This window comes from Lissotriton vulgaris, unplaced genomic scaffold, assembly GCF_964263255.1.
Source record: "Lissotriton vulgaris unplaced genomic scaffold, aLisVul1.2 SCAFFOLD_1732, whole genome shotgun sequence".
Classification (NCBI taxonomy): Eukaryota; Metazoa; Chordata; class Amphibia; order Caudata; family Salamandridae; genus Lissotriton; species Lissotriton vulgaris.
This window is the reverse complement of record NW_028247872.1, coordinates 460,003-532,091: the sequence shown is the minus strand read 5'-3', so window position 1 is coordinate 532,091 and position 72,089 is coordinate 460,003. Positions and strand designations below refer to the sequence as shown.

At 42.8% G+C, this 72,089-nt stretch overlaps 1 protein-coding gene and 1 pseudogene across 2 annotated transcripts; one reads left to right on the top strand and one right to left on the bottom strand.

Moving 5' to 3' along the window:
- The first annotated feature begins 20,761 nt into the window (after positions 1-20,761).
- LOC147664995 (transcription cofactor vestigial-like protein 4) lies at positions 20,762-54,730 on the top strand. 2 transcript variants are annotated; one of them, XM_086949830.1, is made up of 4 exons: positions 20,762-20,816; positions 41,996-42,218; positions 46,231-46,354; positions 51,367-54,730. In XM_086949830.1, the coding sequence occupies exons 2-4, from the start codon at positions 42,078-42,080 to the stop codon at positions 51,642-51,644; spliced, it is 543 nt and encodes a 180-aa protein (XP_086805956.1). In that variant the 5' UTR covers positions 20,762-20,816; positions 41,996-42,077; the 3' UTR covers positions 51,645-54,730. The 2 variants fall into 2 exon arrangements, with proteins under 2 accessions (XP_086805956.1, XP_086805957.1); XM_086949831.1 differs by lacking the exon at positions 20,762-20,816 and adding an exon at positions 26,246-26,696.
- On the bottom strand, positions 22,558-23,377 carry LOC147664996 (targeting protein for Xklp2-A pseudogene; annotated as a pseudogene).
- Positions 54,731-72,089: the final 17,359 nt, after the last annotated feature.

Sequence of the window (72,089 nt, the reverse complement as noted above, 5' to 3'; positions counted from 1 at the left end):
CAATGCTGTGAAGTGCCAAGCGACTCAATCTCATTCACTATTAGAATTCATTTCAGCAGGCTTTAACCTTTGCCCTAAAGGGCAGTAGGAAGGATAGTGGGCATTGGATACAGGCATTTGGTTTCCTGACTGGGATAGGCACTGTACACGAGGCCAGTATTTTCTGGTGTAAGTGAAGCCTTGGCATGAAAGATCAAAGTGTAAGAGTTTAGAACACATGACCGAGCCATTCTTTGATGTGCATGAAGACCAAAGCAGTGCTTGAAATTGGGTCATGGAGAGGAACCGGCCGGAAAGTACTGCGAATGTCAGGGTCATGGTGGAGACCAATTCACTTGGTCTAATTGAGACCCGGAAATGGACAGATACGATTGAGACTTTAAAGCTGCAAGCCTCACACTTGGGGCATGCCACCGATATGGATCAGCCCATTTATTTTTTGGTTTACCCGGCTCGCATGATGCCGGTGCGAACACCTGGATTCGTCTTGTCAGGCAGACAGAACTGGTACGCTTCCTGTTTGAAGCTCAGCAAAGCTTACTAGATATTGGAAAAATGGTTCTTTCACTTAAGTGTTTGACTTCCTAAACCTTCCCAGAAGTTAGCAACTTGTCCTTAATAGGGGACAGGCTAAAATCGAAAAAATGCTTACAAAATCGAATTGCAAGATTGGATTTCTGAAGGGAAAATAGCAGCACTTTTGATGAAACAAATAGTTGGGACAGCCGGCCATAAAAAGCCTTCAGACAATGCTGCTAAGTGTACAGCCTGTCGCCATGTCTTTCTTTTTTTTTGTTTCAAAACTGCAACCACGAAGAATTGATCATAGCATGCAAGAGTTACTCTTGTGATAATACATCATGTGATCTAAAGATTATTTGCCATACAACAGAATACCACTAACAACTTGGGCATACTGGGAGCCAGGCGGGCAACTAGAGCCAAATTTCGGCGGGGGCTAATTCTTCCAGCCATAGGCAGAGTGGCTCTAAGAAGGGTTGAAAATAGAACAAAAGCCTCATTAACAAGTAAATGGTCTTTTAACCCCTTCCCTGCGGTGATAATTTCACTGCGGTGCGGGGATTGAATAAGGGGGCATAACCCCTTGTGTGCTCAGGATGGCCCCCCGGCCCCTACGTCACGCTGGGCGTATGCGCAGGACTGCGCTGGGGAATCGGCGGCGTTTGGACTGCCCACGGTCGTCCAGAGCACTCGCCCAGCGTGACGTAGGACGTCCGAGGGCCATTCTGAGCATGCAACGGGTTCAAGACCTGTGAAGTACTCGGGTGCAGCTGCAATTAGACGGTCCCCGGCCCGCGAAGCTGTTTCAGCCCAGACTGACACACATACAACAGGGGCGAGAGGCTGAAGCCCGGGAGCCCAATGGGTGTTGGGCGCCTGCTGAGAGCAGTTCTCCAAGAGCAACTGCCGGCCAGTGCCAAACTCCCCACCACTACTCACATTGGTGCAGAGACTAGAGGAGATAGCCAGAAATTCAACTTTCCCCCCAGACCAACCTCCTCTCCCAGCCTTTGGCAACATCCTATACCTTGAATCCCCATTGTAGAACATGGACAGAGCACACAGTGAAACACATTCGGTCCAAAATAAACCCCTGCAAATAAATTGGCCCTTCACACATCATACAGAGTCGAGTGGGAGGGAAAACACCTAGGTCAGGGTGGAAGGGGAGGAAAAAATGAGGATATAAGTTAAGAGTGTTTTAATAGCCACCTCTCCTTATCATTGCACCACTGTCAAGGGTAGCCTTAGCTCCCAAATTGGTCCTGTGTCAGCCCCCAAATATTACAGACGCGACAAGAAAGAGCTGGAAGCATATGTCGAGAAAGTAAAAGCTGTGCATGGTTAATCCCTTTTACCCACCCACCACCTGAGTCCACAGTAATCATTGTGGCATTTGGTTATTCAATGTAAGGGTAAAGCATTTATGAGTACTTTTTACGTACTCTTTAATGCCTCTGGGAATCAGCGCAAAGTGCCCAAAACCCCATTAGAAGAAGTGCAAAGAGGGCACCGCCATTTCTGTTTTAGGAACTGCATATGACTATTCCCAACTTATTCCTATTTTAGTTGTTTTTGTTCCAGTTTTACACAGACTTGCCAGAATATGTAAAAAAAAAAAAAAAGTAAAATACCACAGGAGTACTGCTTCAGTTACTCCAAAATGCCTTTGAGAATGGCTGCCAATGTTTTGAATGGCTCTTGCACTTAAACTTTTGCTTTACAAACCTTCAACGGAGGCCCGAGTCACGTCTGGTTCATGTGACTCTAAAGCTATGAATACAATGCCAAGCTATTCTTGTTTCTATTTTTATGCATTGTGAAATTACTTATTTTGCATTATAACTTGATGTCACAGTAATGCACGGCCAGGTAGAGCTCATTAAATATAATGTATAGGAAACATGCACTGTACTGACTGGTAGTGGTTATGACCATTCAGTTTCTGAGACCTGTTGGACGCTGGATATATATGGCTAACATATGGCTGATGCTGTCGTGGAATTTATTTTTCACTGGAATGCTATGCTTTTCTGTAGTAAGACTTTGTAGGAGGGCTTGCGTAGTCTTGTGAATGTGATTAAGTGGTTGAGTAGGATATCATCTGGAAATCTTCTGTTGTCCACTCTGTCAAAAGAGTCTAATGACACCATTGTGAGGGCTTTCTCTACTCCGTAGTGTGATCGAAGCTGGCATGGGGTAGTACTCTCAACGACATGTTGTCACAGAATGCCTTGAAGATATTTGTACTTATTACTCATAATATTATACATTAGACGTGCCAAACAGCAATGATATTTAAGGGTAGATGTTTACATTTCTAAAGCAGGTTACAGTCTTGTGGGGGGCCGCTGTAGCACGCCAGCAGAAACCTTTCTAGCAAGTGGGATTAAACGATACCGAGGCCTCATTGAACCTTCCATTCAAAAGCTGGCATTGTTGAATGCAGATGTAGTGTTTTTAATCAAGGACAGGTGACTGATCTATTACAAGAGAAACCTGGAAGCTTGACTGGTAAGTTAACTTACATGTCGTCACTTTCCTTTTTATTTTGATTTGAGAAGTGAGGGATATATATATATATATATATATATATATATATATATATATATATATATATATTCACCAAAGGACTCCATTTTGCCGGGGGCCACCAATCCTGCAGGGCGGTCTCAAACCAGGAATGGAGATCCTGGAAACATGCGTTTACAGCCACAGAAAAAATGAGACCAACACCGTCTTCTGGAGAAGCTGACTTTATTCGTCTGCATTGTGGGTCAGCAAGAACACTCGTACATCCTTACGCGTTTCGGCGTGGAATACGCCTTGATCACAGGTGAGTGTATTTATCCTTTCCAAGTGGTCACATGCAGTTGGTTTAGACACTGCAAATCCCAGAATGCACTAAGGTTATTTCTGTAACGTGCGTAGATCAATCGTTCGTTTTTCACAGCATCAATGGCTTTGAGTGTTATCTACTGGCACGTAATTTGTTTTTCCGAAGGTGCATTCCAAATTTGTACAGCTCAATAGTGCTGAAGACATCCAGACAGCGTAGTGCATAGTAGTGTCCCGCAATGCTGGTTTCGGTGCTTTTCACGCGGTGCTGCATGAGAGAGGAATAACCTCTCTCATCTCCCTTTCTGCAACTAATGCCGCCGCATTGCTACGGTAGTCCCTTTGAGCCGGCAAGCATTAGAGAGCGGATCATGCCCCCTCGTTCAATATTCACCAAAGGACTCCATTTTGCCGGGGGCCACCAATCCTGCAGGGCGGTCTCAAACCAGGAGTGGAGATCCTGGAAACATGCGTTTACAGCCACAGGAAAAATGAGACCAACACCGTCTTCTGGAGAAGCTGACTTTATTCGTCTGCATTGTGGGTCAGCAAGAACACTCGTACATCCTTACGCGTTTCGGCGTGGAATACGCCTTGATCACAGGTGAGTGTATTTATCCTTTCCAAGTGGTCACATGCAGTTGGTTTAGACACTGCAAATCCCAGAATGCACTAAGGTTATTTCTGTAACGTGCGTAGATCAATCGTTCGTTTTTCACAGCATCAATGGCTTTGAGTGTTATCTACTGGCACGTAATTTGTTTTTCCGAAGGTGCATTCCAAATTTGTACAGCTCAATAGTGCTGAAGACATCCAGACAGCGTAGTGCATAGTAGTGTCCCGCAATGCTGGTTTCGGTGCTTTTCACGCGGTGCTGCATGAGAGAGGAATAACCTCTCTCATCTCCCTTTCTGCAACTAATGCCGCCGCATTGCTACGGTAGTCCCTTTGAGCCGGCAAGCATTAGAGAGCGGATCATGCCCCCTCGTTCAATATTCACCAAAGGACTCCATTTTGCCGGGGGCCACCAATCCTGCAGGGCGGTCTCAAACCAGGAATGGAGATCCTGGAAACATGCGTTTACAGCCACAGGAAAAATGGGACCAACACCGTCTTCTGGAGAAGCTGACTTTATTCGTCTGCATTGTGGGTCAGCAAGAACACTCGTACATCCTTACGCGTTTCGGCGTGGAATACGCCTTGATCACAGGTGAGTGTATTTATCCTTTCCAAGTGGTCACATGCAGTTGGTTTAGACACTGCAAATCCCAGAATGCACTAAGGTTATTTCTGTAACGTGCGTAGATCAATCGTTCGTTTTTCACAGCATCAATGGCTTTGAGTGTTATCTACTGGCACGTAATTTGTTTTTCCGAAGGTGCATTCCAAATTTGTACAGCTCAATAGTGCTGAAGACATCCAGACAGCGTAGTGCATAGTAGTGTCCCGCAATGCTGGTTTCGGTGCTTTTCACGCGGTGCTGCATGAGAGAGGAATAACCTCTCTCATCTCCCTTTCTGCAACTAATGCCGCCGCATTGCTACGGTAGTCCCTTTGAGCCGGCAAGCATTAGAGAGCGGATCATGCCCCCTCGTTCAATATTCACCAAAGGACTCCATTTTGCCGGGGGCCACCAATCCTGCAGGGCGGTCTCAAACCAGGAATGGAGATCCTGGAAACATGCGTTTACAGCCACAGGAAAAATGAGACCAACACCGTCTTCTGGAGAAGCTGACTTTATTCGTCTGCATTGTGGGTCAGCAAGAACACTCGTACATCCTTACGCGTTTCGGCGTGGAATACGCCTTGATCACAGGTGAGTGTATTTATCCTTTCCAAGTGGTCACATGCAGTTGGTTTAGACACTGCAAATCCCAGAATGCACTAAGGTTATTTCTGTAACGTGCGTAGATCAATCGTTCGTTTTTCACAGCATCAATGGCTTTGAGTGTTATCTACTGGCACGTAATTTGTTTTTCCGAAGGTGCATTCCAAATTTGTACAGCTCAATAGTGCTGAAGACATCCAGACAGCGTAGTGCATAGTAGTGTCCCGCAATGCTGGTTTCGGTGCTTTTCACGCGGTGCTGCATGAGAGAGGAATAACCTCTCTCATCTCCCTTTCTGCAACTAATGCCGCCGCATTGCTACGGTAGTCCCTTTGAGCCGGCAAGCATTAGAGAGCGGATCATGCCCCCTCGTTCAATATTCACCAAAGGACTCCATTTTGCCGGGGGCCACCAATCCTGCAGGGCGGTCTCAAACCAGGAATGGAGATCCTGGAAACATGCGTTTACAGCCACAGGAAAAATGAGACCAACACCGTCTTCTGGAGAAGCTGACTTTATTCGTCTGCATTGTGGGTCAGCAAGAACACTCGTACATCCTTACGCGTTTCTGTGATCAAGGCGTATTCCACGCCGAAACGCGTAAGGATGTACGAGTGTTCTTGCTGACCCACAATGCAGACGAATAAAGTCAGCTTCTCCAGAAGACGGTGTTGGTCTCATTTTTCCTGTGGCTGTAAACGCATGTTTCCAGGATCTCCATTCCTGGTTTGAGACCGCCCTGCAGGATTGGTGGCCCCCGGCAAAATGGAGTCCTTTGGTGAATATTGAACGAGGGGGCATGATCCGCTCTCTAATGCTTGCCGGCTCTAAGGGACTACCGTAGCAATGCGGCGGCATTAGTTGCAGAAAGGGAGATGAGAGAGGTTATTCCTCTCTCATGCAGCACCGCGTGAAAAGCACTGAAACCAGCATTGCGGGACACTACTATGCACTACGCTGTCTGGATGTCTTCAGCACTATTGAGCTGTACAAATTTGGAATGCACCTTCGGAAAAACAAATTACGTGCCAGTAGATAACACTCAAAGCCATTGATGCTGTGAAAAACGAACGATTGATCTACGCACGTTACAGAAATAACCTTAGTGCATTCTGGGATTTGCAGTGTCTAAACCAACTGCATGTGACCACTTGGAAAGGATAAATACACTCACCTGTGATCAAGGCGTATTCCACGCCGAAACGCGTAAGGATGTACGAGTGTTCTTGCTGACCCACAATGCAGACGAATAAAGTCAGCTTCTCCAGAAGACGGTGTTGGTCTCATTTTTCCTGTGGCTGTAAACGCATGTTTCCAGGATCTCCATTCCTGGTTTGAGACCGCCCTGCAGGATTGGTGGCCCCCGGCAAAATGGAGTCCTTTGGTGAATATTGAACGAGGGGGCATGATCCGCTCTCTAATGCTTGCCGGCTCAAAGGGACTACCGTAGCAATGCGGCGGCATTAGTTGCAGAAAGGGAGATGAGAGAGGTTATTCCTCTCTCATGCAGCACCGCGTGAAAAGAACCGAAACCAGCATTGCGGGACACTACTATGCACTACGCTGTCTGGATGTCTTCAGCACTATTGAGCTGTACAAATTTGGAATGCACCTTCGGAAAAACAAATTACGTGCCAGTAGATAACACTCAAAGCCATTGATGCTGTGAAAAACGAACGATTGATCTACGCACGTTACAGAAATAACCTTAGTGCATTCTGGGATTTGCAGTGTCTAAACCAACTGCATGTGACCACTTGGAAAGGATAAATACACTCACCTGTGATCAAGGCGTATTCCACGCCGAAACGCGTAAGGATGTACGAGTGTTCTTGCTGACCCACAATGCAGACGAATAAAGTCAGCTTCTCCAGAAGACGGTGTTGGTCTCATTTTTCCTGTGGCTGTAAACGCATGTTTCCAGGATCTCCACTCCTGGTTTGAGACCGCCCTGCAGGATTGGTGGCCCCCGGCAAAATGGAGTCCTTTGGTGAATATTGAACGAGGGGGCATGATCCGCTCTCTAATGCTTGCCGGCTCAAAGGGACTACCGTAGCAATGCGGCGGCATTAGTTGCAGAAAGGGAGATGAGAGAGGTTATTCCTCTCTCATGCAGCACCGCGTGAAAAGCACCGAAACCAGCATTGCGGGACACTACTATGCACTACGCTGTCTGGATGTCTTCAGCACTATTGAGCTGTACAAATTTGGAATGCACCTTCGGAAAAACAAATTACGTGCCAGTAGATAACACTCAAAGCCATTGATGCTGTGAAAAACGAACGATTGATCTACGCACGTTACAGAAATAACCTTAGTGCATTCTGGGATTTGCAGTGTCTAAACCAATTGCATGTGACCACTTGGAAAGGATAAATACACTCACCTGTGATCAAGGCGTATTCCACGCCGAAACGCGTAAGGATGTACGAGTGTTCTTGCTGACCCACAATGCAGACGAATAAAGTCAGCTTCTCCAGAAGACGGTGTTGGTCTTATATATATATATATATATCCAGCAACCACAGCCACGTTGCCAAACACCCAGTGCACTCGCGGGCGTCATTTAAACATAATGCTTTAATCACAGGCCATAAGCACTGACAGACGCAATGTCCTTGAAAAAGGTGTTGTGCCAAAACACGTAAACATTATGTTTAAATTCCGCCAGCGAGTGCACTCTGTGTTTGGCAAGGTGACTGTGGTTGCCGGAGTTGATAGTTTTGAAGCGGCTCACCACGGCGGGAGTGGCACCCGAGACGTGAGGTGCAGCGGAAGCTGAAATCCATTTATATATATATATATATATATATATATATATATATATATATATATATATATATATATATATATATATATATATATATATATATATATATATATATATATATATATATATATATATATATATATATATATATATATATATATATATATATATATATATATCCATCCTGCTGTGTCTGGTAGATGAGACCAAAAAATGATCAAATTTGCTCCAAGTTGTCACTCCATCCTTTATTTTCCTGGAAAAAAGGCCTCCTCACATTAGCCATGTGCTGCAAAGAACACAGTGTTGCCTCTAAAGGACTGAAGATGACTAATAAAAGTTGTGGGGTCAAGAGGTTAGATATGATAGAGCTGCTTGAAGTGATGGCACATGTGAGGGTGAGAGGTAACTATCTTAATTTAGTGTGTAAGATATTGAAGAAAGAAAAACATTGCAGCTATGGCAAGGGATCATGAGAATGTGCTTGAATTCTTGGTAAGGAAAATGTGAGAAGGGCCCCTAATAAATACTACGGCCAAACAATTAAGTGCCCTGGAGTTTCAAAACTAGAACTTTATTGCTGCTGAGAGATCATTCCCAATGAAGTTGATACACTTGGAAGTATGTACCTACAAGTAAATGAAAATGACCACCAGCATGGATGTTTCCTAATGTGGCTCCTGCTGCTCAAGATCAAATTTGATATAAATTCCTCTCTCTACCCATCTCCCACCCCAAATTCACGCAGGGCTGACTTTCCCCAGCAAGGAAGCCTACGGGGGACCAGCAGCAATTAGAGTGTGACCCCGTTTCCGGATACTACCATCCCAACAACCTTGGTTGTCCCTCAGCTGGCTGACTGGGTATGTGACTGAGAAGGGGACTGAGGCAGAGCTTTGATCTCTGGACCTGGAGACGCAGGTTCTGTGGGCCTACTCCTATGGTTTGCAGCTGCCTCCTCTGTGGCCTTCAAATGTGTGCTTACCTTATTTCAGTGGCTGAGTCTTCAGCTGTCCCTCAGCTGGACTCAAGCTGCATCCAGAGACCATGCCGACTGTAGTACTTTAGTCTGTAAAATCCTCCTTCTCTCTTGATGCCCAGAAGCTCAATGGCTTAAAGAGATGCTGCTTACATCGATCATCATAAAAATCATATGGTTGTTGAATAAGGTTATCTGCACATTCATCTAATGAAGGAGTGCCCACACTGCATCCTGCCTTTCAGCCAACTGCACAAGTTTTAAGATATCTCACTCCGATCTCCTCTCACTCTCTAAACACCTAATTAAATCAGTAATAAACTCCTTTAAAATATTCTGTGCTCCGAATGTATCCAGATTTGCTACATAGAACTTCAAGCACACAATCTTGAATTCCTGGAAACACTGATCTCTGGCCATCATCACTCCAGGGACCCTCAACACTGATCTATATGTCCTCTGCTCTGTGACAGCATAAATCTCACTCAGAAAATAATTCAGTGTCAACATTTCCATCTCCATTTTTATGTTTCGCCTGTCGAAAGCTGCGCACTGCGCAGCTTTTCGCGCAAGCGAAATCTTATGTCTACAGTATGTGTGTGTTGTCCCGCCCCTCTGTTCCATTGGCTAGCTCCATAAATGGAGGCTAGTCATTTGAACAGAGATCTGTCCGTCAATGCCGGAGCAGATTTGTGGGCGTTCCTGAGAATTTTAGGCTTTTGCCCACGTCATGTGGCGTTGGGCGGGTTCATTTTTTTTTTTTTTTTGCCAAGGTTTGCTTTGTTTCATTCCTCCGAAGATGGCGCTGGGGCCCGTCGACTTCTTGCATCTACTGGTACGTTGCAGAGCGTTAGGTCCGTCAGAGCGGTTTGTTATTTTAATGTGTCTTCACCCCGTGCAGCGTCGGTGATATGTGACTGTAGGGTCGTTTGAGAGCCAGCCTCTCGTTGATTACTCATACATAGGAGGCCTCAGAATGCCCGCTCCCATTGCTCACGAGGCCGTATTTACAACTAAGCGGGGACAGCCTGTGCCCCGTGAGTCAGGAAGGAAATGTTTAGGCCACGCATCATGTGGGGTGGGAGCGCGCGGTGGCCCGCGAGGGGAGACAGGCTCTCTAAAAATATTATGATATAGCGGCCGAGGGTGAGGAGTATCAGCCTGGGCAGTTATTGGACCAGCCAAGCCCGGCGTCTAAGAAAAAAAAACATGACCGTGCCGAAGTCAGACGGGGACCTCTCTCTTTACGGAGGCACCATCCATCGGCCTGCAGATACGGCCGGGCAGTCAGCTAGCACCCACATGGTTTAATTCTGCAAGGATCCTGCGGCAGCTGGCGTCCATGGAAAGTCTTACCCAGGTACGTTGCGTGCTGAGATTCCTGGTGAACCCTGAGAGAAAAGTCTTGTGCCCGGCTAGACTGCCAGGCGCACCGGGACGCTGCAGAAGGTGCAGAGAAAGTTGTAAACCCCCTGGAGCCAGGAGCCGGTTGGGCAGGGACAGCTCGGTCTCGTCGCTCTCCTCCCCTTCACACCATACCCGGGGAGGGGCAGGACTTCCATTCTCACCTGGCAGCAGTTTGTTTGGGGAAACCAGGTAACAGGCTGTGCGACACCAGGCGGGTCACCCTACCTTGAAAGGAGTCTGAGCAGCTCACAAACATGTTCCCTCTGCTGCCTTTCCACACAGGTCTGCCTCGAGGTGGGGCAGGTGAGGCTCTTTGTCCCCAGGCCCCTCTACCCCCATTCAGGGCCCGGTGCTGGGAGTGCGGCCGGGAGTGCGGCCTGCAGGGGACGGCGGGCAACCCCGAGACCGAGGAGGGTGCCCTGGAGGGCTGGCACCGGGAGCTGCTGCTCTTCCGCCGCTTACTGCTCACCGCCGTCTGCCTGAGGAAGTGCAAGAAGGCCGCTGGCCTCCACTGTGCCCTTCTGCAGACAGCAGTCGGCGGGACCAGTCTCCTGCTGGAGCCCGGAGCAGCTGGTGGGAAACGTCACCCTGGAGTTGCAGTAGCGGTCCCGGTGAGTTGCGCACCTCCACTCTTGTTCTGACACCTTCGGGTAATGTTCGCGCTATATAAAATCACATTAAATAAATAAATAAGGTCCCTTCCTTGACTGAATGTTGGATTAGAAATGGCTGTTTTGTTAATAGCGAGTTCTAGCGACCGATGAGGAATAGCGACTGGTCAACCATACCAAACTGAGTGTTGAACTCACTAGGGTGGGAGTCAGTGAGTGGAAATTTGCACACCCATCTCTTCATGAGGTCAGAGGTGTATCAGATTACTGAGCTATTTCTTTCGACTTCAAAATGCGTAATCTGCAAGCTACTCAGATCTCAGCAGCAGATGCACGAACCCAATTATCTATCCAACTCAGAATATATGTCGTGCGGAGTGCACACTGGCCTTTGCAGTTGGTTCTCAAACTACAAATTTATTTTAGTGAAATTAAAACGTGCGTGCAGCGGTTTCCACACAGCCATCTCAATCACATGTTGTAATGATGTTATGCCCAGGGTCAAATTGCAGGTTGCACACATTTCAGCAGTGATCCCAATACACTTCTTAGCTGTCTTGCTGATATGAGAACCTATGGCCTGCACGTTGCAGTTACATATCTGCGGCAAGCTCTCACCCCCCCCCCCCCCCCCCCCTTGGCTATTCTAATTCTACTTACGGATCACTAGAATATTCAGCGAGCTCGTGCCTGAAGTTAATCTTTTGAGAATTTAGCTCCGCCAGCACCAGGCCTCTGGGGATAGTCTACGGGCATCGGGAACACAAGGGGCTCCCCAATGGTAAACCCTTTCACCTGGAAAGGCCGCTGTGACAGGTTTCACCTTTGGGTGGGGGATGAGGGGGAGGGTTGTATAAAACCCAGATTAGTATTTTTTAAATCTGCACTAAAAGGTGCTACGTGCTGCTATGTTGTGATACGTTTTTGGCATTCCTATGGCGCGCAGTTTGAGAGTAGGGGCTCCAGGTGCTTTACCCTGGAAGGTTTTGTGCTGTGCATCCGTCTGGTTAATGTTCCTTTGCACTAGGCCTGGCTGGTGTTTGGCGTGGTGCTTCTGGTGTGGCTCTCGGTTGCGCACAGCTAGCTTGTTCACGGAGCTGCAGTGTGTGATGTTGGTGTTGGGAAGGTGTGGCCCTGGGCTTTGCTGGTTGTGTAGACACACCCCACACCGGTGAGATGTCTGTCCCGGGCAGGTGGCGGTACTCTGGGTGCACTGCTGGTGTCTGCTTGCGGTGGATGAGGTGTTACACGTGTGTGTGGTTCTGTCTCTTTGAGATAGATGTGTGTGGTGTTGTGCCTAATGAGTTGTTTGTGTTTGCGAGTCACTTGCCTCCACAGCGGTTGCTGAGGGGGGCGTGCCTTAATGATGTGTTGAATTTATATTGAATAAGATTCAGAATGTTCTGTCAAGAATTGTTCTCTGGCTTTAAGTTATAGAGAGAAAGAGTGTGTCACGTTGTGTTTCTGTGTTGCTTAATTTAGTGAAGGACTTCACAACTGTTCCTATAGAATTGTGCTTGGTATGCCGTGTGCTGGCTAGTGTGTGTGGAGCTCTGTGTGTGTGTGTGGCTCTGTCTGTGTGTGTGTGTGGCTCTGTCTGTGTGTGTGTGTGTGTGGCTCTGTCTGTGTGTGTGTGTGTGTGTGTGTATGTGTGTGTGTGTGTGGCTCTGTGGGTGCAAATGCAATAGGTCTCGTATTTGCGAGAGATTAATGACAATGCCATTGTGTGTGTGTGGCTCTGGGTGTGTGTGTGTGGCTCTGGGTGTGTGTGTGTGTGTGTGTGTGTGTGTGTGTGTGTGTGTTGCTCTGGGTGGGTGTATGTGTTGCTTTGGGTGGGTGTGTGTGTTGCTCTGGGTGTGTGTTGCTCTGGGTGTGTGTGTGTGTGTGTGTTGCTCTGGGTGTGTGTGTTGCTCTGGGTGTGTGTGTTGCTCTGGGTGTGTGTGTGTGTGTGTGTTGCTCTGGGTGTGTGTGTGTGTGTTGCTCTGGGTGTGTGTGTGTGTTGCTCTGGGTGTGTGTGTGTGTTGCTCTGGGTGTGTGTGTGTTGCTCTGGATGTGTGTGTGTTGCTCTGGATGTGTGTGTGTTGCTCTGGGTGTGTGTGTGTTGCTCTGGGTGTGTGTGTGTGGCTCTGGGTGTGTGTGTGTGGCTCTGGGTGTGTGTGTGTGTGTGTGGCTCTGGGTGTGTGTGTGTGTGGCTCTGGGTGTGTGTGTGTGTGGCTGGCTCTGAGTGTGTGTGTGTGGCTGGCTCTGGGTGTGTGTGTGTTGCTCTGGGTGTGTGTGTGTGTGGCTCTGGGTGTGTGTGTGTGTGTGTGTTGCTCTGTGTGTGTGTGTGTGGGGGGGGGGGGCGCTCTGGGTGTGTGTGTGTGGCTCTGGGTGTGTGTGGAGGTGTGACTCTGGGTGTGTGTGGGGGTGGCTATGAGTGTGTGTGTGTGTGTGTGTGTGGCTGGCTCTGGGTGTGTGTGTGTGTGGCTGGCTCTGGGTGTGTGTGTGTGGGTCTGGGTGTGTGTGTGTGTGGTAGTAATTGCTGTCTGCTGAGCTCGTCCGTAGGGTACAATAGGTCTCGCATTTGCGAGAGATTAAGCTAATGGCAATGCCATTTATTTATCTGTTTTCAAAACCAACACATAAATACAAATTTTGTCATTTACAATGCCAATAGCTCAAACTTTTCCAAAGGCAGAACCATTGCATTGTAAATGCTTGTTAACAAAGGCAAGATTATTTTCCAATGGATTGATGTGAATCTGGCACAGTTCGATCAACTCTTTCAATCTCGCAAACCATATTCTACTTCCGGCTTTCTCCCATTGAAGCTCCTACACCTAATTCCTCCAATCCTGAATATATTTCTACTGGCCTTCACCTTTCTCAGTGGTCAACCCACAAGGGCACGCCATATTCTTTTTCTACCAATCCTGTATATGTCACTTCTCCACATTTTTCACTCCCAAAACTGCCATTTGTTCTTCAAATACCTTCTCTAATTACTCTGTCTTCTTGCGCCTCTAAAACGTCCTTCTCCCCTCCCTCCACTCTGTATTCGCTCTGTCCCAACACTCCCACCTGTTTTTCACATGTTATTCATTGTCTCTTCTCCACAGGCACAATCTCAACCCCGCCTGTCTCTAGCTCCCCCACAATTCTCCTCTGTTCCAATATTCCTTATCCACATCCTAAAAACCACGTACCTCCCAGGCAACCTCTCCCTCTGAGTCCCCACCTGGCGTCTACATCCCTTCTTAAACATCTGGTTCTCTGCATCTTATGATTGAACATTAAATCTCTAGACCTTACCCTAAGTAGAGATGGACAGTGCAAGTCGCCCTCCCTTAAGTTATACCCATCCCCCTCTTCAGACCTCTTGTACTCTCTGGCTCAGGTAAAGATGTCCTATCGCAAGTAATTTCTCAGTTATCATGTGTGATGTCCCGACTCAAATAGTGTTCACATTCCAATCACCAGCCTAACTGGCATGCCTCGAAGATAATTCTAGGGGGGATAATTGCCGAGGAGCAACCATGATCCTAGACCAGAATCCCCCCCCCCCCCCCCCTTCAAAGATGTTAATCTCTGTGAACTTGTCAAAAGTCACGGGAACACTACTTCCAAATATGTGCAAACCAAGCTCACGTCAACCTCCCCACCATCCTGACCTCCCCGTTGTGCACACCATACAGGAAAATGGAACTTGCTACTCTCATTGAAGTACCCATTCAACTCCCCAAAAGTGCTGTGCAGGGTCACTTCCTCTTTGCTTCTGTACCCTATGTATAACTGCAGTTCAGCAATCCAATATTAATCGGATAATGTTGACACTATTGTGAACTTTGACCTGACTATCCTGGTTTGGACAGAAACCTGGTTCAGTGTATCAACCCCCCATTTTTGGACCTCCTTCTCCACTGTACACTTTCCGTTCTCGGATATGGCCATGATGAAATAAATGGTGGTGGCGTAGTAGATCTCCATAAGAACAATTGAAGCTGCAGAAATCTTCCCACTGCTCACTGGACTATAGGGAAGACTCTCCGGAGTCCCAAATGTTCATCTGCACAGATTCTAGCTATGCTTCTTGTGGCCCACCGCCTTGTTTCACAGCATTATACATTTCAACATATCATTCCATCCATCCAACTCTTCAGTGACTCCATTGAAGCAAGAGTCCAGTTATAGATTGAATACATCACTCTCAATGCTTTACAAATCCACAGCTCTACACTGGCTGTCAAGCTGAAGATCTCTGGTGCTGGGAGTACAGAATCCCTTCTGCTGAAGCCTCCAACATTCTGGATAGAACAGGCCTCCTCAGACAGTGCAACAAGGATATGGAATACATTCCCACTAGGTCTATGCACCATCCCTAATCTGGCAACCTTTGAAAACGAACTCTAAATTATCTTGTTTGAAATACACTTTGGCCAAGACTGAGCGCTTCACCTTTTTGCTATCTCCGGGTACCATCGCCGAAGTAACGATGATTTGAATTGGCTGTTCTGTCTTGTTTCTTAATTTGTATTTGTTGTTTGTTCTCCGCAATTGAATTCATCCCGTCTTGTAAAGGGTACATTTTGAAATACAGAAAACCACAAGCAGAATCGTGCATAGATGTTATGTTGCAGGGTGAAGTCTGTTACGAACAGCAGAGGCAGCTCCAGTATTCATTAAATATGTGAATTCTTTTGCAGGAGTTTTATTATTTTTTAAATCATTGGCATTCCCATCTCTAGCATTTTTAAACAAAAATTGGATGCAAGTTCCATACCAAATGTGACCATATGCAGTAGCTTAAACTTCTGAATTGTTTTAAGTAGTCACAATTTTTTTCTGAAATTGCTCATATTTTTTGCGTGTTCAATGCTGTGTTAGGTGTTCTTTTCATGTAGTGCCCGGTGCTCAGTATGAGCATGCGCGGCAATTAAATTACTACATATGTTGAGACGGATACCTATAGGAATTCAGAAACATGTTTATGCTTTTGGGGGTTGCATTTGCATTTCTGCTGGTCTGCTTTGGGGCATCTGTCTGCCTGGTGTCTGGCTGTTTTGACAAGCGTGTAATACTAATGAAGTGCTGTGCCTTTAAATGGAGGCCTGCGGCCTGACCCGGTGTTGTGTGGGGCTCTTGTTTGTCTGACTGCAGCCATTTTCTCATTTTCACAGTTCAGCTGAAAACAAAGGCCCCCTTATCCGTGCAGCGAGCTTTACTTTTAAGAGCTGACATCAGCCTTTTCCCAGCAGGCAGCACTGCCGCGTTAAGAGCCCTCCTCGCGGAGAGCCGAGAGTCTGCAGCGACTGGATCCTGGTGCAAGGCCAAGTAACACATTTTATAATATAGATGTCAACAGCACCAGCCCGTAATGCACGTCAACAACTGTGGAAAGGTTGCTGCGTTCCTGCCGTCCTTATCCGAAGAACCTCTAAGAACAGTCAATTCCCGAAGCTTTTATTTGTTCAAAAGACGTATTGTCTGCTTCGAAGGAATGCAAGCACGACTGTAATGCAATTGGGCCTAGAGTTTGTATAACGTGCACCCATGGCTTTAAGCGGGCCGGGTCCGCCAGTTCCAAAAAGCAGGTACTGAGACTGGTCCCTTTTGGGCTCTCCATTTTTGCCCTCACCATCAGAGTGAAAACAAATCTTAACTCTGCAGCAGCCCCCCCCCCCCCCCTTTACTGCCTTTGATGTAACTTCAAAGAGACTCGTTATAGTTCTATCACAGTCTCATCATTTCAGAACTGAAGCATTTTTTAAATATCCTATAGAAGGAAGCCATAGTTGTTGCTAATTTCTCTTATGCAATTAACAACCATTGGCAAACCCAATAGTACTGGCTTATTGTAGGTGTAATGTCACTTGTCGTATTATATCTGGATGCAATGACGGGAGCAGCAAATTACCAGTGGGTCGGCACACTATGCTAAGCACACATTTTTAGTTTGTGTTTTAAGCCACGCCCTACATACGTCGGCCACGCCCCCTTGAGAGGGAACCACCGACCCAGTTTTTTCATACCACTTAAGGCCCTGCGTGCACCCTTCCTGGCTACATTCTGTTGAACGTAAGGAAAACGCTGATTTTGTGCTTAAACGCAAATCTACAACCTTGTGCGTCCAGAGTGGGCCCCCCTGGGAGAGGAGAGGTTGGGTAGTTTTTCCTTCAAAATCTTAGCAAATGTAGCTTTGCTGCTTCAAGCCCCCTGCACTCCACAGACTCCCTTGCTTGGCAGGATCACCCCCGAGTGCTGCTACCAACACGCCTCTGTCTTTGACAGCAGTTTGCAGCTGTTGAACGTAAATCTGGGGATTAGGCTGCGGCTGTAGATTAGTATAAATGGGCGCTCAATGTTTATTTTTATAACAAAAAGGTCCCTTTTCAGAAATTGTTACAACTTTGAAATCCTGCTATAGTTGAACGTTCCAGTGGTCCCTTCCAAGGGGCTCTCAAGCTGGTCAGGAACCCTCTGCAAGTACAATTGAAGTTTCCAGAACTTGGAGTTTCAATAATTTATTGGTTGTGTACCGAAAAGGTGGCAAAGCTGCACTGGTGCATGTTTTGTCCTTGTCTCGGTGTGATGGGCATTTTGGTTGCAGCCTAATTTGTTCATCTGATCCCAGTCTCGCCTTCAAAGGCGTATTTCTGCATATCAGTGTATCCATGCCTCATATCTTGAGTTTGTTACCGAACTTGGTACATCTGTTGTTTCTTGGCCTGACTTGTCTTAACTGCTCTCTACAGGTAAGATGAAAAGTATCACCAACGTTGAGTTAAGATGCTAGAGGCAGTTTATTTTGCACATAAGTTTCTCCTCTCCCTATTTGCCGGGTCAACGTTTATTTATTTATTTTCGGGGTTTTATATAGCGCTGAAGAAATCACACAACATTATTCCATTTTTGTGGAATGGAAATGGACTTCATGAATGCAGCTAATATCCCAGGGCACAATGATCAAATGAAGTGTGCTTCAGAGTACTCCTGCATGACCACACTGTTGGAGAAGTTGGAGCATACGTTCCCAGTTTCAAGTTTTGTGTCTCTAAAAATTGTATAGTGTCCAGACGCTGCATAGCTGCGCTTGCGCTCTTGAAGTACCCCCATTATTTGTAAGTCCATTTAGGTTCATGTTTTGGTCTGAAGATCAGCTAATTCCACTGCTTATGCAGCATGGAGCTTCCTGGCAAGTTGTGCCAGGACACACTGCTGCGTGGACTGCCACTGATACCACAGACACTGGCAACCACCAAGTGTCATTCAAGTCAAGAGCCCCTTCAGACAACCCTAGAGATAGTGGAACCCAAGTGGAAGGCATGGACACTATGAAAGGGCTTTTAAGCTGTCTGTCCTATACCTTGATGTGCGCCCATAAAGTTTTGCACCAACATAGCAATACTGTTTTTATTGCTCACTATTTTAATTTGCGTCTTCTCACTACTGCTTTGTATTAAGTGTGTGTGTGTGTGTGTGTGTGTCACACTGCTTGACGAACATGACCAGCCTCTATCTCTGTGCCTCTCTGATGGTGCAGTGCAACTCAAAGAGTTGCTTGCAATATCTGACAGAACCTTCTCCATGAAGCCCTATTGCCAACCGCCAAAATCTACCAACGCAGATTAAGCACTCTGTCTTCACGTGTGAGCTGGTCTGGTCCGCAGAAATCCTTATCAAAGCAATCTGGGGCACATGAGCACACTTTTCTAATGAAGTCTCTTAAAGCGGTGTCCAGTGTGGAGAAAAATCAGTTGTCTTTACCCAGTCTTGCATTATTTACAAACCCCATTAGCAGTCTACTATAGAATTTGGCATTGTTTGATGATGTCTCTTTATAGTTTGAGAATGGTTTGTGACATCACTTAGTGGATGGCCATTGTAAGGTTCTGAGTCCCAAAATAAACTTTCAGAATTAGCTATAAAAAACCTCACAATGTGGGGTGATTATAAGCATTAAGAATGGTATTAGATGTTCGCGGAAATCCAAATTCACGCCGTTGATTTAACGTGTGGCACACTATTAGCCATTTTGTGATGATATCGTCCAGCCATTTTGATATTCTGTCCAAATAGTTTCCAATGCTATCGAAAATAATAAATCAAGGCAGTGCACATTATGGAAACCCAATTCAAAATTGTATTCAGCAGTAGTGAGTGACTTTATCTTGTATGGAAGCACAGAAATGTTGATTTACACTTTAAATATTCAGTACAGGATGTAGAAAGTAAAGTAAACCCTACATAATGTTGCACTCAACATAAAGCAAGCCCACATCTGCACACTTCTAATAAACATTACTATTGTTTAATTCTGCACATCTTGAGTTATATTTTAAAATTGTCCTTCAGTTTCAGGGTTACTCTGCATTCTCATCACAGGCGCTGTGGAAGCAGCAGTTTCCAAAAAGGAACTGCCATACAGAGCTGTGTTATACATCATATATTTATAATTTAAGCGCCTCGCTACTAGGAACTTTAATATTCAAGACACCAAACTTAAAAACATATACAAAATGTTTATGATGCTTGTAAGATATTTGTGCCCCCTCAAAATTATTGTTGCACTGAGGGCAATATATTTTATGTTAACATCAATTTGCATGACTAGAGAGAAACATTTTGTATCAAAGAAGTAACTATTAATAGTTTTGTTTCCTGATGCAGTTGAAAGTTAATCAATTTACTTGTACAGTGGCTTCTACATTGCACTTCATGTGCAGCAATTTTAATACCTTTTGTGCCATTTGAGCTAAAACAGTTATTATGATTGACCTGAAAACCAGGCAGAGATTGCCTTTAAGTTAAGTGGGTGACAAAAAGGTGCAGTGACTTAATTCCAGTGGCTCTTATTGCATACCTTATGTTAAATGAAAATATCTCTCCCTAAGGAAGCTTCTGAAGAGTGAAGTTAATATGCATATTTAAGTAAAGCATTTAGGCCGATGCATGTTTTCACACCCAAGATTCCCATTACTTGGCTTTTAATAGCTTATCTTATGTGCCATTTTTATTTTGTATTGTACCGGATATGAACAACAGCGGAAGAAAGAGAAAGGTGACACCGTTGTAGAGCTGGAGACGAAATAGTGTGTGTGCTGCCAAAGCGGTGATTTGAGTGATCCTGCCCGCAGTGATCTATGGTGGATGCCATCTTCATGCTGAGGACTGCTTAGGATGTCCTTTGATTGGCCGGCCATTCTCCAGAATACCGCCTCCCCAGGTTGCGGCTGAACAACCCCCTTGAAGTGCAATGAAAGAAAACTGAAACCTTAAGGTTGTTCTCATTTAATCGTTTCCCCAGATGTTTCCTGAATTTTGACACATGTAACGCTTACTAGAAGGTTGAGCTCTTGGGAAGTGGGATGTTGTGGATACAGTTGCTATAGACAGTAAAATCTGTGATGCAGGATTTGGGAAGAGACTTCTTTTGGTTTGAACTGCTCAATTTTATCCTCATACCAAAATACTGCATCTGAAATACCACTGGACAAATCAAAAAGCGGATTTTGCGCCCCGCAAGCCACCTTCCAGCGTACCCTCAACACCGATCAAAGGGACCAGTAGGCCTTAAAGTGGGACATATAACAGGGGCGTGTTATTTGTCATGGACCATTTATGGATAGTAAGTCGGTAAATCTCATTTTAATACGTTTGTGGCAAGGGACGGTGCCGCTTTCTAATGCTGAAATCGGATTACAGGAAAGAGAAGGTCAACGCATGCAGCTCGGCTTTTATGGGAGACTTTTACTTTGACACGCCGCTTTTCCTTTCCAGTTTTTTTCCTGCAGGAGGTTGCTTGCCAAGTTTGGGAGGCCCAAGGCTTTCTGGTGGTGGGAGGGGACTGAACTGTCTTCGTGCTCTTTGGCAGTGACTAGTGAGGTTAGTGCATACAAAAAAATAATCTTTTTATTCCCTTTTACCCTTGCTTTTCCAAACCAGATGGTAACCCTGCATTTCGATTTCAGCTGCGAGGCAGGCGTGTTGTGCAAAGGTGGAAGCGATCGGTTTCAAGGGAGAGGCAACGCCGACTTCCCACTGAAAGTTATTTATACCAGGCCCGGCCTGTCAGTCCGTCCGCCGCGTTTCCAAGTGGCAATGTGAGCTCCTGCTCAGCTGCTGTAATCCGTTAACCCCGAGATTGCCGGCCATGTTATCAGGTTTTCTGCCGCTTGCATTCCACTGGGCCGCGTTTCAGCCGGTGGCAGCAGGCATTTAACTGCCGGGCAGGATTACCATGCGACTGTCCGGGGCGGGCGGGCAGGCAGCAGATGTGTTCAGACCAGTTGTTCCCACTGGAAGGCCTTTAGCTGCACAATGAGGGTTGGGCTTCAGTTGTTAACGTGAATAGTTATTGCATGGGGGAGAACCTCGATTTATAAAAATTGCTATCTCAATTTCCAAGTTGTTCTGGCTCCCTCACTTCGCAGTGGCTATTCAAATTAATTCATTTTTTTGTTTCTAGTTTATTAGTCATAAATATCTCTTGAAAATCATGCATCGCTTTTTTTGGGGCATAACTTTCTGTATATAAATCTAGCTTTGCAGAATTACGTATTAACGAGCCTTTGTGTTTTGGGGAATCGAAAAGTGCAATATATATATTTTTTTTTAATGAGGCAAAATGTTTAGAAGTGGGATGAAAAATATGGGGTCTTTTAAGGGGTTGCTGCCTGTGTAATTAAGGGCTTGACTCAAACAAATACATTACATCTCTGTGGTTCTCAGGGTGTTCCACCCAACCAGGATTATGCTTCATCTCTGAGCTTTCTATTATTGCATCTAGATATTTAACATGCCGACTGATATCCAGCCAGGTCTATTGGCTTTGTCAATGTTTGGGAGCTGTTTAAGATAAATTAGTAACAGTGATTGTGTTATAAATCATTAACCCCTTCGCTGCGGCGGAAATTCATCTGCCGCTCGGCCCCCCCGCAGGGGGCGGGGGGGCCGAGCGGCGCTCGTGACGGAGCCGCTCCGTCACGAGCCGCGGTTGAGCTGTGCTCATGACGGAGCGGTTCCGTCATGGCCCCGCCCGCTCAATGGAACGTCCAGCGCAGGCGCGGAATTCGCGCCGAGCGGGCCATGACGGAACCGCTCCGTCATGAGCACAGCTCAACCGAGGCTCATGACGGAGCGGCTCCGTCATGAGCATAGTAGGGGTTAATAATGAAAATGTGTACATTCTGAAATTAGGCTGTGAATTATACATCACTGAGGCCTGTGGAAGGTGGTTTTCAGTGTCTCACTCCCATTAAAAAAAAATAATATTATTAGTATACATGGTTAAAACATACACGTAATCGCATAATAGTAAGATAACACACACTATCGATTCTGCATACTTATAAGAAAGAGTGCATGAGGTCCTAAGCAAGCGGAGTATTTGTGATGATGCAATCATCAGTTCAGGATGGCCGCGCAGGAGATTTAGATGCCTCCGCCAGCAGCACACAGCATATGAACTCCCTATATACAGAGCTTGTAGATGCCCACCCCGTCCTCCATCCTCCAGCCTAACTATGTACACAAAATATAAATCCGCTACAGGTCCACCATAGAGCGCCCAGGGCTCGACTGAAACAAGTCTAGAAACAGAAGTGCTGAGGTAGAAAATAAATACTTGCTCCACCCTTGAAGGGTCTGAAAAGTTGGGCGATTTGGGAGCAGTCAATGGCACCACACTGGCCTTCACTCCCACATTCTTGTACTTACTCACTGGTTGAGCTCGGTGCACCAGCTCATGCGTCCTCCTTTGGGCCATCTTTTCCATCTCTTGCTCTTCTTTTCTGAGGCGATCCTCTTCTTCCATCTTTTCTTTTATGTCCTCTAGCTCAGCAATCTGCTTTTCGAATTCCTGGCTCTCCTTTGTACACTTTTCAGTCGCCAGCTCAAAACTATCCTGAACTATTGAACCAGAAAGGCTCTCCGGCAAACCTCTGCCTCCCCTCTTTGTCACAACGGGTTCCTGGTGGATGATTGTGTTGGGACGGGCTTTAAGCATGCTGCTTCTTTGTGCTGTTTCAGCTGTTCTTCTGTCTTCTGCTTCCAGCGCTGGGTTTTAATCGCTGCTCTCTCCTCTATCTGTAGGTGAAATGGCTTTTGGTTTGTTGGACCCTTGGCCTTTTTCTCAGGCAAATATATTTGATCGAAGTGGGGCAGAGGCAGGGTTTCCTCAGTTCTTTCAGTTTCTTCTCTTTCTGTGCTAGACGTTATTCATCTCGCGAGTCAATGGAGAAGAGTGCAGGCTCTGGAACTTTAGGTTTAAATGGCACACCATATTAATTACCAGCTGCTCTTCCTTATGGGCAGGTCTACAAACTCTATTCTTCAAAGCAAATGCAGGAGACTTTAAGACAGTTGGTGAAAGACATTTCATCTCTGGAACATTCGCAACTTCCTCAAGTATTTGTCGCACAAGGCCTTGAATGAAAAGTGCTCATGCTCTTGGATCCGCTTTTCAAATTCCAAATTAAAGCTAAAAGGCTTGGTGGAGTCCTTAACAGACTGGTTATTTAGAAGGATCGGTGCCCCATCCAGGACCCAGTTATCACTGGTAACTGAGCGGTGATGCTTTTTTGTCTCCAGCTGTGGTGTCTTCGGATTAGTCCACTCAGTAATGCATTTCGGTGGTGATGGACCTTCATTCTGATGTAGGCGGCTACAGAGGTGAAAGCGAGATGGCATCTGCTTGTGGGGAGTCTTAACCTGTTTAGCTGTTAACACAAATGTGCTTGCTCAAGTTTCTTCCTCCAGTTTCCACTTGCTTCATTGGGACAAGTTGAAGGGGTTTTGGAGCAGTGTGGCCTCAAGTTGGAATACGAGCTGGGGAAGGAGGATGCCTCCTTATCACTGCAGTGAAGTCCACCTCTTTGAACTCATCACCTGGCTGGGTCTCTGGAAGACGTTTTAATCAGTCTTCAGTGCGGAAGTCAAGATTAACCAAGTTTGGTTACTTGGTATGTGGTGTTCTTCACAAGTTGGCCTGCACCTACAATAGCATCTTTTCTAGCTCCTACTCCTCTGTGCTTTTCAGTTTTGTGCTCATTGGTGTGGCTGGAGATACCCATTAAGGGATTTCAGAAGAGAGGTTACCCGTTTTCACCAGGGAACAGGGCACAAAGTACAAAAAGTCAAAGAGGGATCCCTGGGGTGTATATGTTAGATTGTAGTGTCTATACCCATACAGTTATACTGTGGTACCCAACTTACAGGTTACCCTAGAAAACTGTTTGACAGGACGCAATATATATAATGATTCCCACAAAGAAAGAAAGTTTGTTAACAGTCTAAATTTTTATTAAAATAAAAAGATCATACACATTAAAAAATACACAAGTTTAAAATTTCAAAGGAACTATCCCTGAAAAGTAAAAGTTAATCTTTGCAAAAACAATAGACAATATAAAATCATAACACATATAGGTACATTGTATATCACAGACTACAAGGTTATATTTCCAAAATACAGTACATAGCATAAAGTGAAATCAAGAAAAAGGACCCCTATTAAAACGGTGGCACTCAGATATTATTACCACTATGGATTACTTGATCCACTGGCTTTAGATGGCATATACACAAATACACATATGTGACAAAAGTATATGTACATCCAGCGTATTTGAGGTTAAGGTGGATTCTCAAGTGGGAATGCGTCGACGCGTTTCGGTGCGATACACTAGATAATGTGGCACCTTCTTCAGGACTGCTTGGCAGGGGTTTTCCGAGCTACAGGGGGCTTCACTCTCCCTAGATTGGGTAGTGTGCCCCACTTGTATTCTTCCAGTTTAATTTTATGTGGTCAATGGCTATATTGGCCTCTATGTCTCTTAAAGACTCCTCTAATGGTGTTCTTTTTGTCTTCCAATTACTTTTTCTCAAGATACGGTATCTGTGATATTTTTAAAACTCGCTTCAAACGGGCATATTGTTGGGGGCCTCGCCGGGAACTGGATATGTTCTCTTTTTCCGTGGCTCCTAGCTTCTGCCTCGTTTGTTCTCCTCTCTCAAACAGTTTTCTAGGGTAACCTGTAAGTTGGGTACCACAGTATAACTGTATGGGTATAGACACTACAATCTAACATATACACCCCAGGGATCCCTCTTTGACTTTTTGATACCCATTAAGGGACCATCTCTCAGGGAAGCCAGGAAGGGTTTCGCAGCGGTCGAAGCGCCTTGGGACCCTCCGGGTAAGTAGCGCGCTATATAAATGCCTATACATTTACATTTACGTTACGTTATCAAACAGGAATCTGCATTGTTGTTGTACTGTTCATTTAATGACTCAAAGTTGATGAAATGTGGCGCATCGAAGGAATATACCGCCGCTGACAGAAAACCAATGAAATGCCAGGATCAACATTTTGGTCACAATCCAGGTGGTCTATCCCACCGCATTGCAGAAGGCTACTCACCACCAGACGCTCGGTCCTCGCTAGTCTTCTCTCACTACTTTTACGTTCACTCTGTTAGACATATACTCTCCATCTGCATATCTTACCTTTTCATCTCCCTTTTGCCTTCCTGAATGCACTTCTTTGCATCTCCTTCACTTCCCAGCCACAAAACAAACCACGCACCCTTTCACCTTGTCATTATTTTGACAACTATGTACCCCCTTCACACACATTTGCAAAGAATCACAATTCCTCAGCCATAATGCCGGAACTCTCAGTGGTGGTCTGTTCAAAAGCCTGGAGACCACTCAAAGTGTGCACTATACCAGAGTAATATGCTACACCGGGAAAAAAAAATACAGAAACACATCGTCTTGGAAATAGGTCTTAGGGAGTGCAAGATTAAGTATAACATGAAATATAAACAGGAACACATTTTGCTATGTTCTGAGTGCATTGCTCCTACCACTGGGCACTGTTTCTCCAAACCCATAGCTGAACTGACAGCATGTGACCGTTGACCTTCATGCCCCTCCCCCACATACCTAACGTACCGTGAAGGAAGAGGTGTTCACAATGGCTAATTTTTTTGTTTTCTTGTAAAATCATAACTCGCAATGCAGGTTTTTTTTATCCTCAAACGGGATTATTTCAGATAGCAAGATGCATCTTTGTGGAATTAATTTACTCTCCTCGAAGAAGCCGGGATGCTTTCATAGTTTGGGGCGTTCATATTTCGTCTGTAAATAAAAGGCTTTGACATTTCCACCAGATAAGCGTTAACACGAGTCCCCAGCCATAGGCTCGCCCCTGTTCGCGTCATCATCCGTTGCTGCTGGGAACAGTAGGTGTTTCTTCCTCGGAGCGGCACGCGGGCTGCTGGAATGTGTTCACGTGAAGCGATGGTTTGTTGCAGACCGAGCTCTCTCGGAATGGCACGCTTGGAATGGAAGCCGCCAGTGGGCCGAGATGCGCTGATGTAACAGATGCGAGCAAACTCCGAGAAACCGTGTTTGTGAGCAGGGGCGGCCTGCTCCAGGAAGCCCGCGGTGAACATAGTCTTACTTAAAGGAGACATCTTGAGACCATCTTCGCTCCGGGGACAGTACCACAAAACATTTTTGACTCGCACTTCTTGTTGGTTTGTAGCGGTTTTATATAGCGCCAACTGGTCCAGGAAGGTATTGGACCGTTGTACACGCGCACAAGTTACATTACAGAAGGACACGTTCATTTCTGACACTAAGTGATTTGCCCAGAATCACATGGTGTGGGGTCAACGCCGAGACTCAAATCTGGTTTCCCAGCTCCAAAGTCGGCAGCTCTGGTCGTTATGCTGTATGATGTTGTAGGTGGTAAGGTAAGGCAGTGCCTGGTGCAGGCACCTTTTAACGCTGTATTGCGAAAACAGGTTTCTGCAGGTGGTAATGTGCGACAAACATGATTGTGCATATTTGGTGTGTGGCATTTTGTTGTGGTGTTGCTGTGTTCTGTTGTTTAAGCTGCTGTGTATTTCTGCTGGATTATTGCCATGTGTTTTGTATTGTTATTGTGGTCGCTTTTGCCTTATTTCGTGGTTCTTCTCTTTTAAATGTGACATGTTACTTCCTGTGTGGTATTGTGTTATGTTCTTGTGATTCCCTTAGATAGGTCAACAAATGCAGTTACTTTTCCAGCTCTTCCGGGTGCTAGAACGGTGGGTTCAAGCTTTCAGGGCACGAGGAAAGACTTAGCATCGCTGCTTCTTGAGGGAGCCCTCTGGTGTAATGAGGGTGCAAGAAACGTCAACTCTCTTCGAGCAGACAATTTAACTTTAACGTTGCATCAAGACAAAGAGAATGAAAGGTCTTGTCTGGAATTGTGTACCCTATGCTCCAAAAGTCTCCGATTTATAATTTTGGGCAAAAATATGTTCTTGTGTGTGAAAGTTGCCTCCTTTAGGAGTGTACATTTTATCAGTAAGCAGTGTGTTGCCAAGGTGTGTGCGAAATCATATTTGTAAGCTGTCTGATAAATAATAGGAATATCTCTTCCTTCAGATCACTGCGTCTGTGTGTATGCATAAGATATTTCTGTAGCATAAAACTAGCCAGAAGGTAGGTGAGTGCTGTACATAGTCCAAGACCAACATAGCGTCAACTAGTAAGAGGAGAGGAACCTGGGTTGTGGACGGTTAATTCATTGTGATCTGTTCTTTAAACAGGTGAATATTCAAAGCTTTTCCTACATTTGAGCAGCATTGCGACGGGTCTTATTGCTACAGGGATGCTGTTCTAGATTCTGGGTGCATACATGGACACGGTCTTCTGCCATGTTTTTTCTTTATACTTTCATTAGTCTGCATGCATTCTTATGGTGCTGTGGCTTCAGTTGTGCAGAGATGCTGGTCCTCTCGCAAGATAAGCAAGCGTGCTGGTCGCAATGGCTTTGTAACGGATGCATCTGATTATGAAGATGGTGAGGGCCGGCTATGGGAGCCAGTTGAGTTTGACCAGAATGAGGCTGTCTCTTTATTTTTGGGCAAGGTGTTCTTTGAGATTGCTGTCAAGGGTGAATCCAAGTGACTTGGCATTCGGGGAAAGTTGGGGTTTGAAGCCGTCAAGGTTCGTGTCATTGACCCAGATGTACACTGTTTCTTCTCTGTTGTTCTTCACTAATAACATGAATTCTGTATTGGTTGGGTTGTGCTTCATGTAGGCGCTTGACATCCAAGTCTGGATGATTTGCATGCAGTGTTTGAGGCGTTGCGTGTCTGAAGGAGGGAAGACCTTTGAGGAGCGTTTCGCGTATTGGTGATCCACGATTCCATCATCTATAAGTAGAACACTAAGCAGCTTCCGACAAAGGTTGAAGATGACCGGAAACAGTAGGGAACCACGGGATATGTAAATTGTTGTGATGATAATGGTACACTCTAATTTTGATGCAGCTTTTAACAAGCATTGGCACAGCCAATAGGTCTTGCATTTAGGACCTATTGGATTTTGGTAGTACAGTATCATAACAAAAGAAAAGTGCAATTATGCAACCGTGTCATTGTGTTGGTGAGTATGTGTTCACACCTACAAAAGAGATGGATCAGCCACTACAGGGGAGGCCATTGAGGAGCGACCAAGGAAAACTGTGGTGTCGCCAAAATCGTCATTCCCATCTGTGCCAAAGTGAGCACCCTAATGAAGCCAGTAGCTATAGAACCCAAAGAATGTGCTCATACCTGAAGAAACCCAGGGTTGAAGAAAAGTTAATTAATTGGATCAAAGGTTTCTTCATTTATTAGTCTGTACTGTTAGAAAGTACCCACAGATTTAGTAGTGGGCAAAACAAAGGGTGCCACTAACAGGGATGGGGAGCGGAGTTGGCCTAACTGCTAGGCCGGTCTTCCTCGAATCTGGGGAACTGGGTTCGAGTCTTGGCAATGACGCTGAACATCCTGTGATTCTGGGCAAATAACTTGATCTCCCAGTGCCTAACAAAAAATGAATGTATCCTCATGTAACGCAACTGGTGCTATGTAAAGCGCTCTGATACCCAATTCGGGTCAAGTTTGCGCTATATAAAACTCCGTAAAATAAATGTAAAAAATATAATGTATTGGGATCAGACAGGTGTTAACTTGTGGTTGCAAAAGCACTGGCCGGCTGTCCTGTCGAACAGTGACCGGGAGGGCGGGTGTTGGCAGGCCATAGGGTATGATTGATAGAAAAGGGGCATGCTGGGCCTTCAATTTTAAAAACATGTACCAGACCACAGGGATATTGTGAATTTAAACACAATTGTTCCTTCTTTGGGACAGAAGCCCACCCACCTGGAGTTCAAATACTTAGAGAACCCAGAAAGAAAAGTGGGCAGAATTAAGGGCATTTCAACTTCAGTGTTAAATAATCCATCTCTTGTGTCCTTGCTGGCTTTAAACCCATGGCGAAAGATGTGTCTACATAATTATGTTGCTCCCCACTTACACAGCGGTTTCCGCTACAGTTTCAGAATATCCGATATTGGTATGTAAGTGCCCACGTTTTGCAAAAGGAACACTTGTTAGACTAAAGTGCTTTGCGGTTAGAGTTTTGAGATGGAAAAAAAATATCTTGTATGCACTCTTAGGACCATAACCAATATTATGTTCTATTGGGTTGTGTCACCTTGTGTGTACTTGACGATGTTGTGTAACTATACTTACACTCGACAGGGGGGGGGGTGGGGGGGGGGTTGGGCTGTGTGCGTGCACACATAGTTCTTAAATAAAAATAAAAACCAAGGTTGCTTATTTCTGTACTTCTAGACAGGAAGTTGTCTTTTCACTTGAGCTGTTTGATGTGGGCGGGTTTAGCCTTTAGATACAGTGTGAATTGTAAACACTGCAGTGGGCTGACACATATCCTGAAATATTATTGTGTAAAAATATTTCTACATTTCCGCTGCATGCTGCAAGAAGACGCATTTTAACCGCAGCCTTTTTTGCCATTGACGAGGAGATAATTTTGCGCAGGCTTTGTTATTTTTGTTGTTTTTTTATAAACTGAATTTTATTGATTTTTCAAGCAAACAACAATCACAGGACATTCCCACCCCATATGATAAAAGTAAGCTGGAGGCTTTGTTTTTAAGGCAGATGATGTTATACAACTGAAAGAAGGGGATTTCTAGAGGACTTACTGAAGGAAATATTCCTTATAATTTTACTTTATGAAGTATTTTTGTCTCCAAATTAAACATAGTGCATGCAGCGACTCCTGTTAACAATGTTAAAATGTACTCCAGCATACTTTACAGAACACTAACTTACTTTAAGAAGATTAACAGTGGATTATTGAATTATGATTGCCTCAGTTGGAACCAACAACCTTTGTAGTGAATTGTTAAAAAAAATGTAACTGTACAATACTAGACCAATGAGTGAGAGCTCCTTGATTGCTTGCTCGATCGCCTTGACTGCATGCCTGCACAGTCAAATGTATCAGGATAACTCCTGGTGTTGGCTCACCACTGCTGAAACATGCAGTGGTCTGCAAGGCGACAAGGTTGTCAGCCTTCCATCCTTCCAAGGTCTATAAGTTCATTTTCCATTAACTTGGAAAATAATAGTTTCATTATTTGTATACAGTGCAGAGTTACAGAATGAAGTGCTATACAGAAAAAGACTACTATTATCTGTTTCCGGATATTTTTCAGGCCTGCTGTCGGCTGCGTGGACCTACTCTCTCAAGGCTAGCTCGACTACATGCATCATAATATTTGAACTTGCTAAGTTTCTGGCACTCGTAGTAAGTAAAGTGCTCTACTATCTTCCGGGGGAAAGGGCGCCCACGTGTGTTCCTTGCACACTAGTCCCCGAAAAGAATCTTAGTCACAACCTACTGCCCTGTGGGCGGTGGCACTGAGGGCTTTCCGTCCATGTCTGTTCCCGCCCACACACATCGTAGAATGTCGCCCCAATGAATGGCGGGCTGTGTTATGGCATCAGATGCACTTTGTGTCCGCCTTCACGTGACTGATGCCCGCGTGGTGAGATGGGTGGGCATCCAGCGCATGAGTCATACAAAGAGTGGGCTTCAAGGAGCCTCAAGTGAGAGGTTTAAAATACATCTCAAGTGAGTGGGCGCTTTATTTCGAAGGGTCGTCAAGGAACCGGGAAAGCGATGTCCAGATACAATGAACGTAACAGATTCTTAGCTTGTGTCATTTTAAGTGTAAATGTTGTCCTGAAGAATTTTTTTTCTTGGGATTGTGCTGCTGATTATCAGCCCCCAGAAAAGTGTGGTACAAGAATATCAAGGGACAAAATATCGGATGGCAAGTGTGTATAAGGAAGTATGGATTTACTACTCATGACTCTATCTCTGTGTACCGTGAAGATGAGGTCTATGCAGTTAGGTCTCGAATATCTAGTCTTATTATACCTATTTCTTTTTTTTTTAGGTGGGATATTTTGACCTTGGTATTGTGTCCCATTCATATTCTGGGGTAAATTTTCAGGGTGCACACCAATTGACAAAGCCATATAAGGGTATATATAAGAGCGCTACTTTAGGTACACCACAAAGCTTTTATTGTCGTCTTGCTTTTTGAAGATGGCATAAATGATACCTCGTGTATCGTTGTGCTTGTTTATTTTCTTTTTTCACACAGTATTGGGCTTTACATTCGTCAAGGTCCATTTTGTTACTATCCAGAAGTCCTGCCTGAACACCATCTCCTCGAACGTCCATACAGTGTGTGACCAACAAGCACTGTGTCATCCATGCACAAAACCCTGCCACCTCCTCTCCATCATCGGGGGTACCTTACCAACATTTTTCTAGGTATATAACATGCTGCCTTATAGATGGATAGTTATCAATCACAGGGCTATTTTCTATAGAAGCTTTCCACGTGACATAGAGTTTCTTGGGATGTAGAACCTTCCCTTAATTCTTAGCAATCTAATTGCTTTATCTCTTATCCCTTTTTGCTGGATCTGGGAAAAAGAGATACTTTTTTTCCCCTCTAGTCTTGGCATTAGCCAGGACTATATACATGCATACATAAAGGGTAACTGTAGCAGGGGGCAATATTGCCATCAAGGCTTTTAGGTGACCTTAGCAAATCCTAAGGCGGAGTGTGTTATAAATATCAACTAAAGCTCGAAATGGCAGTATAGGACCATAAATCACGTTACTCATCATGTGTTTTTTAGGTATTAGATTATTTTAATCTATTTGAGTCCTTTTTGTATTAATTGTTCGCATGAGACTGCAGATTTGTTTCTCAATGTTTTTAGACGTTTTTATCGGTGTTAATGTGCTAACATTGAAAATGTGTTTAGTGCAACGATGTGTATTATAAGTCAAATTTTAAATGCAAAGCGCATTGTAAGGAAATTAAAAACCTGCATTCTTAAACGTGTTTTATTTACTTTTGTAGTACGTTGACCCTAGAGTAAGTTTAGTAAGACCTATGTTGAGAAAGAAAATAAAGTGCAGTGGGAGAGTGTAATGTTTAAAATGTTTATTTTCACACACTAGGCATGGGGAGTTCATTGGAAGGTTCTTGCACCAAGCATGGGGCTGCAAAAGTGAGCTTTTTAGGTGTGCTGATTAATGGTCTAAGAGCAGCACTCATTTTGATAGCATTTTTTATCAGCACTGTAATAAAGGCCTACATTCAGCCACACCTCTTCAACCATTGGTCAGCCCACTTCAGCCATTGTCTAACATTTCTATGAGCGATGTAATTCTTCTCTTTCACAATGAGTACTTGCGTATAAAAAAGGAGCTCCTTTGTACAGTTTTACAAAAAGAATTTACAAATACTGGCAAAGTCAAAAGTTGACAGCCAGCGAGCGTTGGTCCTGTTGGCTTTGGCAATTTGGCACTGCTCGGTTTTATTTTTATTTTTTCCCTAAGATGGGTGGATTGGGGAGAGAGTACCCGAGCCGTACATTTAAGACCATATACGACTTGTATATCCCTAGAGTTAAGAGAATACACCTGTTTGACCTGCACAAACATTTCCATCAACTACCTAAATACCCAGAAACGATTCATGTTGGGCAGACATCCGAAATTCCAACCTGGTAATTACCAGTTATCATCTGATCCTCCGGATATCTAAAATGAATTTTAAGTAAGATACACTCGGCAGGTAGTGCATCCCATGATTGGCAGGAAGCCAGATGTTCACCCTTTCACAGTTTTCGAATAAGAGGTGCTATAGCAAATTTAAAAAGCAGTGGTAGAAAATTAATTTTTAATTAGGCGGTACCAGTTCCTCTTCTTAAAGAGAAATGTGTGTTTTCTTTCCTGTGCTGTAACTCCATAGATTCACGTGGAGAGTTTTACAATTCCTGGAAATGGGTGCCACCACGGTATACTTCAGACATAATAAGGCTAGTTCAAGCTAAACATGAGGTGGGAAGGAAGTGCACATTGTGCAAAACAAAATGGGATATTGAGCCGCAAAGACAGACACTAGGTTACAGTACTTTGTCAGTTTTCTGAACGTTTCCCTACACACCAGCAGTAATGGTACAAACACCTATTGCTTACAATAAATAATGCAGCTTTTAAAAGCTTACAAATGCAGCCCTCCGTTAATTATTGCTAAACACTCCTAGTGCATTCTTGCTCTTTAACTCAGATTTTTTTTTTATATTATGCCCGTTTTTGGACCAAAAACATCAGCGTCCACTCCTCCCTGTCCCAAAATGTAAAACATAATTTTCATCCTGGACCTCCCTTTTCAACCAGTATCACACAGCTGTAGCGGCCTGGTGCTTTCAGAAGAGCAACACACACTACTAAACCAGAACCACACAACAACCGCTCTCAAAAGTGACTTCATAGCAGTGGGAAGTACATTGATTGCTTTGCCTATAAAAGAAAGCTTGAATTTTTCCAAGTAGATGAAGTGTGTTAAAACCTCATCAGTCACTTGTTTTGTCATGTATAATGGAACTGTAGTTCCCTGTTTGTGTGCACGCGACATACCACCCCAGCCTGTTCATCTTGAAATTGCTCTTCAAAGCCAATGGAGAAAGGGAAGTTGACACTGTTTTTGAATTATGGACCTCTGAACATTTATCTGAAGGAACACAGGACATACTTATATTGTAATTAGTGTACAAATGGGTTGACATCATGTGCAGGTCCACATTACAGATTCACAGATTGCACTTTCTATGTATGTGCAAATAGATCCGCACCATGAACATTCTGTGGGGCTGGTTTGTTGTAACTCCATAGTGGCGTCACTTGAAGATAGAGAAGACCACAGACTTGCCCATTTGGCGGTATTCATAAAACATTTGTAGGCAGTCTCTCACCTTGGAAATGTCAAGGCCAGAAACAAATCCGATTTTAAGGTGGTAATGGGCGAGTGAGCGCCTCCAAATTGGCGGGTATGTAAAGGGGTTCAGAGGTTTCTGCAAAGGAAATATATATTTTCCGCGAGACCAACAAAAAGATGAAAGTTGCAAATGTACTTCATACATTTACATATATGAAAAGACTTACACATGCCATCACCCAGAGGATTTTGGGACAGTTGCACATTCCCACGAGTGCTTCGGAAATTCTTTGGGACTTTCATACAACTGAGATCTCTTCGCAAAACTTGCATATATTTTTGAATTGCTGTTTTCTCATTGTACCTTACTGCTTGCTTTTGAGATGTTTTTAATTTCTTTTAGTTGACGTTGTGTCCGGTATTAGTTTAGCGTTGTATTAGCGTACATTGTTATGCAACTGTATTTGTTTATAGGTATTATTAAAAACTGAAAACATATTTGTCATAATTGTGTATGTGGTCCTAGAAATCTCTTGCATGGATGGTAAACACAAGCACAAGTGTGGGTAGCTGTGTCTCTCTGCTTCACTCCATGCGTAAGGGTAGCTATACGTTTGCTGCGATACAAACTGAGCATCTTGTGCCAGTCGAACACAATTCCAATTACTTCCCACTTACACCATACTGCTTCCCTCATCCTTCCACCCAGGCATCAGTGCACACGCTTAACTGTCCTCTCATACATTTTTACTCTACTGCGTGTTGAGGCGCTGTGCCCTATCACACAATAGGAGCGCAGCAGCAAAACACCTCCCACATAAACCACCGCAAACTAACACCCTTCCAACCAATCCCATCAATTGAGTAGATTCAACATAGTGGTGCTGCACGGTACCAGGTGTGTGAAGCAGCTACAATGTAGTACATATTGTGCTTTGCTGGCAGGATGGATCAGTGAGTTAAACCATTGGCCCTTACATACATGGTGATCTGCAGGTCACGAGATCTAATTCCACGAACACCACATTCCGGAGTATTGTGACATTGGTTAATAGTAACACCTGTTAAAAGTATGATGGTGCAAGGTGAATCGACGCTGTGATTTGTTTTGCTTTTTCCAGCTATGAATGTGCTCCATACAAGCCTACACAATAAAATGCAGTCAGTACATTACAAGTAATACGCTTACTATAACCTTTAAGGCAGACACTTGCGTTGCTCTTTGTATGATGGCAGTGTCTTACCTGCTCTTTGATTCATTCAGTGTTTGTGTATGCTTGCGAAGGGATTTCTAGTTTTGCTCAGGTTTTTCAATTTAAATAGTCACTTTCTTACTTACCCAAGAATCTTCTATATTATAATTGTTCAAATATGTTTGATCGCGACTCTAGGCCTAATGCATTATCTGCATCATTGATGAAAGGTTCTGAGTTTTCTATGTAACAACATTGCACCTCTGTGAAAGCTGGCCTGTACACCGGGTTGTGTGTGTGTTTCCTAAATTCTATCACACATTGTTGCTTAATAGATTGACTAACACCGTGATATGTGAATTTATAAAATTTCTTTTTAATTATCTTTTTTTCTCATAAATGTTATATAGTTGTTTATCCTTTTTTTAAGTAAGTTTGTACACTTTTTTTACAATGATTAATAAAAATTCTAAACATAAATATACACCCAATCACAATAGTTTGATACATGCGCTAGTACATATGTCAACAGTTGATTTTCATCGCCAAATACAAAACCGAATCAACATTGCACCTCTGCACACTGCCCACTGTTGTGGTGTATGGTTGGCCAGAATGGTTTGGAAGATATGCCGTTCTGGGCAACTTGATTTGTTAGCGTAAAGTATATATTGCAATTGTGCTTTCGATCCAGAGTCGCGGTTATCACAGCTTTGCTTTTTAAATCTTAGCATTATTTGTTTATCATCTTTGGTTCCTCAAGTTACTACCTGTCGTCATGTGCAAAATACGTTCTCAAGCACAGCTGTACTGTCCAGCTCCTATTTTCTCATTCGCTGGAAAGCTCTCCTACTTCTAGCCCTCTGCGTACTGCCACCACTACTTCCCAGAGCGAGGAGCATGGTGCAGATCTCTTACTTACCAGAGTGGTGTGTAAGATGCAGATCTTACTTTCACTTTCCAGAGTGGTGTGTAAGATGCAGATCTCTTACTTCCCAGAGTGGTGTGTAAGATGCAGATCTCTTACTTCCCACAGTGGTGTTTTAGATGCAGATCTCTTACTTTCACTTCCCAGAGTGGTGTGTAAGATGCAGATCTCTTACTTTCACTTCCCAGAATGGTGTGTAAGATGCAGATCTCTTACGTTCACTTTCCAGAGTGGTGTGTAAGATGCAGATCTCTTACTTCCCAGAGTGGTGTGTAAGATGCAGAACTCTTACTTTCACTTTCCAGAGTGGTGTGTAAGATGCAGATCTCTTACTTCCCAGAGTGGTGTGTAAGATGCAGATCTCTTACTTCCCAGAGTGGTGTGTAAGATGCAGATCTCTTACTTCCCAGAGTGGTGTGTAAGATGCAGATCTCTTACTTCCCAGAGTGGTGTGTAAGATGCAGATCTCTTACTTTCACTTCCCAGAGTGGTGTGTAAGATGCAGATCTCTTACTTCCCACAGTGGTGTGTAAGATGCAGAACTCTTACTTTCACTTTCCAGAGTGGTGTGTAAGATGCAAAACTCTTACTTTTACTTTCTAGAGTGGTGTGTAAGATGCAAATCTCTTACTTCCCAGAGTGGTGTGTAAGATGCAGATCTCTTACTTCCCAGAGTGGTGTGTAAGATGCAGAACTCTTACTTTCACTTTCCAGAGTGGTGTGTAAGAGGCATATCTCTTACTTCCCAGAGTGGTGCATACGATGTAGATCTACTCTTACTTGTGTGTCACTCAGCAGTTTGCATTTATTCTTGGCTGTTGGCATATCATAGGTGAGACCTTTGTAAGCTGATCTCTAGGCTATGATCAGAAAAAGGGAATGACTATGTCAGCCTGTCACTTCTTTCATGTACTGGAGAGACATTTAGCCCTGGTGAGAAGTTTGGTCTAGGCCTTTCTGCAGGCCTAACTAAAAATGGCAGCAATATCAGTTATGCTGAGATCAGGTGGCCATTTATTTCAGGTGGTGGAGAGTTCAGGAATTTTGGCCTGTCTTGCCACTTTGTTGGAGGATTGGGGTGGAGTATAACATTGTTTGTAGGGGACTTTCAGTGATTTTTTTTCTGAACCCCCTAGTTTAAAAAGATGATAGTTTTATTTTAGTCAATGAACTGCTTATAACCTTACTTAGAATAGTACCATTAAAGGAGGAAGGCGATGACTACTTGATGGCATGTGCCTTGTGCCTCAAAGGCAGTCCTGGGGGCTATTGGGAGTCCAAAGTGCCTTGATTTCTCCACTGGTCATCCTTGTAAAGCTTAAAGTAGCACTGTAAGTAGCCAATGAAATTGTGTGTTGCATCTTCTACCATGGTTTCGAATGAGAGTACCCTGATTTAAGAGTTTGACGTCTTTGACAAATCACTGCAGGAAGGGAAGGGCGTGCTACAGGAAGTGAAGAGTGTGCTACAGGAGGTGAAGGGCGTGCTTTAGGAAGTGAGCTGGAGATCGCTGGTTTTCTGCTTGGCTCAGCAGTGGGCGGATTTTTCCCACAGGTTTCTACTCGCCTTAACATTGAAATTGATCTGGATATCGCAACATATGTTTAACTCCGGATATTTGCACAGCTCAGCCCTATAGAGCAAGAACCTTAGTGAGCTATGTCAACAATGAAAAGTCCCAAGGAAGTGAAAGCGGCTCAGAGGTTTCCTATTGCCCTTTAAAGATATTCGGCTGCAGCCTGCTTTTGAATGTAGAGATGATCAAAGTTTTCATTTGCCAATTTGAAGAACAAAAATGGATTATTTTTGAGGGAAATTTGACTAGCCACCTCCACAGCCTTTACATTCAATGCATTGAAAACCTTAATGACGCCATGGTGGTTTTCCACTGTTTAGTTTCACTTTGCAGTGAAACATACAACTCAACACAGTGTAAAGCGAACACAACTGGTTGTTGGATTGAAAAGTGAAAGACACTGGTCTTCCAGATATTTCTCGTAGCCAACAGCCAAAGATAAAAAAAATGGTGGAGGCGCATATGTAAGGTTCATGAGCGCGGCACTATAGCCTTAATTTTCGACGTTCAAATAAAGTCAGCAAAATCTTTGTAAAAAGAAACTGTTAAATCGACTCTGATAAAAATCTTTTGAATTGAATTTGCATTTCTTAAATGGAACAGCATTAATGTGCAGATATGCTTAAAAGCACAAGTGAACTTACAGGGAGAGGAGTGCCAGTTTGACAAAAGAGGGTATTGTTTCTTCTAAGCATACAAGTGGCATTGAGGCCGCATTTGCGCACTTGCATGCCGGGGTTGTGCCCACCTTGACTTAAGAAATGCTTGACTTGGCCATTTCATGATGGACTGTGCAGAGGGGACACGGGCCTTAGCCATACTTGAGGTTTGCTCGCCTTTCATTTACCACGTTGGTGCATTGTGGGACTAGTGGTCCTGGCTTGGTCCTCATTGGATGATCTCTCATGGAAACAGTTTTTTTTTTTTTAAACGAATGCGTCCTAGAATTAAGACGTTGACATCATAACATGTTTTGCTGAATTTGTGTGCAATTGTGAGCTGGTGTGATTGCTGTCAGTAAGATTGCGGGCCGTTGCATTTAAAGGTTGATTGTGTAAATGGTGCTCTCGACACCCGGAGCGCTGGTTTAAAAAAGGATGGTAAACCCCCCCCCCCCCCCCCCCCCAAAAAAATTATATATATATATATATATATATATATACACACACACACACCTGTACTTTAAAATTACAGACTTAATGTATGAGAGATCCAGCTAATGTCTAAAGCTTCCCTTTAAGCTCCACTCTTCTCTCTTTGGTCCACTGCTAATTTCCTGATCTTCCCTAAAACCTGCCTTTTCATCAACTTTTTGCTTAAGTGTTAGCTGTTTTTTGGCCCTTGCCTTCCATCTTGCAGCACCTAAGTGTCAATGTCATCTTACCAGTGTACCTTTGTGCTGTATGATTGCCAACCCTACCTACCTGGGTCAGAATAGCTTCAGGTGCTAGGGACTAACTGAGCTGTTCTTGAAAGTTTTGGGTTCTGATCCTTTCGGATTCTTGCTTTATAGTATGGCAGGGTGTCCAGCATAGGACCAGGAGGCCAGATGTTCCTAGCCACACAAGTTAGAACTACCTGCAGTGAGCCCCAAAGTGGTTCTGTTGAAAGATTGGCATGAATTTGACTAGCCGTCCCACTGCCACGCACCCTGCCTCCCCTTCTCCACCCACCCACAGCATCTTATGTTTTTCACCCCGGGTCTAAGAGGACACTTGCATGTTTATGTTGGGGAGACAATATATTCCAAATATTACATATGCAAATACTGTTGCTCTTTGCCTGCGAGTTCCCATGAGCCTTGATAGGAATCCGAATGGCCACTACTTCTGTAAAATCATTTTTTAACAAACTCTTTTTCCATTTTGGAGCTGCAAATAGAATAAAGCGGGATTTTCTCAAGAAAATGGCACATTTTTCAAGATCTATATGGTGCGGTTCAATAATTTACTGGATTATTAATTATTTATTAATTTGTAATTGTTCTCCCTTTTTCCCGTGAGAATATTAGTACTTTACACTTTTCTACTTTTATATTGCACTGCAATCTTCTCACACTCGGCTATCAGCCACTCTCCCACCCTGATATGCTCATCTCTAAACTCATTTCGGGAAATGCAATGATTGGAAATTGATAGGTGCACAGATGCGCTCTGGTGTGTAAATGTGTGACAGGGAAGGTCGTAAAGCCCAGTGATTGTAAAACCATGACAACATATGTCTGTTGCATGCTATCTCTGTGTGGTGTCATTGTATAATCTCGCTCTCTCGAGTTCAGGGCTACTATAAAAAGATAAGGTAGGTCCCCATATCTCATAAGAACCAGATATAAAATATACCCTGTTCCGAGGAAGACGCTGATCCTAAAGTTCTTGTACACTTTAAACCCTTGTCCAAGTTTTCTGTTTGATGAGCTCCCTAGAGCAGGTGCTTTGCATAAGCATACTGCGTAAATGTACCTGTTTCACTATTCTTTCGAATCTGATTAAAAACTATGGCATAGATTCATCAAGGTAAAATCTGCTCGCAAAGGGGCAGATTCTCAGAATCTGCCCCTTTGCGACCGGTATTTTTGCATTTGGGATGCATCATCCCAAATGCAAAAATCGCAAATTAAGAATTCGCAAAATTGCGATTACTTGCATTTAAGGAATCTTAAATTGAGATTCCTTAAATGCAATGCATTAAAGTTTAAAAAATAGCGATTTCGCTAATAGGGCTCGAAAATTACCATGAAGTTGAACTTCATGGTAATTTGCAAAAACTTTGAAAAATGCACTAAAGTGCATTTTTCAAAGTTTCATGTTGAGCACACACATGGCCTAAGGGCATGTGTGTGCGCAACATATGTGCACAGATCAATTTCAGGGGTGCAACACGGTGTCCTTTGGACACCCCTGCACCCTTGAAATCGCATTCTCAATTTGCGATTCGCTAATTGCGATTCGCCAATTTAGAATGTTTTCCCATTCATTCCTATGGGCCTGGCCCATAGGAATGAATAGGGGAGGTATTCCTTAATTGCGACTCGCAATTTGCGAGTCGTAATTAAGGAATTTTAAGAAATTGCATTTTGCTATTCCTTAATAGCGAATCGTTATTTTTCGCTATTAAGGAATAGCAAAATGGATTTGTGATGCATCTGGGGGATAGTCTTAAGTCCAAAGAACACCTTTAAAAAGATGCAGTCCTCGCTGTATTGTATTTGAAAGAAAACTCGAATGAGAACGTCACCCTGAAGCCAAAACAGGTTGTAGTATTTCTTAACCTTTGCGCTGTAATCATTACACGTTTATTGTGTGCCTCTTTGCTAGGTAAACTCGGGCCACATGTCGGTTTAGTGTTTATAGACGGGGAATATATTTATTCTCGGTTCATAAAACTTACAGTGCAAATATGCTTTTTTGCCTGACATTTCTGTATGTAGAAATATACACCTTCACTTTTCGATGTGCACACATTTTTATGCTTGTGATGAGTACTCCTGCATTCTGTGACAGTAGCATGTGATGACTTCTGGAAACACAAGACGGCTGCGTTTGAGTGCCTTTTTGTTGAAGCCCCCTCCAGTAAATCTGAAGTTCATTCCTTCCGAAGTCCAAAAATGTCTGAAATCTACTTAAGTGTGAGCCTGTGTGAGTACATTTAGGACATTTTAAATACTTCTTGATCGAGCCAGCTTCATTGAACGTGTAGCTGGTCACTGTAGCTGGACTTGGCAAGGGCAAAGTAGAGCTGCTGAGCTTTCCGAGGGTGCAAAACATTCTGGCAAGTGGCCTTGAGTTCTGTACATGTATTTTAATACAAATGACATGTTGATCATTCTCTACTTCCAAATTTGCCTCTTTCTTCTATCGTTTGTTCTTTAAACATTTACGAACCAAAAGTGATTTGCAGAATCTGATTTACTTCATAAAAAGAAGATATATCAGTGATAGTCACTCCTGTCTGGTGCTTTGGCCAACAGTTCAATGTCTTAGTTCTTCAGGTTTGGTGATTGCATAGTTGGATCGAATTAAACTAACTTCTGCATCTTATATTTTATTTACTCTACTGCTTATGTGGCAAACTACTCCAACCTTCTCAGTGGGTATCATGATGTACAATGCTAGTTTCATGCAATAAACAGATCTATGACTTGGAAGTGTTTTTAGCTCCGAATATGCAAAAATTGATTTGTTTTGTTTTTGTTTTAAAAGAACCAAGGCTGTTAATGGGGATTATCGGAAAGACCACCGAGACAGAAGCCGCAGTCCCATCGAAAGAGCGGTAGCACCTACCATGAGCCTCCACGCGAATCACTTGTACTCCTCGATCCCCAGCTTGGCCATGGATCAACCTCTAGCACTGACCAAAAACAGCATGGATGCTGCCCGCGCGGTCGGCCTCCTCCCTGCACTGAACCCGATGGAGAGGCAGCAGGTAATGTGGCTCCATATTAGCAAAGCAAGACTGTAGCCTGTGCTTATAAGGTAGAAGGTTTTCAAACTTGACCATGCTAGTCAGTCTATACACATACCTACCAGCACCACACTTTGTTTTTTATATGATATGTTCAATTTTTAACATCTCGGACCCCACTCGTACTTCAAAAGGCTCTAGAGCTAAAAGGATTACCTTACTAACTTACTTTTTTCACAAAGAATATATATGTTGGTTTTAATATTTTCTACTTCCTTTGTTTCTGCAAATTCACTTGTTATTTACCACCAGTTTCTTGGTATTTTTTGCAACACTCGAACTTCCAAAGTACTGTCCCTTCATAAGGCTTCACAGTTTATCTCCTGACAGCACTATGCTAACCCTTCAGGGGATATCAGTATGGATGGGTAAAAAGCGCTCAATAGTTTATTTTGAGTTGTTGCTAATCTGTCGATTTCTTTGTTGTGTATTGTTTTGTTGTGTGATATTGGTCACTAGGGATAGAGGTGGGCTGTACATACTGTTTTGAGGACGTCTTATATTAGTTTTCAGGTTGCACTATAAACTATCACAAAATATGCACACCAGAAGAGACATTTTTGTACGGCGGGGAAACGTATAATTATGGCAATGAAAGAATTCTGGAATTAGATTTTTTAAAATTCATATAGTAAAATTCATCTGAGCAATAGGTTTAGTTACACGGCATAGTTTGCCTTTTTTGTTGTCGGTTTGCAAGAGGGTGTTTAATAAAAGACAATTATTCTTGTCTTGTGTGGCTGCTATAGGTTGTTTTTTAGTTGGTTGCTACCAGCTCTATTGTCCGCATTTGTACAGCGCATCACTGTCATTTGTTTTGTCCTATATTGCTTTTTTAGTGTAAGTGCCCTTTATGCTTGTAATTCCCCTGTGACTGGAGTCAAGGTGGTCTGTTGGTTTTGTGTTTAGTTAATAGACACCTTTCTGTTGTATTTGATAAGATAACAGATAGATGACCATTGAAAATTTCTACTTGAAGTAAGTTTGCCTTCCCGAGAAGCCAGTGTGTTCTATGTCATATGGTGAGAAGCAGTTCTGTGCACGTTTATTTCAGTGTAAAGGTCTGATTCTAGTTTCGTATTGTTGAGATTAATCTCGTAGTCCTTCTTATTTTTTGCGCTAAAAGTTTACTGACCATAACAGAAACTGGGAAAAGTTGTTTTTTAACCTGTTAAGTGCCTGTGGTTGGCTGAATATGATGTATGTTGTGTCAACTTTCTATTCTGTGAAGTGATTCAATGTTTTGTCTGGTAAAAAAAGAAATAGCCACTTAAGCCATTACAATTTATCGTTATACTTGAAACGTATTTATGGTAGTATCATAAGTCTGTTGAGGGTTTCTTAATTGCATGTACTAAAGCATGTTCTGCTGACGTGTTGAGCCTGAGAATAAGTGCTAATTCCTGACCAGTAATCTGTTTTCATACCTTACTATTCGTACACAATTATTTGTGTAGTCTTACAAAACACAGTATATGAATTACTTTAGGTACAAGGTTTCATTTACATTGTTCTTGCTTTTTGGATATTTTGTGGGAAGAAACACTCAGAAGACGTACGAGTTAGCAGTGCGAGGACCACTGTGTGCGTTTGTCCTACAGGCAATAATTCGTTAAGTCGGATGTATGTTTCCAGAATGATTGGCATATGTTGAATAATTGGCACATGTTCACTGTACCTGACCAACCTTGCCAGACTGGATCAATAATTTGAGCAGCTTTTCCCTGTAGACAGACAGATGGCTTACAGATGCCATGCCCTCTCTACAAGGAACCCAAATACTCGTTATGAGATTAAACACCAGAATTTATTATATAACCTGCTATGTGTGTGTGGGAGTAGAAGGTGTATATTAGCTGTGTTATCGACCCAAGTAAACCGGAGTCACAAGTATATAATGAGTTATACTATGAGTTAAGGTATTCCTGCTATCCATGTGTGCACTCGAGGGTGACCCCTGAGCATGTTTGACCTACAGCGCATACTAGGACGTGTGTCCTCTCGGGTACAGATGAGCACCGTAGACTGACATGCCGCATGTTCAAGGTGAGTGTGTGCCCATAATAGATGGACCATTGCAACAGCACTGTTGTATGATCAGAAATGTTTGGTTGCATTGGTAGTGTTAGAGGAACATTTGCATAATACTGAGGGGAGAGTCCTGTTGATTCTGCGAGACAATATTTTGCATACCAAGTTGTAAAACTAGATGTTGAGAGTTCCTATAGCCCCACTCTATGCTGACATTTTTGTTTGGCATTCTGTTCAAGAGGTTGGGCCAATTTCGCTGTGAAAATCACGATTCTAGTACTGGCCCTTCTTTTTAGGAATTTTTGATTTAGAGTGCGTACACTTAATTTTCAGGTCAGGCTTGGAGTCCGCTTTAGTAGTGCTGCCAGCCTCATGTTGGCAAAAAAAAGTGTAATAAAATGCATACACATATGAATAAATAATGCAGCGTTCGGTCAGCCATCTTCCTCCATTGTCTATCTTGCACTTTCATTGATGGCATTTTGCCTGATTGCATGTGTATAGTGGCATGAAAAAGACTGTACTGCAGTGGCAGGGCTGCTGGGACACTGCTATATTTGTAAATGTTTTATGTTTACAATTTCTTTTTCATTTTGCCCATTTGCAAAAATAATTATTAAAAAAAATTGCTGCACACTTGAAAAAGTCTGTCCTATTGGCTTTGGCCATGCGAGAACCCATTAGTGTCTTACATAAAAATACAGGGCTGAAAATTTAGGGGCATATTTATAAGGGGATATCGCCGCCAGAACGTCACTTTTACTGGGGTTCTGGTGCGATATCCCCTTATTTACAAAGCGGCGTTAAGCCACTTAACGTGGCTTAATGCCGCCTTGTAAATAAGGCCCCATTTCACGCTTTACTTAGAGGGAAAGGGGCGGGCAGTGGGTGTTGCAATGAGCGTTCCACTGCAACACTCATTACTTTTTTACGCTGCCCCATATTGGGCTGGGGCAGCGCCAAAAACTAAGACCAGGGAATACCTGGGCTTAGACTGGTGATACGAGGAGAAATTATTAATTTCTCCTCGATTTTTGCTCATTCCACGTGTGCTGCACTGCAGCACACATGGAAAGAGCAAATCACCTTTCAAGATTGTTTATGTGCAGGAAGGGACACAAACAATCACCCTTGCAGCATGGCACAAGGGTGCCTGTGAGGGCGCTAGGCAGCTTTATTAGCGCCAGCGCTACGGAAAACACAGGGGTGTGCTGTATTTTCTTTAAATACGGCGCATCCCAGCGTTTTAGAAATTTTGTTGTAAATATCCCCCTTTGTGTCCCTGAGTTATCTAATCCCTCCATATAAGTAGCATCTCTGTCATCCACCTAAGAAATCAGTTCTGAAAGTGTGCACAAAATGTATGTCTAAACTGCTAGCCGGTACTGTGTTCATCCTTACTGGCGCGAACCTCATCACCCCTCAGTTTTGGGGTACCTTGATCATACCAGAGTTTAAATTAATTGATCTTTCAATCCTGATTGTGCCAGCCAAAAAATGTTTTGGATGTAAAGAAACGCCCTATCTCGAGGTGAGACACTTGCTGGGCTGCCCCATGTGCTCCTTTAAATATGGAAAATAACTTTTTCTTAAACCAGCAAAACACAAGAGTAATTTTCCAATTTTTTTTTTTTGAATCCTTGTTCAGGCAAAAACATAAGACTTTCCATTCCAGTTTCTGCATTCACTTATGTCTCATAATCTGTGGGTGCATTAGGTTTGCTTGATAGTTGTTGAAGTGGAGTTAGTGCGTGGAAGTATCACTTTTGCAAGAGGTATATTCCAGAGCCCAATATGCTGAGTCCTCTGATCTAATACACCATACCATACCATACCTGTACCGACAAGTGTGATGAACTGCAGGAAGTCAGGCGTCTACGTGTTTTCCCTTTTGTCCACTGCAGAATAGCAAATGCTTTACATGTACTTTGTTTTCTTGCAGAATCGTCCTTCTGTAATTACGTGCGCCTCAGCGAGCAACCGCAACTGTAATCTCTCTCACTGCCCCGTTGCCCACAGTGGGTGTGGTTCAGCGTTGCCGGCCAATTACAGGAGGCCATCCAACAGTAAGTTATGCAGCTGATTGGTCTGGAGTCTGTGAATGTTTAGTTTCAAGAGCAGAATCTTCTCCTGCCAATGTCCTCTGCATGTTCTATGCGGCGACCAAGGGTTGGAAGGGCATTGAAAATGAATTTAAGATTGTGCCTCGAGGGAAATTCTTATAACATAACCATGGCCACTGGAATTATGCGGCAAGAGAGGGTCAGATTACGTGACAGGGTTGAATAAATTATGAGGCAATAAAAGGGCAAATCATGCAACATTTTGCTGCTCATATTCTGATAGTATTACTTCATTATTTAGTCATTACTTCATTATTTAGTCATTTTTTAGGTTGAACATTCGAGAACTCTTGTATATACATATATATTAGTATATACTTATGTGTGTGTACTTTGAAGGCCCTGGAGATCTCCCCCTACTACTTGTCTGCTTCCGCTTAGGGACTTTTTTTTTCTGTTCAACTGCCTCTATTTAACTGTCTTGATAGAAAAGGACCAGTAGAGGTCAGTAAAATACCAGGATTGCTTTCTGCCGAGGAACTTTTAAAAAAAAAAATTCTGGCAACTGCCTCTATTTAACTTTCTTGATAGAAAACGACCATCAGAGGTCAGTAAAATACCAGAATCACTTTAGCATTCTCTAGATTCCAGTCCATAGAAATTGTCTTCCAAAAGCACCTGTAGACAATAATATTTTTTTCAAATCTTGTATTTTCAGTGATATGACCAACAAAGACCCTGATTTTATTGTAAAAACAGTGCTTTGGACTGTACCATTTCCAGCTGAAAGCCAATATTTTTCTCCATGAGTTACCATATCTGGCATGTCAGGCAGTTTGGTGCTTACTTTCCCTCCATGTCAAAGAAGAGTAGACGTTTCAGCACCCAGGCTAATGTGCTGCATAGCTAAATACATATAAGGTCCCAAAGGCGAGGCCGATTGCATTGCAAATGCTTGTTAAACTTGTTAAAACTGTTTTAGGATTAGTTGTACCTCATTAGTACCAGTTTAATACCCCAATATAGCAATAAGCTACAGAAAGATGAGCAGTCAACCTTTGCAAAGGGCCTTCCACTGCACGACAACACATGCCATTGCAGTTTTACTAACTTCTGAATCGTTTGAGCTAGAATTATTCTTTTTTTAGTTAAAATTTGCAGTTTATGGAGTAGATGATGGCAAATCTACAATTATGTGAAATTTGTAGCGGCTGCCCAAATGCATAATTCTAGTCGCCCTGTCCATAACCTCACCGCATTTGATGGTTCTTCCAAATGGATACAAAGTGCCACACAAAACGAGTTGCACAGTGCCCAATGAAAACGTGTAGTGTGGTGAAAGACGGGAGAGGCCAGTAAGCGTGTCAAAACAGATCTCAGCGACTATCAAAAGTTCATGCTCCTAGTAGTATACACACATGTAGTGGTGGGTAGCTGGAGATGGCACACAACGGCACCATTGACATTTATCTGCTATAAGGAGACAAAACCTTGGGAGTGACATAGGGAAGAAAGCATTTACGATAAAGAAAAATGATAGGATAAGGTGCCAGTGTTACGCATGTTCTTAAACTTGTCATCTTGTAATTGCTTAATCTAAGCAGTAAATAAATATATGGTGCTGTCAGCAGGAAGTTCTTGAGCCAGCACCACAATGGTGTAACTGGGACACCAGTTTCTTGTCAAGTGCTGCAGACCTTTACTTGGCCTTCACTTTATTCAAGCATCCGGGTCACCTTTTCCAGTGCTAAAAACCATATTTTCCCCATAGCTCCTCTCTACGCTGATGAGTCTAATATGGCTTTCTCTCATGAGGTTGGGCCCAACCAGAATATCCAATGGGAAGGAATTTGTATTGAAAGCGGGTAAGAGTAAACCCCATTTAAAAGAGCAGATACCCAGCCATAGGAGGACAATATTTGAGGGTGCTTCCACAGAGAACTTTACTTTTGGAAAGTAATCGTTGAATCGGGTAATTAACTGGTTTATATTTGACAGGGTTAATTATAGACACACTAGTTTTTAAGCCTTTAGTTATCTTGCTAGAATTGTGGCACAAAAACGTTCGTGTATGTGTCTCAACTTTAAACCTGTTGAGACTGTTAATTTTTTTTAGGTATACATATTTATTAAATATTTGAAACAAATGCTTTTAAACGCATGAAACATTGTAGTACACCCTCGCCGAAGTCTACACTTATGTACAGATTTATAACGTTCTTTTCAGACGATTTATATTTGGTATTTTTTTCTCTTCAAAATAAAATTAAGGAAAAAATGCAACTATAGCAGCTTGCTGCGAATGTAAATCATTTTTATTACTGCAGACTGCACTTTTCTTTATTTGATCTGGGGCCCCATGCAGCATTTTATTACTGTTAACGTTGGAGCATCCAGTTGGATTCTGTTCCATATGTCCTTTTCTCAGCAATTTCTGTACAAATGTTTTCTATTTGTTAAAGTGGTGAAGTAGTTTAGTTTCGAAATGCTTCCTGTAATTTCGCATGTCTTTTGGCGAGCACTTTTGTTTATCTTCTGTCTCCATTGTAGAAGCCATAGCGGAGAATAGACCTTCACTTCCCTTTCTCCTCCCTGGAAACAGATGCACACACAGCTAAATGTTCCTCAGTTGAATAGGGTGGCACTGCATGAACTAAACCTCAGATTACTTCATTGACTCTGTAATTCCCCAGGGCTGTTGCTAAATTGTTTACCATTTTTGCTAGTAATTTTATATGTTTGAAAGCCTCGCAGGCAAGGCAGGTGAAAAATTTTATATTGAAATCTATATTCCACGATTTACAATTTTTATGTTACTTTGACTTTAAAGAGACGATTCTGTCATCTACTAAAAAGTCATGTTTAATTGGATGTAGAGGGGGAAATGTGTTCAAGTGCTGTTAACAGAACTAGACAACGCGGAGAGCTGTTTACACAGCTGAAAGCCTGTTGCATAGCAGAGACCTCCTAGTGTAACCAAAGATTTCATCCCTGCTTCTTATTTTACAACTAAGGTTTTTCCAAACATGAGTCACACTTGCTTGTTTCTGGGAAAGATTAAAAAAACAACTGACCCAAATCTATCTTCTATATTACTAAATGGAAGGTTTGGAGCTGTGGGGCTGGTCAGAGATAGTTGATCAAAATCAGATTCTTTACAGGAAAACATGCCGTCGGACCAGTCAAAAACTTGTCCCATTCCCAAACTTGAGTGAAATACAGGGGTCTGGCGCTAATCATAGACATGGCATGACAAAACAGCACCCTCAAGGTGAAGCCTGAGGCCCACAACGACAGGGCACACAAATATCCCTTTATCCCGAAAATTTGATGAGGAGAAGGAAGGTCGAGAAGAGAGGTGGGGTATAGAGCATGACAATATCAGTTGTCATTAACAAAAACAAAACCTCTTGTGATAATTACACGAATGTGTGTAGTTGCAAAATGTCGACCCATGTCTAAAAAATTTCAAAGTGTGACGTGACCCTTGTTTTTTTATTATAAATCACAGAGTACTAGTAGTAGGCTAAAACATCCCAGTGTTCTCAGGAGGACCATAATATAGCCTTATAGCCTGCCGTAGCGAGCTATACCGGCTATTAAAGGCCCGCTCCCGCGTTAAAGGCCCGAGCCGAAGGCGAGGGACTTTAACAAGGGTGAGAAACTTTAATAGCCAGTAGAGCCCTGCTACGAAGGGCTATAAGGCTATTAGAACATTCTGCCACTAGAGGGCAGAATATTCTAACAAATAAAACAAAGCCTTCTCTAAGCTCGAGGGGATTTAAATCCCCTCAAGCTTCGAGAAGCCTTTGTAAAACATTGGAATGTTGCTCTGCGGGCCTTTACCGACCCGTAGAAGCAGGGAGCACTCTATTGTTTTCAATGGAGCTTCCAACATTCCAATGTTCTAATAATCCTTTTCCTGAATGAATCTCAATTTTTACCTTTTTTGGCAGAATCAAAAGGTTCTACTTATGCGTTGCGGTGTAGCCATCAACATGTGTGCTCTCTAATGTTATACTTTCCCCATCTTCATTCCATGTTTTTCTTTCTCCAAGTCTGAGGTTAAAGTATAGGGCATGTTTCTGTAGTCTAGAAAGGAACACAACGCTTTTGTGGCTCCTCCTTAATTCTCCTGAAGTGGGAGGGTTTTAGCGTATGTTTTCTCTTGTGGGATGATTGCCCCAGGTTCCCAGACCCTGAGTACTCGACACTTCATACATTGAGGTAAAGTAATCCTCCCTCAAACAGCATCTTATTTTGCATGCTCTGAGGAGGTGAGGTATTTGCACCAGGGTGAGTGAAAAGGGTTGACATGAAGTATATTCTTTACTTTGTAGGAGCATCTCCATCATCAGCTGTTCTGTGATTTGGGAGAAAATGTGCATTTATACATTAGCTGTGGCTTGTCAACAGCATGGTATATGATTCAGTATGTTGGGATGAAGGCCCTATTAGAGAATAATACATGGTCAGTTCTCTTCTTTGTGTGCCTTTGTGATTGCATGTGTGCTAAAGCAGTCAGTGCCTCAGTCTCAAACAGAAGGATAGGGCTACTGTTGGAAAACTATCTGAAATTATTCCGGAATATGGAGTAAAACCCCAAGTACTGCAGTAGGTGGCTGTTGAAAGATTGGTCTAAAAACCTTGTCTGAGCCGACAATTTTTACTAAAAAAGGAATTGACCAACATTAATGTCTATGTTGCTCTTTTTTGTGATTGACTGTTCTAGTAGTACAGAGATTGTTTGAATAAAGAAGCGTGTGTTGGCTTTAACGCCAGCTTTCTCTACTACGAGCGGTTCAGAGATACTCCAATAAAATATTTTCCAAGTTCCCAATTATTGTTTATATGTTGAGGTGTATTAGTTATATTTTTCCATTCTGCTGTAGATCAGCAGAGCTACAGCTGTAAAGCTATAATAGAAATTTAAACTAAAACTTTTAAATGTTTAGGGATACCTTTTGTGACATGAACCACATGACCTAATGATTTATATTTCTGTCCCCTTCTAGCTACCACTGCTTGTGATCCAGTCATAGAAGAACACTTCCGTAGAAGCCTCGGCAAGAACTATAAGGAGCCTGAGCCCGCCACTAATTCTGTGTCCATCACGGGATCCGTCGATGACCACTTCGCCAAGGCATTAGGAGACACGTGGCTTCAGATCAAAGCAGCAAAAGATGGAGTGTCCAGCAGCCCTGAGTCTGCATCGCGGAGGGGTCAGCCTTCTCCATCCTCGCACATGGTCAACCATAATCACACCACCAATCACTCATCAATTGTCTCGTAGAAAAAGGACAATGAGAAACCCGTCATCTGGAAAGAAGTCAATTTGCATGGTGTGACCGAGCTTTGAACAGTGCTTAAAAAGGATAGGCTAGGAGGGAGAGGAGTTTTTCAGAACACAGTCTATGTGTGTACTTGCTTGCCATTTGTTTAGGGTGCCCTTAAAACACAATAGCAGGAACTATTTTGTTATTGGTTATGACGTAGCATCCGAGCTCCCTGCCTCAGTTACCAAAGAGACCTCTGATGCAGATTTTGCTGCCTTTTTTAGAACTATCCCCACCAACAGACCGCCACCGCCACACGCGCTTACTGTATGAAAAGCCATTGCAAAAATTGGTTGACCGAAATACTTCTTGCTTCTACCTGCTTCTTGAGACTAGGATTTGTGTGGTTTGCTTCCATTGCTATTTTTTTTTCTGTTGAGTAATTTTGTATGTATATACTTGAAAAGAACTGTCATGTCTGATTTGCACTATTGGGGAGGATTAAAGTTGCTTGACAACTTTTAGCAAGATGCTAATATTCTGAGGGAAACTGCTGAATTTTAGGGGGTTTATGGATTACATTTGTATCCTTTCTGTGGGGAAAAAAAGGCAAAACAGCTTTGGAAGGGGAAGTCTCATACCGGTTATAGGTCTTTCTCTGCAGATATCAGGTGCTTGCAACTGGACTCTATACGTCTCATACCACGGGCATTTTAACTTCTCTAAACACAACACAGGTTGTTAGCATATAGCTGAGGTTGGATGGGTCAATAGTGCTTTTGCATGTTTTCCAAAAATAGCTGGTATCTATTAATGTATAGGTCGTATGGAACATAATGCATATTAGCTTCTCTTCAGAATTAGTTTATTTTTGTCAGTAGCGGTCCTAGATATACTTACTGCTGGTACAGTTGTACTCTATAATATTTGTATTTTGATACTCACTCTTGTAGGAGCCAGCAACAGAGAACAGCCTCCGGATAGGCACCGTAAATTAAGCAGTTAAAACTATATGATAGTGTGTGGTACAGGATGCTAGGCCTTAGCGCATGATGGAATCATCATCATCTTACCCTGAATTTGCTTCCTAAAATATTGAAAGTCTTTGTGTGATATCAGCTTGAAAAAAAACTGCCGCCTTTCACTATCGCAATCGAGAAGCAGGGCGTTAGCTTGTTTGTTTTCTCTTTTTAAGTTTGCTCAAAAGCCTATGTCAAGGCAGCATACATTCCTCCATTAGAAATCTGTATACAGGTGTTACTGCATTTATTATCATTTGCTAGTGGTAGGTTCTAGCTAGAAGCAAAATAACAAAGGCAGATGCTAAAAAAAACAAAGGCTGTTAGGCTAAAGAGCTTTTCATCATACACCATGTTGGTTTGTTACATGCGACACACATACATTCCAGTATCCAATCACCATTTTATACAGGAGTTGCAAACAGTGACGTCGGCTGGGATTTTGAACACTACACAGGGTGTAGTGCACTCCTTCAGGAGTTGTGCAATTCTGTTACGGCAGTCCACTGACAACAATGAAAATATGGTCAAAAGTTATTTTTCACTGTTACACCATTTAACAATATTTTATTTGTGATCGTGTGATAGCCCATGTCACTTGCTACAACTGGAGTGTTTTTTTTTTTTTACATTTTTTATATGTATATATACTGGGTCACCTGACGAGACTGGTTAAATGTAGAAAGTTTTATATGCTAGTCGGACATGGGCGGGAAATGTGATGTATTGTGGTCTACATTACAGTATTGGGTCCACTGTGGCTAAGAAATGTTAAGCTTTTTAATTTGGAATGGTGCGGGGTTGGGCAAAATAAAAATCAATCTTAGTGTTGTGGGTGGCTGCTTCGACAGAACAAACGGAAAACAAATTTCCTTCCCAGTTTCACACATTTCAATACCATCTTACTGGGTAGTCAATGCTTCTCTGCTTTGGCATTCAGTATCCTATTCTGTAGGAAAGTCATTTGAAAGAACACTTTTTTTTTATATAGGTAACTTTAAGACCATCGTTACGCTGTGCGTAAAGAATGTACAGAGAAATTTGTAGGTATTTTTTTGAGGAACAATTAATTTGTTAATGATATGTAGCTATTTAATTTACCCCTTTCCTTAATTGTAATCATTCATTTTTTTGTTTGAAGAAAAAAGTTGATCTTTTTTTGTTGTTGTAGAATTTGTCTGTAATACAGTTTAAAAAGTGCAGGAACACAGTTATTCTAGGAGAACACTGCATTAGCGTTAATAGCCACTAGTTTGTCATTGCTACAGGCTACTGAGCATTGTAACAGTAAAATATTAACACTGTAGAGGGGCTCTGTTGAAAATGCGACTCCTGTTGGGTGCGTTTCCTTATTGACAAAAAAGAAATAGTTTAAAAAATGTTTAATAAACTGGTTTTTATTTATGTCTGGGATGCTAATATAATATTGGAGTCAAGTGCTGAGAGCACTTGTAACAAAAAAACAAAGTGTACATCAAGTAAACCAGTTTATTTGGTAGAATTTCATTTGGTAGAATTTCAGTTCACGTTATTAAATAAAGGAACACGGCCCAATGTAGAGTATTTTGTCACCCTCTCATTATTTATAAAATTTGTATTTTGAAAAAAGATCTATAAAAAAGAAATTAAAACCCATGTATTTTTTGTAATCTCAAATGGTTCTAATGCCTTGCCGTGGTTTATATTGTGTGCCAAACTGCGCCTTTTTGGCACGAGGATGTCATAGGATGGGTGCAGTACATCGGCGTGAGGTTCGGCCATTACAAACCTTACTGTGCTTTCTGGTGCACAGTGAGACCCATTTTTGCGCGTTGTTAGCGCCTACATGTTTCCATCATTTGTGGAAAAACAAAATCCGGAAACTAACAGAGTGTAAAAAAAAAACCTGTGAAGTTTCTTCAGAGTGGAACCTTCTACAGTGCATTTTGAAATATTTTTCGTGTTTGTAAATCTGTAATATACCATTCTTTTGTGGCCTTGTTTCACCTGAAAAAAATTAACGAAAAAAAGGTTTGGCAGGCCATCTTTTTTTGTACTTAAAAGTAGTAGCCTTAAAGAACAATAAAGTGCTCTTAAACCACAAATTTGCGTTTGTTTTATCTAAAAAGGTTAAAAACCTATTTACCAAGCATTGGAGGTCAGTATTGGATTCCAAAATCATTCGTTCTACACAAAATCATGAATGGCCTTTACAAAGCATGCAGTAAAGAGTGCTTATGGTAAGTTGAGCCATGCCAAACTAATCAATTGTATTATCAGTAAACTGGTTAAGGTTGTATCACAACTTCATTGACGTTAGAAGTTATTCCAATTCACCGATTACCTGTTAAGGAAGAACACATACATTATGGACAGTTACAGAAGTTATGCTATAACGTGTGCCACTGGAGAATTTAGGGGCATATTATCAAGGGGGTTTATCTCCGCTTTTTTGGCTTTAAAAGCCAAGAAAGCGGAGATAAAATTATCTCCCTATTACCTAGCTGTCCCTAACACCAGTTAGCGACAGCTAGTAGGAGATAGTGACCATCTTGGGCCCCGCTTTGCATGTCAGTGATATTTATCACTAATGACATGCAAAGTGGGCGTGCCAAGATGTTAGCTAACATCGCTATCTCCTATTACCAACCTTTGGAGATATTCGCGCTAAGCGCGAAGATCTCCAAAAGCTAACACCTGCCCCATAGCAGTTCTTAGCCATGTTATCCAATGGTAGGTGGATAACATGGCTAAGAGCATTAGCTCGGTAATGCTTGAATATCGCTGACTTTTCAGCGATATTCATGCATTATTGACGATTTTTATCGCATTTGCGATAAACCTTGGTAATACCAAGGTCTATCTGCGATAAAAATCGCCGCAGCTCTGCGATAATTGTTTATCTCTAACCAAGCAATAGCGATTGCTTGGTAATATGCCCCCCAGTCTGTATTACAAGTATATTGGTAAATAACCATTTGAACTTGCTAAAAGCAAAACATTGAAACGCAAAACATTAAACTGCTTTGTAATGCAATTCTGTCACACTTACCTAAAATTCACTTTGCAGATTAGTGCACTGCAAACAATTTCACATGGATATTTCCAGAAACAACAGTTTGAAAACGAATTTTCTTTGCAACTTGGTCACAACAAAGGACAAAGAAATAAAGCCCACTACTGCTGAGGGATTTGCACACGTTTGCTTCCCAGTCACATCCCAGTCTCTCAGGCACAGTAAAGCTATCTTTAGACCAGCTAAAGCTATCTCTAGGCCAGACCTATAAAAGTGATGAGGTGTTGCAGAAGTGTGGGTGTGATTTAATGGGAACTCTCTGCTACTTATTTCGCTGGCGGACTAACACTGATTTGTGGAGGTTCAGTGAGTGAGTCAGAAGCAGTCCCAACCACGACTGCAATGGAAGAGCTATCCGAGGGAGTTAACAGCTGGTCAAAGTGATTTGAGGACGAACAAGCATTTTCAATGCAATAGGTCTCGCTTTTGTGAGCGTTTAAGCGATTGGCATTGTAAATGACAATGCCTTTTATTTAAGTGTTTTAAACCAAATACATTTATAAAAGGCATTGTTCTTTTTAATGCCAAGCAGGAGCACTTTAATGTTTGCAGCGCCCATTTATTTAGACGCTGCTCATGGTATTCAGGTTACAATGAACAGCGATTAAACAAAGGGGCACGGACAATATTGCAGTGAAAGCGCATATAGTGTGTTTTCACACAAAGTCAAATTAATTAAGAAACGGCGCAGCCTCTGAAGTGAAAGTGGCCCACGCTATTAATTAATAAAATAAATACGCACGTCCGCTAATGTGAAAGCAAACATCTGTAAAATAAAGAATTAAATAAGCGCGGCCGCTAAACTGAAAGCGGATCACGACATAAATTAAATAAGTGAACAAGTGCGGTTGTTATAGTTATTAAAATAGTAGTATTTTAAATAAAAACAGTTGTAGGCATGCTGCGATGTTGTGTGTGCAATAGGGGAAGAGCATTAAGGAAAATAGAGCTCACAAACTTATAAAGCGGAGCATGTAACCACACCAGTAAAAGGTCCAGTCTTTATGGGTGGTAACTAAAGGAGACTAGGCGGTACCAAGGAGGGACTAACAAGCCTCATAATGAATTGGAAGCCAGTGTTCATGAAGGACAATGGCACAAGCCAATTAAAAATGTGGGCAATGCTTCTAGTGCATACCCTAATAGAGCATGCCTCGCAGAACAAGCAACACTTTTTTCGCTGCTGCTAGGCTCAACCTAAAAATGAAAGTAGAAAGCAGGGTTGGCAGACTTAATGCACTCACTCCATCGTGAACTGTACAGAGCTCCTGTAAACACTTAGGATTGCAGTGTGAGCTCTATATAAGGAAACACACTTGGATGCACCGAAGAAGTGCACACTGCTCTGGTTTGCACCATGGTTCATGATTATCTGGGCTCAGACCTGGTCAGTACATCCTATTACAGATAATGTGCTGCCACCAGAGCAGCTGGGAACGTGCGCCTGCCTTAACAGCAGCATATTAGTAAATGGTGTCCCGGTTGTTTGAAGCAGCTGACCTGTCTTCCACAGTGCATAGGGTGAAGCAGCCGGCTTTTGAAAGGAGGGCAGAGATCCTGCTGCAGTTAATGTTTGCCCCTACCTGCAGGCAGATGCCAGGCGCCTCCTTTGCCTATTTCAGGGGGCACTCTGACTGGACCGCCTCTTTGTGGTGCACAGTAAGAGCACCTCTTGGAGCCACGACTCCATTCAAATGAGTAGACGCCCCCTTAGGTTTATACCGGAGCCACATGTGCACTGGCGCAGTCTGTATTACAGAAGGGGCTACACAAGCTATAACCTATTGCCAGTGCTGTGATACCAAAGTGGCCTGTGGTGCAGAAATTGTCAGCACATGCCCATTGCACCCCAAGAGCGGTTTGTGTAATGCAGCCCCAGATGGTCAAACCATTAATGTTTGTCGCATGCACTCCCAAGACGCACATGGTGAAACAACATCTTAATACACGATTTTGCATAACCATTGGTCATACATAGACACTAACTAACTCTTCTTTTATGGTGTAAGTGTGAGTCAGTCTTGCGTGGGTGGGCTCATAGCCCCAGAATCTCTGCTAGATATAGTAATGCACCCGTTAATAGGTAGGTAGGTATGCTTTGAAGTAGCATGGGCGAAAACTGTTCTGTTGCTCCATGCTTCTCACTGCAAGCTTAGTCTGAACACCTCGCATCTACTCAAATTCTCCTACAAGCACCTCTGCATATGTTTCTACATGTGTGAGCTACTCATCTTTGTGTTTAGAACATTCTACCACAGCTGTGGTCTTGTAGGACTGGACACTTAAGAATACGTCTTGCTGTGACCCTACTCCAGGGTATTCATTCTGTTAACCGTGGAGGCCTGACACACTGAGCGGACATGACGTGGTTCTGCTTCATTACATGTAGACTGCGCACAGACATGAGCAGTAGGCTCTTGCATGCTGAGCTGTCTCACCAAGCAATCAGTCTGTTGCACCAAAGAAAACAAACATGCCTGAGCCCCAAAACATGAATATCGGATCATCAACATGCACACACATGTAAGAAGTTATTAGAATTGAAGCTTTCTCCACACACTGAGGTCCAAACACACATGGACAAACCTGCCAGGGATCATGTGAAGGCACCGCACAATCACTGACACATTCTCTTATTTGCACACACCTATACACACCCTGGCCAGGGTAATAGAGCAAGTTGAGGGTTTGCTGCACCACCTTTACAATTACCAGTGTCAAGTCTGTCTTGACTTGATGAGACGAGCATCATTAAGTTGGGTTACAGTGGCATCTCTCGATACAGCGCTTGGGCACACCAGTGGGGGTGTAAGCAGGATTGTAAACAAGGGATGCAAGTGCTGCAGAATCCAAGTAAGGCAGTGGTTCTTCGAAAGTCATACCATTGTTTGCACCTGCACTTAGTTATTTCTGGCAGGTGTTTGGAAAGTTTTGCTTTAAGTGGGATGACTGTTTAACTAAAGCCCCTGCATTGTGTGCTCCATAAAGCCAAGTAGATGGAATACATAAAAAAAAAAACTAACAATATGGTAGCAGCAGACCTTTCGAGTGAGGTAATTGCTATTAGATGTGTTTTCAACTTTGAATGAAAAATTCAATAGTAACCTTTTTGGGACTTTCGGGGAGGAACTGTCTAACCATAGGATTTTGTACTAGAAGGATATAATGGTCTGCTAGAGAAAGCGCTCACTTTTTGCACCACAGTGCAAAGGTGTGTGCGTGGTTTAAGGCAGCCCCGGTGAAAGGGATGAGAGCAGCAGGGCCATACGTTAGGAGCTATGGGCCAGATGTAGGTAGCCCTTTACCGATCGGAATCGGCCGAAAATACCGATTTTCGGCCGTTTCCGACCGGTAAAGGGCTATGGAGATGTAGGGGCGTCAAAAATGGACATATTCGGTAATTGTACCGAATCGGTAAAATTACAGAATCGGTAAATTTACCGATTCTGTAAATGTTACCGATTCGGTAAATTTACCATTCGGTAAAAATACTGAATATGTAATTTGAGATGTAGGTAGCATGTCTAACAGTGCTACAGGGCATTAAGAATTCGGTATTTACCAGGCAATACAATTGTATGGTAAATTACGAATTCATGTGTACATGCACATCTGTGCATGTACACCTGTGCCATGTGGCACACAGACATGCCCCTAAGGGCATGTCTGTGTGCCACATGGCACAAAAGCCAGTTACAGGGGTGCAACAGGGTGTCAAAGTGACACCCTGTCCCCCTTAGCAATTCGGTATTTTTACCGATTCGGTAAATACCGATTCGGTATTTGCTATTGAATCCTATGGGCTTCAAGGCCCATAGGATTCAATAGCAAATACCGATTCAGTATTTACCGAATCGGTAAATACCGAATCTTACCGATTCGGTAAAAAATACCGAATTTTTCCCTACATGGCATTTACCGATTTTTGAATACCGAATCGGTAAAATTCTGTATTTAAAAATCGGTAAATTACATTTACCTACATCTGGCCCAACGTCTCTGCACTTTTATCCTCCCGGAGCTCAATGGAGCAGCTTTGGTTGCTGTGCTCCATTTCGTTATTGTTTTTAAAAGAAATTGGCCCTTTATTTCATCAGTCATGATATACTTTAATCACTAGTGCACATACTTTTATGTCACTGTCACAGAATATTCGTATCGCAGCCTGTTGGTCTCCAAATCAAGATAAACCATTTAACTAAACAGTGCATTTTTAAACAAGTAAAAATTCATGAACAGGTGTGCTTGAACAATCTTACTTTCTACACACTCACTGCCAAAATTTTGGGTAGCCAGTCTAAGATATTTGACCAAAGAGCCAATTATCCTATTCGACCCAAGATTGGAGCTGATCTTGATTGCTTCCCTAACAGTTCTTCAGTCTCCTTCCAAGAATGTTGGTCGCACATATTTTTAAGGGGTCCATGACATGGAAGCAGAAACATACAGGGCCAGATGTAGGTAGGCTTTTACCGGTCGGTAACGGCCGAAATCGGCCATTACCGACCGGTAAAAGCCTTTCCTATGTAGGAGGCTATTTTACCGATTCGGTAAATAACAAATCGGTATTTGCCGAATCATCATTTACCGATTCGGTATTTACAGTGTTTACAGTGCTTCTGGGCTTTAAGAATTTGGTATTTACCACCAACTATTAGTTGGTGGTAAATAAGGAATTCCAATTTAATTGCATAAATGTGCATTTACACCTGTGCCATGTGACAGACATACATGCCCTTATGGCATGTATGCATGCCACATGTGCACACCAGCACTAATTAGGGGTGCAACAGGGTATTAAAGTGACAGCCTTCCACCCATGACTATTTCCCTATTTTAATTCGGTAATTGACATTCATTCCTATGGGCCTGCAGGCCCATGGGAATGAATGGCAATTACCGAATCGGTAAATACCAAATTCGGTAATTACCGAATCTTAACGATTCAGTAATTTTTACCAAATAATTACCTACATAGGATTTACAGATTCTAAAATACTGAATCGGTAAAATTCGGTATTTTAGAATCGGTAAAACCTATTTACCTACATCTATAGCTTGCTTAATCTCCACAACGGCCCCCACAACGCTAAGGATGCCTGGCCTCCACCTTGGGGGTGCCCAGGAGTGGACGCCTCACAGGGAAAGCCAGGCTGGGTTCCACAGCGGTATTCGTACAAGCGCCTTGAGACCCTTGCGGGTGAGTAGTGCGCTATACAAGTATCAATTTGATCAATTTACATCTAACCCACAATGTGTTGTATTATCTCATGGGACCCTTGTTTCTGTCATTTTCTAACATAACAGTCCAAAAATCTTCAAAAGGAAGCAGTAGTAGTATGTACAAAAAACGAAAGAACAGGAATTGTTGCCATAGTCTTCAAGTTAAAATCCAAATAGGCTTGCATCAATGTAGTGGACGTGTCTTAGAATTAAGTAGCATATTTATAGGTTAAGCAGGTAATTTGTTTTATTATATGCATGGCCTATTTGACAGCGCTCTTGAAGTACAGTTTACACTCCATTGTGTCTTGGAAAACCCTTCTATAAAAATATACTAAGTGGTACTTTGATAAGAGAATACTGGGACAGGATGATTGAAAGAAGTATCTAAAATTGTATGGTCTTACATTCTTCAATATAGATTACGATGTTCATCGAGTCTTCATTAGACCCTGTATATAGATAACTAACAAAGTGACCATCATCTATTACTAATCTGGCTATGCAGGATAGATACCTTACATTTAGTAATTTTCAAATGTATTTTAAGATTATTCCATTCAGTTTTAAATTTGCCATCTGCAACTGCAGCAGACGTATAGAAAATACTGTATATATGCCATCCTATATTTAACTAACATCTTATATTAACCTAAAGTATGACATTCGGTGATACCCCAGTGAACAGGCATCCAACGCTCTTTGATGATAGAACTAGGTGCCAGCCTCAAAAATCATGCAAGAGTCCTATTTGGCCATCCTTCTTGGGAGGCTGACAAATGAGTCCTTTCTCGCACAGGGACCACTCCTTGAGTCCCTGGAGAAATCTGAAAGGCACTGTTTCCAGCTCTGGGGTTTGGACAGGAGCTGCCAGGCATGCTGTCGTACCCACAGGCGGCCTTGTTTGTGCTGTGGTGATTCCGGTGGCAGGCGGGAGTCTGCTCTGTATTTCCTCACCCCAAATCGTTGGGTCATGTCTATCAGGCAATTGGCTCGGTAGCAAAGTTGGTCTCCATTCTGGGCAATGTTACAGGAACCATTTAATATTTGGTCTGACAAAAGATTGCAAAAAGTAGGCCTTATGGAGGAGCAACTGATCACCCTAGACTTAAATACCCCAACAACAGAGGCACTTGTCTCACATAGTCAAAGAATTGGCTCTTTGTGTTAAGGAAGCCTAGAGGAAATGTGGCTAGAGGCATTACTTCAACTCTGACATTTCTCCTTACCTGAAATCCTTCCACCTCCGGGATAGGAAGGGCTAGCTCCTAGAGGAGCGTCCCACAAGTCCTAGTGCCGAATGGCCACCAAAAGGTCTGGAGCAAAGTGTAGGTTCTCCAGAAGGAATTCCGGCACTTCTTCCGGCCATTTAGGCTCCTCTTCTGTGCCAAAAGCTATCTAATTTAAAGGACACCATTAACAGAATTTCTGTTACTCTGCATATTATCTTCCCTATTTTAAGATTTTTTTAATGTCTTTTGACTTCACAGACCAGGCTGAACATCCAAATTAAACATTGCAGTTTTACACGCCTCCCCAATGTAACGCCTTACAGGCACATCGTTGGAACAGAACTATAGGCCTGCAGGGCAGAAATTCTAATCCACAGCCCATTAAATGGACCATATCCTCTTCAGTGACATGAAATGTTAAATAAAAGAATCCAGCTTTGTCACCAACCATTAGCATTCCTGTAAATATAATGGCTGTTGGCATTCATGTTGGTGTGCGTGTGTAACACGAATCCCAACTAATTTAAAATAACATTTCATATAGAAGAACAATGAAAAATTGTCACGAACAAAAGCTCTCTGCTACATGCCATAAATAACAAATAAGCCAGCCACATGTTTCAACATGCTTTTGAGTCCGTTATTGCTGCCTTTCTTTTTTTAACAATTCTTTTTGGAAATTGAGCTCTCAATTTCCAGCATTCACGTTTGGAAGCAATGATTTCTCTTTTACTTAGTAACTCAAGCCCTGCATCCATCATTAGGGAAAAGTGAGTTAAACTGTGCGAGCAATCTATACTACTATTATAAAGAGAGAACACAAACCTTTCGGCAAGGTAAACTCGGTAACCACAGCGCCAATCCACACACCCAATACCTTGTTGTAATCCTCAGGGTGTGCAGATGGACATAGGCTACAGAACATTTTTAAAAAACGTAAATTTAAAAATATAACTTAAACAAAAAAGTAGTGCCCCGAAAGTAGCCGCCGGTCGCGACGCTGACGGCCACGACGTAGCACTGGCCGCAACGTACGTGATGACGAGGAGGAGCAGCGGTGAAGTGAGGAGCTCGGGGAGGAGCGGCGGCTCAGGTAAGGCTCTGGGACACGGGACGGGAGGGAGCCGGTGCGGAAGGTTGGCCCAGGACAACTGCGGTAAGGCTCAGGGTCTGGGGGCAGCATTTCAGGCTTGCGAGGAGGAGCGGCGGTGAAGTGAGGAGCTCGGGGAGGAGCGGCGGCTCGGGTAAGGCTCTGGGACACGGGACGGGAGGGAGCCGGTGCGGGAGATTGGGCCGGAACAACTGCGGTAAGGCCCAGGGTCTGGGGGCAGCATTTCAGGCTTGATTGCACTCCCGTCCCGGCCCCCGCCCGGTCATTGTCCGGAACACAGACAATGTCGTGGCAGGCGGGAGTGCACGCAAGCCTGAACTGCTGCCCCCAGCCCCCTTCTGCCCCAGGCAACGCTGGGGCGGGCTTCTAGTTATAGATAATATGTGAGCCTTGGGCAGTACATTAAGTATGAAGCCACGTACCTCGACGTCCGCAGTTGGCAGACTTTGCTACACTTTTGCAGTTGAAACTAACAATAGTCTCCCCTCCAACAGTGGGACAATCCTTGGTTTTCTAGCCATGTGGCTACATTTTTACAGTGGAAGCTTTCTCTGAAGCGATCAGTTTCTTAGGCAAGATGTTGCATTTTATTACATACATTTTCTTATAATGTTATGGTTTGTGATTTCTGCAAAAAAAAGATGTTTCTCCAGTCCATGTATACCATAACGATTTGAAACAGAGTCAAAATATGTAGAAAAGCCCCAACAAGAGTTTTTGACTAATCATGCCACATCTCAAATGACATCATCTGCATTGAGAAAGGCGAATTCACGCCGAAATGCATCTGCTTGGTAAAATAAAAGGACTTTGGAATCCACAGTGTGCCCCTGAATCTTCCTATTGAAACACTGTTGTTGGAAATATATACATATGTCGGAAAGTTCGTGCAGCGGTGGGCAGCTCCCTTAATATGTACAAAGTCCCGCCCCAATGGGCTAAATGAAGACTCGTGGGAGTTGTAGTCCCGGTTATTCCATTCAAAATGTAGGCGCACTTATTACTGCCAGATAAAGCCCAACGTGGGCCCCCACATGTTTCGGTGTCCTAAATCCTTCGTGAAAAACTCCACAGCATGAACGGTGCACGAACTTTCCGACAGCCTGTGAAAAAAAGGAAACTCGAAACGCGTCGGCGTTTCGGAAAGCTGCCTATCCAGCCTGCTGTTGACGCTTGTCCATACCTTAAATAAAGGCTGGTAACCTTGTGCAAAATTGTGTGTCTCGAGTGAGTTACCATGTGCAATATATATATATATATATGTATATATATACACAGCAAGAGGGTTATACTCTGGGATCCGGTTCCCGTAGTCAGGTGGCGTGTATCATCGGCAAACCCCGCCGCCGAGTTTTAGTAATTTCCAAAGTTCTGTCACAATAAGCACCACAAGCACTCGGAGAAGTACAGCTAGTGAGCGTTTATTTTCCAAGTAACGCTACGCGTTTCAGCACAAAAGTGCCTTGATCACACGTTTAACCCACATCCAGTGAGGAAACATCTTAAGTACAAGCTTACTGGTTTCAAAGTTATGTAAACATAAAAGAAGTACATTGCATACAAAGAAACTGGTGCGGCCATTTGTAAATAGTATTGTTCACATGGGTCCACTATAGTAACGTAGGCTCTCTGACATCTGTGTATTGATATTCATACTGTGCAATTAAAACAATTCATTTGCATAGGTATTCAAAGAACTGAGAGAAAGCCTCTGGTTAAAGCTATTAAGAGCTTATTCAAACCTCAGTATGACATGATAAGACGTATTGTTAACCCGTATGTCCGCCATTTTGGAACGGGTAATCGTCAATGAACAAATTATATAAAGAAACAAAAGGAACTCAATATTTTTGAGTACTAGTTCGAGGGATAGTCATTTGCGTCAATCGATTATATTAACACATATTTTCCCATTTGCACTATACGGCACATGATTTATGTATTATTCATTCGGTCTAGTGCCCGAAAACAAATTGTCAATAAATTTGAGAGGTTAACCAATTGCAAGCGAGATCCCCATGTATGAAAGAAAAGTGAATAATGAGAACCAGTCTCAATAGATGCTAATCGAATTAAGCTTGTCAGTCAATGTCCCGTCAGTCTAGATCAGAGTGCAATAAGATCCAATGGATCAAAAAATCAATAAAAGTGAAGGTGAATATCTTATCTTAACGCAGTGATGTGACAGTCTTCAATTCTTGATAGCCGTGTGGGGGTCAGTGCAGTGCTCAAAATTAATAAGAAGTAGTGTCCCACATCCATGCTCCTGGAAGACAAATTACAGACAGTTAAAATTGGTTTAAAAACACAATAGTTATACTAACTTATCACAAAATAATGCAGGAATTTTTAAAATACATATGGACAATTATGTCCCAGGATTGACTTGACAGATCAAAAATACAATTTAACACTGGCAATTCTGGTCCATATGGAGGTGGGTTGCAAGTTCCTCATCCAAATTGTGTCCCCCAGGGAATTTTGTTTCCAATTCCAATATCCATTTGGATTCTTTTTTCCTTTGGGTAAGTTCACGATTTCCGCCCCGTTTGCCAATGTTCACCTGTTCAATAGCATAATATCTTAGAAGTTCATTGTTCGATTGATGAACCTCTTGGAAGTGTCTTGCGATAGGATACTTAGGGTCTTTGTTGGTAATTGCCCTTAGATGCTCTTGAACCCTTTTCTTTGCCATGCAGGACGTGCTGCCCACATATCTTCTCTGGCATGGGCATTCCAGGATATATACGACATAGGTGGAACTACAAGTAAAAAATTGCTTGATTTGTCGTCTGATTTGTGTCCCTGGTACTTCAAAGTCCTTGACCATAACACTGGCACGGCAGGCCCTACAGTGGCCACAGGGATAAAGTCCCCTTAGCCCTTGAATGTGTTGACCCTTTTTGTCTGTTATGTCACCTTTGACCAACATATCCCTCAAATTACGACCTCTCCTATATGTTATTAGGGGTCTCTTTGTAAGTTTAGGGCCTATGATAGTATCTGCTTTGAGGATTCTCCAATTGTCAGCCATTATTTTTTGGACTTTCTTGGACTTCTGATTAAATGTTGTGATGATTCTAGGAGTATCTACATTTCAGTGGGTTTGGCTTTAGGGGTGAGAGTGTCCGATCTCAAAACTGTAGCGGCTTTTTCAACTGCCTTAGTGAGTACCCACTCTGGGTAACCCCTTTCCCTGAAACGTTTGAGTATGTTGTTAGTTTCTTGTATATAGTCCTCCTCTCTGGTACAGTTTCTTTTAGCCCTCCATAGTTCCCCATACGGTATACTCCATTTTAGGGGATCAGGATGGGCACTGAGGGCATGCAATAAGCTATTGCCTGCCGTTTCCTTCCTATGTAACGTAGAGATCAGTTTGCCCTCTTGGACTTCAATACTAGTGTCCAAGAATTCAATCCGATCTCTATTGATGTTATATGTTAATTGGATATTATAGCTGTTCTGATTTAACTTGGTGATAACATTTTCAGCTTCTTTTTCTGTACCTTGCCAGATGACAAAGAGGTCATCTATGTATCTGACCCATGTATGTACTTTCTTAAAGTCCTCACTCAATCTGTCCTCTGTCCTGATTTCTTCTTCCCACTTACCCAAGAATAGATTAGCAAAATTGGGAGAAAAGGCTGAGCCCATAGCCACGCCGTGGATTTGTTTGAATAATACTCCATCAAACATAAATATATTATTCCGCAGGCACAGTTTCATCATCTCAATGAGCATTACAGTATGATTTCTGATTCCTAGTTCTTTCTTTTTTAGAAAATGATAGCAAGCCTCCATGCCTTGAGTATGGTCAATGATGGTGTATAAGGCACTAACGTCCATAGTTATCAATATGGAACCTTCTGTCCATGCGATAGTGTCTATTTTGGTTAAAAAGTCTGTGGTGTCTTTGATGTAGGAAGGAAGTTTAGTCACATACTCCAGAAGGAAGTGATCAATGTACACAGAGAAGTTTTCATTGATACTTCCTATAGAAGATATGATGGGTCTGTCTGGGGGTTCTGATAGACTCTTATGAACCTTCAGGAGTAGGTAAACTACCTATTTTTTACCTACTCCCAATAACTATGGACGTTAATGCCTTATACACCATCATTGACCATACTCAAGGCATGGAGGCTTGCTATCATTTTCTAAAAAACAGAGAACTAGGATTCAGAAATCATACTGTAATGCTCATTGAGATGATGAAACTGTGCCTGCGGAATAATATATTTGTTTGATGGAGTATTATTCAAACAAATACGCGGCGCGGCTATGGGCTCAGCCTTTTCTCCCAATTTTGCTAATCTATTCTTGGGCAAGTGGGAAGGAGATATCAGGACAGAGGACAGATTGAGTGAGGACTTTAAGAAGGTACATACGTGGGTCAGATACATAGATGACCTCTTTGTCATCTGGCAAGGTACAGAAAAAGAAGCTGAAAATGTTATCACCAAGTTAAATCAGAACAGCTATAATATCCAATTAACATATAACATCAATAGAGATCGGATTGAATTCATGGACACTAGTATTGAAGTCCAAGAGGGCAAACTGATCTCTAAGTTACATAGGAAGGAAACGGCAGGCAATAGCTTATTGCATGCCCTCAGTGCCCATCCTGATCCCCTAAAATGGAGTATACCGTATTGGGAACTATTGAGGGCTAAAAGAAACTGTACCAGAGAGGAGAACTATATACAAGAAACTAACAACATACTCAAACGTTTCAGGGAAAGGGGTTACCCAGAGTGGGTACTCACTAAGGCAGTTGAAAAAGCCTCTACAGTTTTGAGATCGGACACCCTCACCCATAAAGCCAAACCCACTGAAATGATAGATACTCCTAGAATCATCACAACATTTAATCAGAAGTCCAAGAAGGTCCAAAAAATAATGGCTGACAATTGGAGAATCCTCAAAGCAGATACTATCATAGGCCCTAAACTTACAAAGAGACCCCTAATAACATATAGGAGAGGTCGTAATTTGAGGGATATGTTGGTCAAAGGTGACATAACAGACATAAAGGGTCAACAGATTCAAGGGCTAAGGGGATTTTATCCCTGTGGCCACTGTAGGGCCTGCCGTGCCAGTGTTATGGTCAAGGACTTTGAAGTACCAGGGACACAAATCAGACGACAAATCAAGCAATTTTTAACTTGTAGTTCCACCTATGTCGTATACATCCTGGAATGCCCATGCCAGAGAAGATATGTGGGCAGCACGTCCTGTATGGCAAAGAAAAGCGTTCAAGAGCATCTAAGGGCAATTACCAACAAAGACCCTAAGTATCCTATCGCAAGACACTTCCAAGAGGTTCATCAATCGAACAATGAACTTCTAAGATATTATGCTATTGAACAGGTGAACATTGGCAAACGGGGCGGAAATCGTGAACTTGCCCTAAGGAAAAAAGAATCCAAATGGATATTGGAATTGGAAACAAAATTCCCCGAGGGACACAATTTGGATGAGGAACTTCCAACCCACCTCCATATGGACTAGAATTGCCAGTGTTAAATTGTATTTTTGATCTGTCAAGTCAATCCTGGGATATAATTGTCTATATGTATTGTGAAAATTCCTGCATTATTTTGTGATAAGTTAGTATAACTATTGTGTTTTTAAACCAATTTTAATTGTCTGTAATTTGTCTTCCAGGAGCATGGATGTGGGACACTACTTCTTATTAATTTTGAGCACTGCACTGACCCCCACACGGCTACCAAGAATTAAAGACTGTCACATCACTGCGTTAAGCTAAGATATTCACCTTCACTTTTATTGATTTTTTGATCCATTGGATCTTATTGCACTCTGATCTAGACTGACGGGACATTGACTGAAAAGCTTAATTCGATTAGCATCTATTGAGACTGGTTCTCATTATTCACTTTTCTTTCATACATGGGGATCTCGGTTGCAATTGGTTAACCTCTCAAATTTATTGACAATTTGTTTTCGGGCACTAGACCGAATGAATAATACATAAATCATGTGCCGTATAGTGCAAATGGGAAAATATGTGTTAATATAATCGATTGACACAAATGACTATCCCTCGAACTAGTACTCAAAAATATTGAGTTCCTTTTGTTTCTTTATATAATTTGTTCATTGACGATTACCCGTTCCAAAATGGCGGACATACGCGTTAACAATACGTCTTATCATGTCATACTGAGGTTTGAATAAGCTCTTAATAGCTTTAACCAGAGGCTTTCTCTCAGTTCTTTGAATTGAATACCAATGCAAATGAATTGTTTTAATTGCACAGTATGAATATCAATACACAGATGTCAGAGAGCCTACGTTACTATAGTGGACCCATGTGAACAATACTATTTACAAATGGCCGCACCAGTTTTTTTGTATGCAATGTACTTCTTTTATGTTTACATAACTTTGAAACCAGTAAGCTTGTACTTAAGATGTTTCCTCACTGGATGTGGGTTAAACGTGTGATCAAGGCACTTTTGTGCTGAAACGCGTAGCGTTACTTGGAAAATAAACGCTCACTAGCTGTACTTCCCTGAGTGCGTGTGTTGCTTATCGTGGCAGAACTTTGGACATTTAAAAAAAAAATATGTATATATATATATATATATATATATAGACATTTATATATATATGTGTGTGTGTGCAAGCAAATCATAATGAATCAAATGCATGGGATAAAACACAGACAGATAATTATGATAAAACACATGCAAATATAAACACACGTCAGATAATGAAACATTCACAGTGAAATTCAAGGAAGTAAAACACAAGCAAATAATAAATGTATAGGAGAATAACTGTATGTACATAAATATATAGTTAAGAACAAATACTTCACAGGCTGATCATTTAGCATACATACAAAAACACATGTAGAAATAACTATATATCCATACATATATCTTAATACCAATAATAAGAGAAAATACGTCACAGACTGCAATATCTTCATCTTAGCCCACACAAGACTGGGGGATCCCAAATTACAGTCCCTGGGGTAAAGCGACTCCTCAAGCTGGGAAATGCAGCACTGAGTAGATGCTTCCTCCTCTCAGGAGTGAACCCAGTTATCGGGCCAAGAAACCCCCATTTTATAATTTTCTCAATGCACAAGGAGGTTGGAAAAGACCCCCTCTATGGCAAGGAAACGCACTATTGCTGGCCAGGCTCCTGCAAGTGTTCCAAGGCAAAGGATTTCTCATGCATTCTCCTCGCACTCCCTCCCTAGATCTTGCTGGTCCTTATCTTAGTGAAACTCAAGAAAGTAGAAAACATCTCAAAGAGTACAAAAACACTCTCAAAGAGGAAAACAATTCTGCACGCAAATGATCTGATTAACCGGGAGTAACCAGGGGTCTGCTTGTGTGAGCAAAACTCAGGCCAAACAGAGTCAGAATTCAAGAAGGAGTTATTGTAAGCTAACGTCAATTGTTGAGACTTTATTTCTCAATGTACACCACTGCCTACAGCACTATACTCCGAGACAGAGAAGAACATTCCACACATTTCTCTCTCTCATGCTTTCAAACACACATCCCACATGTTCTGTTGGAGGCAAGGCTGTTTTGCTCTGTGATGAGGAAAAGGTAAACACTCCTGCTCTGAAGCAACAACAAAACACAAAAAAATCACAAGTCAAAATGCAAGTGCAGAAAAAATGATGTCTTACATTTAAGATAGAGTAAGTTAAATCACATAGCGTCAAATAAAAACAATGGTAGTCCAAGGTCATCACACTGTCCCAATACATATGAGTGCATACAGACCTCTATACCGCAACAGGAAGCTCTTCCATTCTATCAACTTGCAAGTTGTCTGCTAACCGGATTTTTACATCTCAAACGTCTGTGCCCGGATCGCAGGATCTGCACGATTCCTTCATACTGTGGAACAGCACCATACCCCAGCTGATGTCACAACTACTACAGAGAGGGCCTGGCTCATAGGTAGGTGTGATCTGTCCTACCTTAGTAGGAGTAATGCCAGGTAGTATAATTAGAAAGTGTGTAACTAATTGATGCATGTCTGTCTGTCTTCCATCTAGGAGACTCAGAGTATCAAAATTATCCATGGTTGTTGACACTGCTGAGGAATCCTACTATGGCAGGGGAACTCCGCTTCAATGAGGCTCATGGAAGAACACAACAGCCAGTGGAGCAGGCTTTTAGGCTTCTGAAAGCTAGATTTATATATCTGGACAAGACTGGTGAAGTCCTCTTCCACTCACGTGGAATGGTGTGTAAGATCACAATGACCTGCTGCATGGTCCACAACATTACCCTGCGACGGAACAATCCTTATATCCCAGAGGATGCATGCCATTAAAAGCCACTGGGTGAGGAACCTGGATTGCCAAATGATGATGATGATGATGATAGTGGTGAAGAGAAAGGAATGGACCAGTGTCAAGATCTCATCTGAAACTACTTCTCCTGAGTGTAAGTATAGTGTGAGGTGTTATAAACTCAACACGGACAAAACCGAGGTACTCTTCATGGACCCACACCCAAATGCCTGGAACGACACCTGTTGGCCCCCCACCCTTGGAGACCCCCCTCACCCCAGACCATGCACACAACTTCGGAATCATCCTGGACTCTGAACTCAAAATGGACCACCAGAACTACGCCAACACCTACTCCTGCTACCACATCCTCTGCTTCCTCCCTAAGACCTTCAAGTGGATCCCCCTCGAACACAGGAAAACTGTCACAAAAGCCCTCATCAGTAGCAGACTGGACTACGGTAACGCACTTTACACCGGGATGAACAGGAACCTTGCCCGCAAACTCCAGAACGCTGCCGTCAGA

Bases quoted from the DNA above. Each gene is read 5' to 3' on its own strand.
- LOC147664995 (XM_086949830.1), top strand. From the start codon at position 42,078: ATGAGCCTCCACGCGAATCACTTGTACTCCTCGATCCCCAGCTTGGCC. The intron at 42,219-46,230 runs GTAATGTGGCTC...GTTTTCTTGCAG, and splicing joins ACCCGATGGAGAGGCAGCAG to AATCGTCCTTCTGTAATTAC. The intron at 46,355-51,366 runs GTAAGTTATGCA...GTCCCCTTCTAG, and splicing joins TTACAGGAGGCCATCCAACA to CTACCACTGCTTGTGATCCA.